Below are 72089 nucleotides of genomic sequence, written 5' to 3' on the forward strand. Positions count from 1 at the left end.
GCATCGAATAAATGTGATTGAATTCTCCCCGTCTGGACGAGCGGGATTGAATGGTGCAACTGATTTTGCTGTGCTGTGTTAAATACGATATTTGCTTTACTGCTTTTGTTTTATTTTGTGAATAGCAAAAAGCATTCAACCCCATAATACATGTTGTTTTATTGGTCGAGCGTCCATTTTATATCCCATAGCTTAACCCCTCATATCTTTGCATTCCTCTCGATGAGGCGAGCAGTACGAGTACCACCTTGATGGGTCTGGGACGTTTCCTTCCAGAGTTATTACAAAAAAACCACAAACATCCCAGAATCCTCTCGGTTTGGGGTCAAAATGTTGTCGCTCATTAAATCCCATAAGAAACGCCTCATCTAATAAATGTGATTGAATTCTCCCCGTCTGGACGAGCGGGATTGAATGGTGCAACTGATTTTGCAGTGCTGTATTAAATAAGATATTTGCATGACTGCTTTTGTTTTATTTTGTGAATAGCAGAAAGCATTCAACCCAATAATACATGTTGTTTTATTGGTCGCTCGTCCATTTCATATCCCATAGCTTAACCACTCATATCTTTTGATTCCTCTCGATGAGGCGAGCAGTACGAGTACCACCTTGATGGGTCTGCGACGTTTCCTTCCAGAGTTATCACAAAAAAACCACAAACATCCCAGAATCCTCTCGATTTGGGGTCAAAATGTTGTCGCTCAATAAATCCCATAAGAAACGTCGCATAGAATAAATGTGATTGAATTCTCCCCGTCTTGACGAGAGGAATTGAATGGTGCAACTGATTTTGCTGTGCTGTGTTAAATAAGATATTTGCATGACTGCTTTTGTTCTAGTTTGTGAATAGCAAAAAGCATTCAACCTCATAATACATGTTGTTTTATTGGTCGCTCGTCCATTTCATATCCCATAGCTTAACCACTCATATCTTTGGATTCCGCTCGATGAGTCGAGCAGTACGAGTACCACCTTGATGGGTCTCCGACGTTTCCTTCCAGAGTTATTACAAAAAAACCACAAACATCCCAGAATCCTCTCGGTTTGGGGTCAAAATGTTGTCGCTCATTAAATCCCATAAGAAACGTCGCATCGAATAAATGTGATTGAATTCTCCCCGTCTGGACGAGCGGGATTGAATGGTGCAACTGATTTTGCTGTGCTGTGTTAAATACGATATTTGCTTTACTGCTTTTGTTTTATTTTGTGAATAGCAAAAAGCATTCAACCCCATAATACATGTTGTTTAATTGGTCGAGCGTCCATTTTATATCCCATAGCTTAACCACTCATATCTTTGCATTCCGCTCGATGAGGCGAGCAGTACGAGTACCACCTTGATGGGTCTGCGACGTTTCCTTCCAGAGTTATTACAAAAAAACCACAAACATCCCAGAATCCTTTCGATTTGGGGTCAAAATGTTTTCGCTCAATAAACCCCATAAGAAACGTCGCATTGAATAAATGTGATTGACTTCTCCCCATCTGGACGAGCGGGATTGAATGGTGCAACTGATTTTGCTGTGCTGTGTTAAATAAGATATTTGCATGACTGCTTTTGTTTTATTTTGTGAATAGCAAAAAGCATTCAACCCCATAATACATGTTGTTTTATTGGTCGCTCGTCCATTTCATATCCCATAGCTTAACCACTCATATCTTTGGATTCCTCTCGATGAGGGGAGCAGCAGGAGTACCACCTTGATTGGTCTGCGACGTTACCTTCCAGAGTTATTACAAAAAAACCACAAACATCCCAGAATCCTCTCGGTTTGGGGTCAAAATGTTGTCGCTCATTAAATCCCATAAGAAACGTCGCATCGAATAAATGTGATTGAATTCTCCCCGTCTGGACGAGCGGGATTGAATGGTGCAACTGATTTTGCTGTGCTGTGTTAAATACGATATTTGCTTTACTGCTTTTGTTTTATTTTGTGAATAGCAAAAAGCATTCAACCCCATAATACATGTTTTTTTATTGGTCGAGCGTCCATTTTATATCCCATAGCTTAACCCCTCATATCTTTGCATTCCTCTCGATGAGGCGAGCAGTACGAGTACCACCTTGATGGGTCTGGGACGTTTCCTTCCAGAGTTATTACAAAAAAACCACAAACATCCCAGAATCCTCTCGATTTGGGGTCAAAATGTTGTCGCTCAATAAATCCCATAAGAAACGTCGCATCGAATAAATGTGATTGAATTCTCCCCGTCTGGACGAGCGGGATTGAATGGTGCAACTGATTTTGCTGTGCTGTGTTAAATAAGATATTTGCATGACTGCTTTTGTTTTATTTTGTGAATAGCAAAAAGCATTCAACCCCATAATACATGTTGTTTTATTGGTCGCTCGTCCATTTCATATCCCATAGCTTAACCACTCATATCTTTCGATTCCTCTCGTTGAGGCGAGCAGTAGGAGTACCACCTTGATGGGTCTGCGAGGTTTCCTTCCAGAGTTATTACAAAAAAAACACAAACATCCCAGAATCCTCTCGGTTTGGGGTCAAAATGTTGTCGCTCATTAAATCCCATAAGAAACGCCTCATCTAATAAATGTGATTGAATTCTCCCCGTCTGGACGAGCGGGATTGAATATTGCAACTGATTTTGCTGTGCTGTGTTAAAACAGATATTTGCATGACTGCTTTTGTTTTATTTTGTGAATAGCAAAAAGCATTCAACCCAATAATACATGTTGTTTTATTGGTCGCTCGTCCATTTCATATCCCATAGCTTAACCACTCATATCTTTGGATTCCGCTCGATGAGGCGAGCAGTACGAGTACCACCTTGATGGGTCTGCGACGTTTCCTTCCAGAGTTATCACAAAAAAACCACAAACATCCCAGAATCCTCTCGGTTTGGGGTCAAAATGTTGTCGCTCATTAAATCCCATAAGAAACGTCGCATCGAATAAATGTGATTGAATTCTCCCCGTCTTGACGAGAGGAATTGAATGGTGCAACTGATTTTGCTGTGCTGTGTTAAATCAGATATTTGCATGACTGCTTTTGTTCTAGTTTGTGAATAGCAAAAAGCATTCAACCTCATAATACATGTTGTTTTATTGGTCGCTCGTCCATTTCATATCCCATAGCTTAACCACTCATATCTTTGGATTCCGCTCGATGAGTCGAGCAGTACGAGTACCACCTTGATGGGTCTCCGACGTTTCCTTCCAGAGTTATTACAAAAAAACCACAAACATCCCAGAATCTTCTCGGTTTGGGGTCAAAATGTTGTCGCTCATTAAATCCCATAAGAAACGTCGCATCGAATAAATGTGATTGAATTCTCCCCGTCTGGACGAGCGGGATTGAATGGTGCAACTGATTTTGCTGTGCTGTGTTAAATACGATATTTGCTTTCCTGCTTTTGTTTTATTTTGTGAATAGCAAAAAGCATTCAACCCCATAATACATGTTGTTTAATTGGTCGAGCGTCCATTTTATATCCCATAGCTTAACCACTCATATCTTTGGATTCCTCTCGATGAGGGGAGCAGCAGGAGTACCACCTTGATTGGTCTGCGACGTTACCTTCCAGAGTTATTACAAAAAAACCACAAACATCCCAGAATCCTCTCGGTTTGGGGTCAAAATGTTGTCGCTCATTAAATCCCATAAGAAACGTCGCATCGAATAAATGTGATTGAATTCTCCCCGTCTGGACGAGCGGGATTGAATGGTGCAACTGATTTTGCTGTGCTGTGTTAAATACGATATTTGCTTTACTGCTTTTGTTTTATTTTGTGAATAGCAAAAAGCATTCAACCCCATAATACATGTTTTTTTATTGGTCGAGCGTCCATTTTATATCCCATAGCTTAACCCCTCATATCTTTGCATTCCTCTCGATGAGGCGAGCAGTACGAGTACCACCTTGATGGGTCTGGGACGTTTCCTTCCAGAGTTATTACAAAAAAACCACAAACATCCCAGAATCCTCTCGGTTTGGGGTCAAAATGTTGTCGCTCATTAAATCCCATAAGAAACGTCACATCGAATAAATGTGATTGAATTCTCCCCGTCTTGACGAGAGGAATTGAATGGTGCAACTGATTTTGCTGTGCTGTGTTAAATCAGATATTTGCATGACTGCTTTTGTTCTAGTTGGTGAATAGCAAAAAGCATTCAACCCCATAATACATGTTGTTTTATTGGTCGCTCGTCCATTTCATATCCCATAGCTTAACCACTCATATCTTTCGATTCCTCTCGATGAGGCGAGCAGTAGGAGTACCACTTTGATGGGTCTGCGACGTTTCCTTCCAGAGTTATTACAAAAAAAAACACAAACATCCCAGAATCCTCTCGGTTTGGGGTCAAAATGTTGTCGCTCAATAAATCCCATAAGAAACGTCGCATAGAATAAATGTGATTGAATTCTCCCCGTCTGGACGAGAAGAATTGAATGGTGCAACTGATTTTGCTGTGCTGTGTTAAATACGATATTTGCTTTACTGCTTTTGTTTTATTTTGTGAATAGCAAAAAGCATTCAACCCCATAATACATGTTGTTTAATTGGTCGAGCGTCCATTTTATATCCAATAGCTTAACCCCTCATATCTTTGCATTCCTCTCGATGAGGCGAGCAGTACGAGTACCACCTTGATGGGTCTGCGACGTTTCCTTCCAGAGTTATTACAAAAAAACCACAAACATCCCAGAATCCTCTCGATTTGGGGTCAAAATGTTTTCGCTCAATAAATCCCATAAGAAACGTCGCATTGAATAAATGTGATTGACTTCTCCCCGTCTGGACGAGCGGGATTGAATGGTGCCACTGATTTTGCTGTGCTGTGTTAAATAAGATATTTGCATGACTGCTTTTGTTTTATTTTGTGAATAGCAAAAAGCATTCAACCCCATAATACATGTTGTTTTATTGGTCGCTCGTCCATTTCATATCCCATAGCTTAACCACTCATATCTTTGGATTCCTCTCGATGAGGGGAGCAGCAGGAGTACCACCTTGATTGGTCTGCGACGTTACCTTCCAGAGTTATTACAAAAAAACCACAAACATCCCAGAATCCTCTCGGTTTGGGGTCAAAATGTTGTCGCTCATTAAATCCCATAAGAAACGTCGCATCGAATAAATGTGATTGAATTCTCCCCGTCTGGACGAGCGGGATTGAATGGTGCAACTGATTTTGCTGTGCTGTGTTAAATACGATATTTGCTTTACTGCTTTTGTTTTATTTTGTGAATAGCAAAAAGCATTAAACCCCATAATACATGTTGTTTTATTGGTCGAGCGTCCATTTTATATCCCATAGCTTAACCCCTCATATCTTTGCATTCCTCTCGATGAGGCGAGCAGTACGAGTACCACCTTGATGGGTCTGGGACGTTTCCTTCCAGAGTTATTACAAAAAAACCACAAACATCCCAGAATCCTCTCGGTTTGGGGTCAAAATGTTGTCGCTCATTAAATCCCATAAGAAACGCCTCATCTAATAAATGTGATTGAATTCTCCCCGTCTGGACGAGCGGGATTGAATGGTGCAACTGATTTTGCAGTGCTGTATTAAATAAGATATTTGCATGACTGCTTTTGTTTTATTTTGTGAATAGCAGAAAGCATTCAACCCAATAATACATGTTGTTTTATTGGTCGCTCGTCCATTTCATATCCCATAGCTTAACCACTCATATCTTTTGATTCCTCTCGATGAGGCGAGCAGTACGAGTACCACCTTGATGGGTCTGCGACGTTTCCTTCCAGAGTTATCACAAAAAAACCACAAACATCCCAGAATCCTCTCGATTTGGGGTCAAAATGTTGTCGCTCATTAAATCCCATAAGAAACGTCGCATCGAATAAATGTGATTGAATTCTCCCCGTCTGGACGAGCGGGATTGAATGGTGCAACTGATTTTGCTGTGCTGTGTTAAATACGATATTTGCTTTACTGCTTTTGTTTTATTTTGTGAATAGCAAAAAGCATTCAACCCCATAATACATGTTTTTTTATTGGTCGAGCGTCCATTTTATATCCCATAGCTTAACCCCTCATATCTTTGCATTCCTCTCGATGAGGCGAGCAGTACGAGTACCACCTTGATGGGTCTGGGACGTTTCCTTCCAGAGTTATTACAAAAAAACCACAAACATCCCAGAATCCTCTCGGTTTGGGGTCAAAATGTTGTCGCTCATTAAATCCCATAAGAAACGTCACATCGAATAAATGTGATTGAATTCTCCCCGTCTTGACGAGAGGAATTGAATGGTGCAACTGATTTTGCTGTGCTGTGTTAAATCAGATATTTGCATGACTGCTTTTGTTCTAGTTGGTGAATAGCAAAAAGCATTCAACCCCATAATACATGTTGTTTTATTGGTCGCTCGTCCATTTCATATCCCATAGCTTAACCACTCATATCTTTCGATTCCTCTCGATGAGGCGAGCAGTAGGAGTACCACTTTGATGGGTCTGCGACGTTTCCTTCCAGAGTTATTACAAAAAAAAACACAAACATCCCAGAATCCTCTCGGTTTGGGGTCAAAATGTTGTCGCTCAATAAATCCCATAAGAAACGTCGCATAGAATAAATGTGATTGAATTCTCCCCGTCTGGACGAGAAGAATTGAATGGTGCAACTGATTTTGCTGTGCTGTGTTAAATACGATATTTGCTTTACTGCTTTTGTTTTATTTTGTGAATAGCAAAAAGCATTCAACCCCATAATACATGTTGTTTAATTGGTCGAGCGTCCATTTTATATCCAATAGCTTAACCCCTCATATCTTTGCATTCCTCTCGATGAGGCGAGCAGTACGAGTACCACCTTGATGGGTCTGCGACGTTTCCTTCCAGAGTTATTACAAAAAAACCACAAACATCCCAGAATCCTCTCGATTTGGGGTCAAAATGTTTTCGCTCAATAAATCCCATAAGAAACGTCGCATTGAATAAATGTGATTGACTTCTCCCCGTCTGGACGAGCGGGATTGAATGGTGCCACTGATTTTGCTGTGCTGTGTTAAATAAGATATTTGCATGACTGCTTTTGTTTTATTTTGTGAATAGCAAAAAGCATTCAACCCCATAATACATGTTGTTTTATTGGTCGCTCGTCCATTTCATATCCCATAGCTTAACCACTCATATCTTTGGATTCCTCTCGATGAGGGGAGCAGCAGGAGTACCACCTTGATTGGTCTGCGACGTTACCTTCCAGAGTTATTACAAAAAAACCACAAACATCCCAGAATCCTCTCGGTTTGGGGTCAAAATGTTGTCGCTCATTAAATCCCATAAGAAACGTCGCATCGAATAAATGTGATTGAATTCTCCCCGTCTGGACGAGCGGGATTGAATGGTGCAACTGATTTTGCTGTGCTGTGTTAAATACGATATTTGCTTTACTGCTTTTGTTTTATTTTGTGAATAGCAAAAAGCATTAAACCCCATAATACATGTTGTTTTATTGGTCGAGCGTCCATTTTATATCCCATAGCTTAACCCCTCATATCTTTGCATTCCTCTCGATGAGGCGAGCAGTACGAGTACCACCTTGATGGGTCTGGGACGTTTCCTTCCAGAGTTATTACAAAAAAACCACAAACATCCCAGAATCCTCTCGGTTTGGGGTCAAAATGTTGTCGCTCATTAAATCCCATAAGAAACGCCTCATCTAATAAATGTGATTGAATTCTCCCCGTCTGGACGAGCGGGATTGAATGGTGCAACTGATTTTGCAGTGCTGTATTAAATAAGATATTTGCATGACTGCTTTTGTTTTATTTTGTGAATAGCAGAAAGCATTCAACCCAATAATACATGTTGTTTTATTGGTCGCTCGTCCATTTCATATCCCATAGCTTAACCACTCATATCTTTTGATTCCTCTCGATGAGGCGAGCAGTACGAGTACCACCTTGATGGGTCTGCGACGTTTCCTTCCAGAGTTATCACAAAAAAACCACAAACATCCCAGAATCCTCTCGATTTGGGGTCAAAATGTTGTCGCTCAATAAATCCCATAAGAAACGTCGCATAGAATAAATGTGATTGAATTCTCCCCGTCTTGACGAGAGGAATTGAATGGTGCAACTGATTTTGCTGTGCTGTGTTAAATAAGATATTTGCATGACTGCTTTTGTTCTAGTTTGTGAATAGCAAAAAGCATTCAACCTCATAATACATGTTGTTTTATTGGTCGCTCGTCCATTTCATATCCCATAGCTTAACCACTCATATCTTTGGATTCCGCTCGATGAGTCGAGCAGTACGAGTACCACCTTGATGGGTCTCCGACGTTTCCTTCCAGAGTTATTACAAAAAAACCACAAACATCCCAGAATCCTCTCGGTTTGGGGTCAAAATGTTGTCGCTCATTAAATCCCATAAGAAACGTCGCATCGAATAAATGTGATTGAATTCTCCCCGTCTGGACGAGCGGGATTGAATGGTGCAACTGATTTTGCTGTGCTGTGTTAAATACGATATTTGCTTTACTGCTTTTGTTTTATTTTGTGAATAGCAAAAAGCATTCAACCCCATAATACATGTTGTTTAATTGGTCGAGCGTCCATTTTATATCCCATAGCTTAACCCCTCATATCTTTGCATTCCGCTCGATGAGGCGAGCAGTACGAGTACCACCTTGATGGGTCTGCGACGTTTCCTTCCAGAGTTATTACAAAAAAACCACAAACATCCCAGAATCCTTTCGATTTGGGGTCAAAATGTTTTCGCTCAATAAACCCCATAAGAAACGTCGCATTGAATAAATGTGATTGACTTCTCCCCGTCTGGACGAGCGGGATTGAATGGTGCAACTGATTTTGCTGTGCTGTGTTAAATAAGATATTTGCATGACTGCTTTTGTTTTATTTTGTGAATAGCAAAAAGCATTCAACCCCATAATACATGTTGTTTTATTGGTCGCTCGTCCATTTCATATCCCATAGCTTAACCACTCATATCTTTGGATTCCTCTCGATGAGGGGAGCAGCAGGAGTACCACCTTGATTGGTCTGCGACGTTACCTTCCAGAGTTATTACAAAAAAACCACAAACATCCCAGAATCCTCTCGGTTTGGGGTCAAAATGTTGTCGCTCATTAAATCCCATAAGAAACGTCGCATCGAATAAATGTGATTGAATTCTCCCCGTCTGGACGAGCGGGATTGAATGGTGCAACTGATTTTGCTGTGCTGTGTTAAATACGATATTTGCTTTACTGCTTTTGTTTTATTTTGTGAATAGCAAAAAGCATTCAACCCCATAATACATGTTTTTTTATTGGTCGAGCGTCCATTTTATATCCCATAGCTTAACCCCTCATATCTTTGCATTCCTCTCGATGAGGCGAGCAGTACGAGTACCACCTTGATGGGTCTGGGACGTTTCCTTCCAGAGTTATTACAAAAAAACCACAAACATCCCAGAATCCTCTCGATTTGGGGTCAAAATGTTGTCGCTCAATAAATCCCATAAGAAACGTCGCATCGAATAAATGTGATTGAATTCTCCCCGTCTGGACGAGCGGGATTGAATGGTGCAACTGATTTTGCTGTGCTGTGTTAAATAAGATATTTGCATGACTGCTTTTGTTTTATTTTGTGAATAGCAAAAAGCATTCAACCCCATAATACATGTTGTTTTATTGGTCGCTCGTCCATTTCATATCCCATAGCTTAACCACTCATATCTTTCGATTCCTCTCGTTGAGGCGAGCAGTAGGAGTACCACCTTGATGGGTCTGCGAGGTTTCCTTCCAGAGTTATTACAAAAAAAACACAAACATCCCAGAATCCTCTCGGTTTGGGGTCAAAATGTTGTCGCTCATTAAATCCCATAAGAAACGCCTCATCTAATAAATGTGATTGAATTCTCCCCGTCTGGACGAGCGGGATTGAATATTGCAACTGATTTTGCTGTGCTGTGTTAAAACAGATATTTGCATGACTGCTTTTGTTTTATTTTGTGAATAGCAAAAAGCATTCAACCCAATAATACATGTTGTTTTATTGGTCGCTCGTCCATTTCATATCCCATAGCTTAACCACTCATATCTTTGGATTCCGCTCGATGAGGCGAGCAGTACGAGTACCACCTTGATGGGTCTGCGACGTTTCCTTCCAGAGTTATCACAAAAAAACCACAAACATCCCAGAATCCTCTCGGTTTGGGGTCAAAATGTTGTCGCTCATTAAATCCCATAAGAAACGTCGCATCGAATAAATGTGATTGAATTCTCCCCGTCTTGACGAGAGGAATTGAATGGTGCAACTGATTTTGCTGTGCTGTGTTAAATCAGATATTTGCATGACTGCTTTTGTTCTAGTTTGTGAATAGCAAAAAGCATTCAACCTCATAATACATGTTGTTTTATTGGTCGCTCGTCCATTTCATATCCCATAGCTTAACCACTCATATCTTTGGATTCCGCTCGATGAGTCGAGCAGTACGAGTACCACCTTGATGGGTCTCCGACGTTTCCTTCCAGAGTTATTACAAAAAAACCACAAACATCCCAGAATCTTCTCGGTTTGGGGTCAAAATGTTGTCGCTCATTAAATCCCATAAGAAACGTCGCATCGAATAAATGTGATTGAATTCTCCCCGTCTGGACGAGCGGGATTGAATGGTGCAACTGATTTTGCTGTGCTGTGTTAAATACGATATTTGCTTTCCTGCTTTTGTTTTATTTTGTGAATAGCAAAAAGCATTCAACCCCATAATACATGTTGTTTAATTGGTCGAGCGTCCATTTTATATCCCATAGCTTAACCACTCATATCTTTGGATTCCTCTCGATGAGGGGAGCAGCAGGAGTACCACCTTGATTGGTCTGCGACGTTACCTTCCAGAGTTATTACAAAAAAACCACAAACATCCCAGAATCCTCTCGGTTTGGGGTCAAAATGTTGTCGCTCATTAAATCCCATAAGAAACGTCGCATCGAATAAATGTGATTGAATTCTCCCCGTCTGGACGAGCGGGATTGAATGGTGCAACTGATTTTGCTGTGCTGTGTTAAATACGATATTTGCTTTACTGCTTTTGTTTTATTTTGTGAATAGCAAAAAGCATTCAACCCCATAATACATGTTTTTTTATTGGTCGAGCGTCCATTTTATATCCCATAGCTTAACCCCTCATATCTTTGCATTCCTCTCGATGAGGCGAGCAGTACGAGTACCACCTTGATGGGTCTGGGACGTTTCCTTCCAGAGTTATTACAAAAAAACCACAAACATCCCAGAATCCTCTCGATTTGGGGTCAAAATGTTGTCGCTCAATAAATCCCATAAGAAACGTCGCATCGAATAAATGTGATTGAATTCTCCCCGTCTGGACGAGCGGGATTGAATGGTGCAACTGATTTTGCTGTGCTGTGTTAAATAAGATATTTGCATGACTGCTTTTGTTTTATTTTGTGAATAGCAAAAAGCATTCAACCCCATAATACATGTTGTTTTATTGGTCGCTCGTCCATTTCATATCCCATAGCTTAACCACTCATATCTTTCGATTCCTCTCGTTGAGGCGAGCAGTAGGAGTACCACTTTGATGGGTCTGCGACGTTTCCTTCCAGAGTTATTACAAAAAAAACCACAAACATCCCAGAATCCTCTCGGTTTGGGGTCAAAATGTTGTCGCTCATTAAATCCCATAAGAAACGCCTCATCTAATAAATGTGATTGAATTCTCCCCGTCTGGAAGAGCGGGATTGAATGGTGCAACTGATTTTGCTGTGCTGTGTTAAATAAGATATTTGCATGACTGCTTTTGTTTTATTTTGTGAATAGCAAAAAGCATTCAACCCAATAATACATGTTGTTTTATTGGTTGCTCGTCCATTTCATATCCCATAGCTTAACCACTCATATCTTTGGATTCCTCTCGATGAGGCGAGCAGTACGAGTACCACTTTGATGGGTCTGCGACGTTTCCTTCCAGAGTTATTACAAAAAAACCACAAACATCCCAGAATCCTCTCGATTTGGGGTCAAAATGTTGTCGCTCATTAAATCCCATAAGAAACGCCTCATCTAATAAATGTGATTGACTTCTCCCCGTCTGGACGAGCGGGATTGAATGGTGCAACTGATTTTGCTGTGCTGTGTTAAATAAGATATTTGCATGACTGCTTTTGTTTTATTTTGTGAATAGCAAAAAGCATTCAACCCAATAATACATGTTGTTTTATTGGTCGCTCGTCCATTTCATATTCCATAGCTTAACCACTCATATCATTGGATTCCTCTCGATGAGGGGAGCAGTAGGAGTACCACCTTGATGGGACTGCGACGTTTCCTTCCAGAGTTATTACAAAAAAACCACAAACATTCCAGAATCCTCTCGGTTTGGGGTCAAAATGTTGTCGCTCATTAAATCCCATAAGAAACGCCTCATCTAATAAATGTGATTGAATTCTCCCCGTCTGGACGAGCGGGATTGAATGGTGCAACTGATTTTGCTGTGCTGTGTTAAATACGATATTTGCATGACTGCTTTTGTTTTATTTTGTGAATAGCAAAAAGCATTCAACCCAATAATACATGTTGTTTAATTGGTCGAGCGTCCATTTCATATCCCATAGCTTAACCACTCATATATTTGCATTCCTCTCGTTGAGGCGAGCAGTAGGAGTACCAATTTGATGGGTCTGCGACGTTTCCTTCCAGAGTTATTACAAAAAAACCACAAACATCCCAGAATCCTCTCGATTTGGGGTCAAAATGTTGTCGCTCAATAAACCCCATAAGAAACGTCGCATTGAATAAATGTGATTGAATTCTCCCCGTATGGACGAGCGGGATTGAATGGTGCAACTGATTTTGCTGTGCTGTGTTAAATAAGATATTTGCATGACTGCTTTTGTTTTATTTTGTGAATAGCAAAAAGCATTCAACCCCATAATACATGTTGTTTTATTGGTCGCTCGTCCATTTCATATCCCATAGCTTAACCACTCATATCTTTGGATTCCTCTCGATGAGGGGAGCAGTATGAGTACCACCTTGATGGGTCTTCGACGTTACCTTCCAGAGTTATTACAAAAAAACCACAAACATCCCAGAATCCTCTCGGTTTGGGGTCAAAATGTTGTCGCTCATTAAATCCCATAAGAAACGCCTCATCTAATAAATGTGATTGAATTCTCCCCGTCTGGACGAGCGGGATTGAATGGTGCAACTGATTTTGCTGTGCTGTGTTAAATAAGATATTTGCATGACTGCTTTTGTTTTATTTTGTGAATAGCAAAAAGCATTCAACCCAATAATACATGTTGTTTTATTGGTCGCTCATCCATTTCATATCCCATAGCTTAACCACTCATATCTTTGGATTCCTCTCGATGAGGCGAGCAGTACGATTACTACCTTGATGGGTCTGCGACGTTTCCTTCCAGAGTTATTACAAAAAAAACCACAAACATCCCAGAATCCTCTCGATTTGGGGTCAAAATGTTGTCGCTCAATAAATCCCATATGAAACGTCGCAAAGAATAAATGTGATTGAATTCTCCCCGTCTGGACGAGCGGGATTGAATGGTGCAACTGATTTTGCTGTGCTGTGTTAAATAAGATATTTGCATGACTGCTTTTGTTTTATTTTGTGAATAGCAAAAAGCATTCAACCCCATAATACATGTTGTTTTATTGGTCGCTCGTCCATTTCATATCTCATAGCTTAACCACTCATATCTTTCGATTCCTCTCGTTGAGGCGAGCAGTAGGAGTACCACTTTGATGGGTCTGCGACGTTTCCTTCCAGAGTTATTACAAAAAAAACCACAAACATCCCAGAATCCTCTCGGTTTGGGGTCAAAATGTTGTCGCTCATTAAATCCCATATGAAACGTCGCAAAGAATAAATGTGATTGAATTCTCCCCGTCTGGACGAGCGGGATTGAATGGTGCAACTGATTTTGCTGTGCTTTGTTAAATAAGATATTTGCATGACTGCTTTTGTTTTATTTTGTGAATAGCAAAAAGCATTCAACCCCATAATACATGTTGTTTTATTGGTCGCTCGTCCATTTCATATCCCATAGCTTAACCACTCATATCTTTGGATTCCGCTCGATGAGGCGAGCAGTACGAGTACCACCTTGATGGGTCTGCGACGTTTCCTTCCAGAGTTATCACAAAAAAACCACAAACATCCCAGAATCCTCTCGGTTTGGGGTCAAAATGTTGTCGCTCATTAAATCCCATAAGAAACGTCGCATCGAATAAATGTGATTGAATTCTCCCCGTCTTGACGAGAGGAATTGAATGGTGCAACTGATTTTGCTGTGCTGTGTTAAATCAGATATTTGCATGACTGCTTTTGTTCTAGTTTGTGAATAGCAAAAAGCATTCAACCTCATAATACATGTTGTTTTATTGGTCGCTCGTCCATTTCATATCCCATAGCTTAACCACTCATATCTTTGGATTCCGCTCGATGAGTCGAGCAGTACGAGTACCACCTTGATGGGTCTCCGACGTTTCCTTCCAGAGTTATTACAAAAAAACCACAAACATCCCAGAATCTTCTCGGTTTGGGGTCAAAATGTTGTCGCTCATTAAATCCCATAAGAAACGTCGCATCGAATAAATGTGATTGAATTCTCCCCGTCTGGACGAGCGGGATTGAATGGTGCAACTGATTTTGCTGTGCTGTGTTAAATACGATATTTGCTTTCCTGCTTTTGTTTTATTTTGTGAATAGCAAAAAGCATTCAACCCCATAATACATGTTGTTTAATTGGTCGAGCGTCCATTTTATATCCCATAGCTTAACCACTCATATCTTTCGATTCCTCTCGATGAGGCGAGCAGTACGAGTACCACTTTGATGGGTCTGCGACGTTTCCTTCCAGAGTTATTACAAAAAAACCACAAACATCCCAGAATCCTCTCGATTTGGGGTCAAAATGTTGTCGCTCATTAAATCCCATAAGAAACGCCTCATCTAATAAATGTGATTGACTTCTCCCCGTCTGGACGAGCGGGATTGAATGGTGCAACTGATTTTGCTGTGCTGTGTTAAATAAGATATTTGCATGACTGCTTTTGTTTTATTTTGTGAATAGCAAAAAGCATTCAACCCAATAATACATGTTGTTTTATTGGTCGCTCGTCCATTTCATATTCCATAGCTTAACCACTCATATCATTGGATTCCTCTCGATGAGGGGAGCAGTAGGAGTACCACCTTGATGGGACTGCGACGTTTCCTTCCAGAGTTATTACAAAAAAACCACAAACATTCCAGAATCCTCTCGGTTTGGGGTCAAAATGTTGTCGCTCATTAAATCCCATAAGAAACGCCTCATCTAATAAATGTGATTGAATTCTCCCCGTCTGGACGAGCGGGATTGAATGGTGCAACTGATTTTGCTGTGCTGTGTTAAATACGATATTTGCATGACTGCTTTTGTTTTATTTTGTGAATAGCAAAAAGCATTCAACCCAATAATACATGTTGTTTAATTGGTCGAGCGTCCATTTCATATCCCATAGCTTAACCACTCATATATTTGCATTCCTCTCGTTGAGGCGAGCAGTAGGAGTACCAATTTGATGGGTCTGCGACGTTTCCTTCCAGAGTTATTACAAAAAAACCACAAACATCCCAGAATCCTCTCGATTTGGGGTCAAAATGTTGTCGCTCAATAAACCCCATAAGAAACGTCGCATTGAATAAATGTGATTGAATTCTCCCCGTATGGACGAGCGGGATTGAATGGTGCAACTGATTTTGCTGTGCTGTGTTAAATAAGATATTTGCATGACTGCTTTTGTTTTATTTTGTGAATAGCAAAAAGCATTCAACCCCATAATACATGTTGTTTTATTGGTCGCTCGTCCATTTCATATCCCATAGCTTAACCACTCATATCTTTGGATTCCTCTCGATGAGGGGAGCAGTATGAGTACCACCTTGATGGGTCTTCGACGTTACCTTCCAGAGTTATTACAAAAAAACCACAAACATCCCAGAATCCTCTCGGTTTGGGGTCAAAATGTTGTCGCTCATTAAATCCCATAAGAAACGCCTCATCTAATAAATGTGATTGAATTCTCCCCGTCTGGACGAGCGGGATTGAATGGTGCAACTGATTTTGCTGTGCTGTGTTAAATAAGATATTTGCATGACTGCTTTTGTTTTATTTTGTGAATAGCAAAAAGCATTCAACCCAATAATACATGTTGTTTTATTGGTCGCTCATCCATTTCATATCCCATAGCTTAACCACTCATATCTTTGGATTCCTCTCGATGAGGCGAGCAGTACGATTACTACCTTGATGGGTCTGCGACGTTTCCTTCCAGAGTTATTACAAAAAAAACCACAAACATCCCAGAATCCTCTCGATTTGGGGTCAAAATGTTGTCGCTCAATAAATCCCATATGAAACGTCGCAAAGAATAAATGTGATTGAATTCTCCCCGTCTGGACGAGCGGGATTGAATGGTGCAACTGATTTTGCTGTGCTGTGTTAAATAAGATATTTGCATGACTGCTTTTGTTTTATTTTGTGAATAGCAAAAAGCATTCAACCCCATAATACATGTTGTTTTATTGGTCGCTCGTCCATTTCATATCTCATAGCTTAACCACTCATATCTTTCGATTCCTCTCGTTGAGGCGAGCAGTAGGAGTACCACTTTGATGGGTCTGCGACGTTTCCTTCCAGAGTTATTACAAAAAAAACCACAAACATCCCAGAATCCTCTCGGTTTGGGGTCAAAATGTTGTCGCTCATTAAATCCCATATGAAACGTCGCAAAGAATAAATGTGATTGAATTCTCCCCGTCTGGACGAGCGGGATTGAATGGTGCAACTGATTTTGCTGTGCTTTGTTAAATAAGATATTTGCATGACTGCTTTTGTTTTATTTTGTGAATAGCAAAAAGCATTCAACCCCATAATACATGTTGTTTTATTGGTCGCTCGTCCATTTCATATCCCATAGCTTAACCACTCATATCTTTGGATTCCTCTCGATGAGGGGAGCAGCAGGAGTACCACCTTGATTGGTCTGCGACGTTACCTTCCAGAGTTATTACAAAAAAACCACAAACATCCCAGAATCCTCTCGGTTTGGGGTCAAAATGTTGTCGCTCATTAAATCCCATAAGAAACGTCGCATCGAATAAATGTGATTGAATTCTCCCCGTCTGGACGAGCGGGATTGAATGGTGCAACTGATTTTGCTGTGCTGTGTTAAATACGATATTTGCTTTACTGCTTTTGTTTTATTTTGTGAATAGCAAAAAGCATTCAACCCCTTAATACATGTTTTTTATTGGTCGAGCGTCCATTTTATATCCCATAGCTTAACCCCTCATATCTTTGCATTCCTCTCGATGAGGCGAGCAGTACGAGTACCACCTTGATGGGTCTGGGACGTTTCCTTCCAGAGTTATTACAAAAAAACCACAAACATCCCAGAATCCTCTCGATTTGGGGTCAAAATGTTGTCGCTCAATAAATCCCATAAGAAACGTCGCATCGAATAAATGTGATTGAATTCTCCCCGTCTGGACGAGCGGGATTGAATGGTGCAACTGATTTTGCTGTGCTGTGTTAAATAAGATATTTGCATGACTGCTTTTGTTTTATTTTGTGAATAGCAAAAAGCATTCAACCCCATAATACATGTTGTTTTATTGGTCGCTCGTCCATTTCATATCCCATAGCTTAACCACTCATATCTTTCGATTCCTCTCGTTGAGGCGAGCAGTAGGAGTACCACTTTGATGGGTCTGCGACGTTTCCTTCCAGAGTTATTACAAAAAAAACCACAAACATCCCAGAATCCTCTCGGTTTGGGGTCAAAATGTTGTCGCTCATTAAATCCCATAAGAAACGCCTCATCTAATAAATGTGATTGAATTCTCCCCGTCTGGAAGAGCGGGATTGAATGGTGCAACTGATTTTGCTGTGCTGTGTTAAATAAGATATTTGCATGACTGCTTTTGTTTTATTTTGTGAATAGCAAAAAGCATTCAACCCAATAATACATGTTGTTTTATTGGTTGCTCGTCCATTTCATATCCCATAGCTTAACCACTCATATCTTTGGATTCCTCTCGATGAGGCGAGCAGTACGAGTACCACCTTGATGGGTCTGCGACGTTTCCTTCCAGAGTTATCACAAAAAAACCACAAACATCCCAGAATCCTCTCGATTTGGGGTCAAAATGTTGTCGCTCAATACATCCCATAAGAAACGTCGCATAGAATAAATGTGATTGAATTCTCCCCGTCTTGACGAGAGGAATTGAATGGTGCAACTGATTTTGCTGTGCTGTGTTAAATCAGATATTTGCATGACTGCTTTTGTTCTAGTTTGTGAATAGCAAAAAGCATTCAACCTCATAATACATGTTGATTTATTGGTCGCTCGTCCATTTCATATCCCATAGCTTAACCACTCATATCTTTGGATTCCGCTCGATGAGTCGAGCAGTACGAGTACCACCTTGATGGGTCTCCAACGTTTCCTTCCAGAGTTATTACAAAAAAACCACAAACATCCCAGAATCCTCTCGGTTTGGGGTCAAAATGTTGTCGCTCATTAAATCCCATAAGAAACGTCGCATCGAATAAATGTGATTGAATTCTCCCCGTCTGGACGAGCGGGATTGAATGGTGCAACTGATTTTGCTGTGCTGTGTTAAATACGATATTTGCTTTCCTGCTTTTGTTTTATTTTGTGAATAGCAAAAAGCATTCAACCCCATAATACATGTTGTTTAATTGGTCGAGCGTCCATTTTATATCCCATAGCTTAACCCCTCATATCTTTGCATTCCTCTCGATGAGGCGAGCAGTACGAGTACCACCTTGATGGGTCTGCGACGTTTCCTTCCAGAGTTATTACAAAAAAAACCACAAACATCCCAGAATCCTCTCGATTTGGGGTCAAAATGTTTTCGCTCAATAAACCCCATAAGAAACGTCGCATTGAATAAATGTGATTGACTTCTCCCCGTCTGGACGAGCGGGATTGAATGGTGCAACTGATTTTGCTGTGCTGTGTTAAATAAGATATTTGCATGACTGCTTTTGTTTTATTTTGTGAATAGCAAAAAGCATTCAACCCCATAATACATGTTGTTTTATTGGTCGCTCGTCCATTTCATATCCCATAGCTTAACCACTCATATCTTTGGATTCCTCTCGATGAGGGGAGCAGTAGGAGTACCACCTTGATTGGTCTGGGACGTTACCTTCCAGAGTTATTACAAAAAAACCACAAACATCCCAGAATCCTCTCGGTTTGGGGTCAAAATGTTGTCGCTCATTAAATCCCATAAGAAACGTCGCATCGAATAAATGTGATTGAATTCTCCCCGTCTGGACGAGCGGGATTGAATGGTGCAACTGATTTTGCTGTGCTGTGTTAAATAAGATATTTGCATGACTGCTTTTGTTTTATTTTGTGAATAGCAAAAAGCATTCAACCCAATAATACATGTTGATTTATTGGTCGCTCATCCATTTCATATCCCATAGCTTAACCACTCATATCTTTGGATTCCTCTCGATGAGGCGAGCAGTACGATTACTACTTTGATTGGTCTGCGACGTTTCCTTCCAGAGTTATTACAAAAAAACCACAAACATCCCAGAATCCTCTCGATTTGGGGTCAAAATGTTGTCGCTCAATAAATCCCATATGAAACGTCGCAAAGAATAAATGTGATTGAATTCTCCCCGTCTGGACGAGCGGGATTGAATGGTGCAACTGATTTTGCTGTGCTGTGTTAAATAAGATATTTGCATGACTGCTTTTGTTTTATTTTGTGAATAGCAAAAAGCATTCAACCCCATAATACATGTTGTTTTATTGGTCGCTCGTCCATTTCATATCCCATAGCTGAACTACTCATATCTTTGGATTCCTCTCGATGAGGCGAGCAGTAGGAGTTCCACCTTGATGGGTCTGCGACGTCTCCTTCCAGAGTTATTACCAATAAACCACAAACATCCCAGAATCCTCTCAGATTGGGGTCAAAATGTTGTCGCTTATTAAATCCCATGTGAAACGTCGCATCGAATAAATGTGATTGAATTCTCCCCGTCTGGACGAGCGGAATTGAATGGTGCAACTGGTTTTGCTGTGCGGTGTTAAATCAGATATTTGCATGACTGCTTTTGTTCTAGTTTGTGAATAGCAAAAAGCATTCAATCCCATAATACATGTTGTTTTATTGGTCGATCGTCCATTTCATATCCCATAGCTTAACGACTCATATATTTGGATTCCTCTCGACGAGGCGAGCAGTAGGAGTACCACCTTGATGGGTCAGCGACGTTTCCTTCCAGAGTTATTACCAATAAACCACAAACATCCCAGAATCCTCTCGGTTTGGGGTCAAAATGTTGTCGCTTATTAAATCCCATAAGAAACGTCGCATCGAATAAATGTGATTGAATTCTCCCCGTCTGGACGAGCGGAATTGAATGGTGCAACTGCTAGGCACGCTCACCAGCACGGAGGCCGCGAGGCTCGCCAGCCCCGCGTCGTCCCCGGCGCGCAGCAGAGGCCCCGAGCAGCTGCCTCGGGGCCTCCGTCCGCCTCGCCACCTCCTCGCCCTCCTCCTCCTCGTAGTGACACGAGCGCGACGAGGTGGAGGCCATGCTTCCCTCGCCGGGCGCGCTCGACTCCTCAGGGGCGAGAGACGCCGACCAGACAGGGCCGGATTCAGGCTACGAGGGCCCTGAGTAAATTGCAAACAGTATTGCAATGTTTATTAAGTCATACAAAAGTGTTTTTACCGATGTAAAATGAACACATTTATTCGACTCGTGGTAAAATCATCAAACGTGAATGACTCGCTATACTCGTTTCTGTAAACACACGTCGAAAGATAAAAGGTCGACCCGAGGTCCTCGCTACCGTCGCTGAGCTGCGTAGATTCAATGTGGGGACGCAGTGCCTCGACCAGGGGGGCTGAGTCCCGATTGGCCTGGGGGGGGGGGGGGTTGGCCCAACCCCGAGGCCAACTGTGGGGCGAGGGGAGGGGGCTCGTGAGAGCTGAACGCTGGACGCCACTAAACTATTTGTTTATTTTAGCAGGTGGGGCCCACTGAGCCATTGTAGCCTTTTTTTCAGAAGAGACCTGGCCACACATTATAGTCCAACGAAGTGGCTTATCATCGTGTGGAAATGTTAGCAGCCAAATACTCTTAAACGCGTGATCCTGATTGATACTAAATGTGGAGGAAGAAACCCAGAGGGCCTGGAGAAAAAAAAAAAAACACGCGACCGAGGGGAGAGACGCAAACAAATTCCAAATATTACAGCAGGCGAGGTAGTGAACATCTCGCCACCGCGGCGCCCAAGCGCTGAGTCTGGGTCAACACTCATTTTTTACTTTTGGTGAATTGCGTCTTCGCGTTAACCGGGTCAGAGGGCCATTTGCCAGGCAACACGGCAGGGACATCCTAGCAGGCATTTGTGGTTGAAACTCGTTGCCCGCAGTTATAACGCCGTGAGTTGGGGGCTGAGTTATGCAATTAAAATGGTTATTTATAACATGTGCGATGTTGAAATGTCTCTTCAGCACCACGGTCTTTGCATAGAAGCACTCTTACAAAATGGAGCTGTATACCATTCACAAAAGCACCATGCCATAACCTTACAACAGTTCCATCTCCCAGCAGCTCACTTGTATACCCGTTTCCTTGCCAGAGGCTATGTTTGATCCTTAAATCTACACATTCATTGGGAACCTACCCCGATTTAGTAAAAAAACCTCACATTTTAGAATTTCCCACTGCATGTCACTGCCAACCGCACACTCACCTCTTACCCACTGATAGCTTCTGATTTGACAAGCCCATTGTTAGACCTACACCATACCTCTTTCTCAGGAAGTCCATGTAACAGTGGAATGTGTTTCAAATTCCGTGAGTTGGTAGCGCTTCCAATGCACGTGCGTTACAGTTTTAGGGACGAGGCTGTCTGCCTGTGCGTGAGTTTTAGGGATGAGGCTGTCTGCCTGTGCGTGACAGCTGTAGGGACGAGGCTGTCCGCCTGTGCGTGACAGCTGTAGGGACGAGGCTGTCCGCCTGTGCGTGACAGCTTTGGGGATGAGGCTGTCCACCTGTGCGTGACAACTGTAGGGACGAGGCTGTCCGCCTGTTCGTTACAGCTGTAGGCACGAGGCTGTCCGCCTGTGCGTTACAGCTGTAGGGACGAGGCTGTCCACCTGTGCGTGACAGCTGTAGGGACGAGGCTGTCCGCCTGTGCGTTACAGCTGTAGGGACGAGGCTTTCTGCCTGTGCGTGACAGCTGTAGCGATGAGCGTGCAGAGGCGCTGTGCGGGGCCGGACGTCGTTGCTGATCGCGAATCCCAGGCGCGCTACGACCACCTGGAGCACGTCAGCAGCTGTGGCCCCTCTGCCTGGAGATGTTCTCCAAGCCCGTGGTCATCGTGCCCTGCCAGCACAACCTGGGCCACAAGTGCGGCAACGACGCGTTGCAGTTGCTCGCCCGAACGCTCGCCTGTGACACTCACCTGCACGTTCACCTGTACACTGACATGAACGCTCACTCACCTGTACATTCTCTTGCACACTCACCTGTATACTCATTCGCCTGTGCACTTGCCTGTACAGTACTCACCTGTGCAGTGACTAGCCTGCACGCTCACCTGTTCATTGTCACCCCCCTCCCACCCTCCTTGGGGGTACGGGGGGGGGGGGCCGTGGTGCCGCCAGGAGGTGGTGCTGCACCGCCACGGCGTGTACACCTCCAACACAGCCTCCTCCTCTACAACATCATCCACATCTACACGCAGCAGCAGCAGCAGCATGAGGGCAGGGGGCACGGAGCAGGGCAGTGACAAAGGGCAGGACACGACTGGGCCAGGGGGACAGGACGCAGGTGTAGGGGGCAGTGAAGGAGAGGAGGGAAGGGCAGGGTTTAGAGTAGGGTAGGAGGCAGGGAGGGCAAGGCTGTGTAGGGTAGAGTATTGGGGTAGAGGCGTATGGCTGGGTGGGGTAGTGTAGAGGAGGGCAAAACTGGGGATGGGCAGGGGTAGGGCAGTCTCAGGGCATGGTGGGCAAGGCAGCACAGCAGGAGAGGGCAAGGCTGGTCATAGTCACCTTGTTGCTCTGTCTGGTAGTTGCGTTGTTGGTGATGGTGGTGGTTGTTGTTGTGGGGTGTGGTTGTAGTACTATGGCAACCCGTGTTGTTGGTGGTGGTGCTAATGGCCACGTTGTTATTGTAGTGGTTGTGATCAGTGTTGTTGTGTTCATTGTTGTCTCTGTCATCGCTGTCACCGTCATCATCACTGTTGTGATTCTCCACGCAGCGTCGTCGTCGTTGTTGGAATCGCTGTTGTCCCAGTATTGTTGTTTATTGTTATCTCTGTGTTGTCATCCTCCAAGTGTTGTTGTTGTGCCAGTGTTATTGTTGTTGTCCTAGTTTCGTCGTCGTCGTCGTCGTTGTTGTGGTGGTGGCGGTGCCCCCAGGGGCCCCGGCGGCCGCAAGGACGCGGAGCCGCGCTGCTTGGAGCACGGTGAGGAGGAGGAGCAGGAGGAGGAGACACGTGGACTGATCCTCCTCCTCCTGGTGCCGCACGCCCAGCTGCTCGCTCTGCAACCAGCGGCACAGCCAGACGGCAACGCTCGACGTCATCAACGAGCAGCGTGACGTGGACTACTCCTCATACCTCCTCACACCACCACGCACCACCACACACCACCACGCACCACCACGCACCACCACACACCACCACCACTACACACCACCACACACCTCACACCACCACACACCACCACGCACCACCACGCACCACCACACACCACCACCACTACACACCACCACACACCTCACACCACCACACACCACCACGCACCACCACGCACCACCACCACTACACACCACCACACACCTCACACCACCACCACGCACCTCACCACCACACACCACGACACACAACCACACACCACGACACACAACCACACACAACCACACACAACCACACACCACCACGCACCACCACACACCACCAAGCACCACGCACCACCACACACCACCACGCACCACCACGCACCACCACACACCACGCCCCACCACACACCACCACCACCACCACGCACCACCACACGCCACCACACACCACTACACACCACTACGCACCACCACGCACCACGACACACCACCACGCACCACCACGCACCACCACACACCACCACCACGCACCACACACCACCACGCACCACCACGCACCACCATACGCCACCACACACCACTACACACCACTACACACCACTACGCACCACCACGCACCACCACGCACCACACACCACCACGCACCACCACGCACCACCAACACCACACACCACCACGCAGCACAACGCACCACAACACACCACCACGCACCACCACACGCCACCACACACCACCACACACCACCACGCACCACGACACACCACCACGCACCACCACGCACCATCACACACCACCACGCACCACCACACACCACCACCACTACACAACACCACGCACCACCATCACCACGACGCACCACCACACACCACCACACACCACCACACACCACCACGCACCATCACCACCACGACAAACCACCACACACCACCGCCACCACACCGCTCTTCACACTTTCACGCCCCTCATCTCCAGACCTTCACGCCCCTCCATATACCCTGATTCCATCTTCGCTCACCCCCTCGCTCATCCACACACCTCACACATCCACACGCCTTGTCACACCTCATCACACCACCTCGCACCACCTCACACCTCCACATGATGTTGGAACCGGTACATCCCCCCCTGTATAGTGAGCTGAGTGATGGTGCTGGTGATGATGGTGATGCTATGTCTGTTACTGATGGTGATAAATACGTTGGTGATGTTAATGACGGTAATGGCAGTGATGATAGTTAATTATGTTGGTGATGGTGATGTTGATGATGGTAGTGATGTTAATGGTGATAATGGGCCGTCGCCTCCAACAGGGTGGGCCAAGTCTTGGTAGTGTTGGTTATATTTGTAGTGGTCGACTTGACGCGAACAACTTTCTTGTTTTCTCCGACACATCTTGTATTACAACTCTTCACAGTACGTCTGTGACTCCGTCATTCCGCTTAGCCGCAGCTCGCTCGCCGCGCTCTGCCCGTCTCGCTCACTCCGCTTCCTTCCCCTATCCCTCACTGTCCCTTTGTGTCGTCCCTGTCTCTCTTCATCGCTCGCTGTCTCTGTCTCTCTCCGTCGCTCGCTGTCTCCGTCTGTCTCCGTCGCTCGCTGTCTCCGTCTCTCTCCGTCGCTCGCTGTCTCCATCTCTGTCCGTCGCTCGCTGTCTCCGTCTCTCTCCGTCGCTCGCTGTCTCCGTCTCTCTCCGTCGCTCGCTGTCTCCGTCTCTCTCCGTCGCTCGCTGTCTCCGTCTCTCTCCGCCGCTCGCTGTCTCCGTCTCTCTCCGTCGCTCGCTGTCTCCGTCTCTCTCCGTCGCTCGCTGTCTCCGTCTCTCTCCGTCGCTCGCTGTCTTCGTCTCCGTCGCTCGCTGTCTCCGTCTCTCTCCGTCACTCGCTGTCTCCGTCTCTCTCCGTCGCTCGCTGTCTCCGTCTCTCTCCGTCGCTCGCTGTCTTCGTCTCTGTCGCTCGCTGTCTCCGTCTCTCTCCGTCGCTCGCTGTCTCCGTCTCTCTCCGTCGCTCGCTGTCTCCGTCTCTCTCCGTCGCTCGATGTCTCCGTCTCTCTCCGTCGCTCGATGTCTCCGTCTCTCTCCGTCGCTCGATGTCTCCATCGCTCGATGTCTCCGTCGCTCGCTGTCTCCGTCGCTCGCTGTCTCCGTCTCTCTCCGTCTCTCGATGTCGCCGTCTCTCGATGTCTCCGTCGCTCGATGTCTCCGTCTCTCGATGTCTCCGTCGCTCGCTGTCTCCGTCTCTGTCCGTCGCTCAATGTCTCTGTCTCTCTCCGTCGCTCGATGTCTCTGTCTCTCTCCGTCGCTCGCCGTCTCAGTCTCGTCTCCGTCGCTCGATGTCTCCGTCACATTGCTGGATTCAAACTCGGGTCTCCAAATTAATATTTCAGTGTGTAAACCACTGCTCCCATATTTAATTAACTACTGGTTAATTGGCCCATTAACTGTTGAATTAAATGTAATTTCTATCAACTCACCTATCCATATCAGTGATGATGATGATGATACGTATTTAGCGCGCAGCGCGACAGACCCGGTGACCTGAGTTTGATTCCTGCTCAAGGTCAACACCAGTCAGGATTATGTGAAACGGTCCTGGGCCTCCCCTAGGTCGACTCAGCCTCAAATGAGTACCTAGTGCGGTGTGTAAACAACACCATTTGGGAGACAAAGGCAGTTGGGCATGGTGCTGGCCATCTACCCCATCGCATACCATGCCAGCCTTAATAGGTGCTCGCTAACACCACCTGCCCCAACAGTCTGTTAAGGCTATAGGGGGGATGTTTGTCATCGTGTGAGTGATGGGGCAATAGTACAGAAAGTAGACAAGTTTCCGTACCTGGGCAGTGTGCTTCTAACCAACTCCAGTTTGGCTGCAGTTGTCTCACCCTGAATCCGCTGAGCAGCACTGCATTTGTTTTTCACCGTGTGAACGAAAATTAAGTTGAATATTTTGAGGTTCTTTAAAAATTATTACTAAACACTGCTTATAAACATAAACGCATAAATGCTGAGAATATAATGTCAGATGCATATCGTCTGTACTTTATACAGTGGCTTGTGCTAAGAAACTGCCAGTCAGACGCAAACTTGTCATGCTGGGGTGTTATTGCCAGAAACGCCTTTGTTTCCCCAGCGCTGATTTTTACCAACCACACCTGGTATTCAATTAAGATTGAGTCGACTTAGGGGAGGAGTAGGGCCGGTTCAAATATAATTTACCACTGCTATTGGCCACGACCGGGAATTATGTGAAATAGTATCGGAGCCAGATGACATCCCCGTCGCACCCCACGGTAAACAGGAGGAAATGGCTCTGACACTCGGGTCCGTATGTTTACACGGGCCTTCCCACCATAATGGTCCTTAATGATTGTGAACAGAGTCAGGGACCCCAAAAGCACAAAGAATAACCCAAGACCGTGGCCTCTTATTGGTATTGGAGGTCTTCACCAGGTCAAGAGAGCTTCCTGGTGTGTGCACGTGTTCCACTGTTGCGGTGCCCTGCAGTGGCATTTTGGTGACACTTTTTTTTTTCAATTTGTGGAGGAAATTTCTCCTGCCATGGCCAGGTTGGATCTGATGTATGGAGTCCCACTGCTTGCGGTGGTGAGGGGCCAGTGAGCTTCCTGATGGTTTGATCCACAATGAGGCGCTTCTTTGGGATGTTTGCGTTCTTCCAATTGTTTATCCACTCAAGCATATCGGTTGTGTGGACATAAGCCGGATGGATTTAAGAAACGTTTCCATTGATTACCACGATAACAGATCAAACTAGCGACTTCTGGATTGTGTACCAACCATTGCGTCATGCCAGCGTCTTGTGATGTCATGGTTATAGGTGGGGGGAAATAACAACCAGGGTACAAGGTGTTAGTGTGTCGTGAGTTTGAGGACACAGTTTCAAATATAGTTATTTTTTTATTTTTTTCCTCTCCCCCCAAATGGGGTAAAAACAAATAAATTGCAATGTATAAGGGTTGTGGAGGAAAGGGTTGGTAGGAGAATGTGTGCCGAGATCGCCAGCAATCTGCGGCGGACGCCTGCTCACTGTACGAACGCCTCCCGTGGAATCCGTCCGGTAGTCGGACGAAAAGGAACGATGAAGGTAGGCGACCGCGGTTTTCGGAGATCCGAGGCGGACGGCGACAGTGATGAGGGAAGGGGGGAGAGAGAGGGGTGGAATAGAAGGGGAGATGGGCGGTATCGTTAGTGATGCTCGTCAAACGCGAATGCGCCCGACCGTTTGCTATCAGTCGTGTCCATAAACGGTGCGGATGGGACGGCACTCACGTTCAGTTCCATGAGGGTGTTCGCACACTGCTGGAACTGCCAGCTGTTCTCCTGCAGCCACCCGAGAGTGGGCACGCACGCACACAGGAGAGACGTCAACATGACTACCCAGTTTGCCAACCAGATAACTAGGCCTGGCCTGGATCCCATGGCAGCCTGAATGGGCGACGCCACTCCAAGTGGGTCATGTAAACCCCTTACATTGTGCCGCTTTGCTCGCTTTCCTATGGGAGCTGCACGCTTTGATGTTGGCCGACTTCGGAAACAGTCATAATGTCACAAAGTCAGTGCACAAGAGGTGCAACTGTTAAGCTGCTGCTGATTAAGTTTAAGTTTTTGCCAATGTTTTGTAAAATAAAATGGTGGATATGTAAACAAGTGATTGATTAGAGCTTGGTATATGCTTAAGCCATTTCAAGCATACGTTAAACCTCTAATAATAATTATTTTAAAATAAATATTGTTCCTTTCATCTGGCTGTGGACAAAATGGAGGATGGGAAGTGGTAGGAGTAATGCCAGGGTTGTGGCCAAAGAGCCGCATGGCCCTCGAAAAGTTGGGAGAATAAATATTTCTCATTGTTGCAGCGAAGCGTACCGCAATTCTGTGCACCACCGCAGGCGTGGAGGGCACCACAGGCGTAGAACTTCGCAGCTGCGAAAGCATCTGCCCATCCTGATGGTGACAATGGTGAAGGTAGTGGTTGTAAAAAGTGGTATAGATCATGGCGATAATGATTGTGATTGATTATAGTGGTGAGCATGATTATGGAAACAGTAGTCGTGGTGATGAAGATAATGGTAAAGATGGTAATGATTGTTGTGGAAGTAGTAGTTATGGTGAAAGGGATCATGGTGATGATGGAATTACATTATGATGTTGGCGGTCAGGATGAAGATGACGGCAATAGTGGTGGTGTTTGTGGCAATGATGATGATAGTGATGATTGTGGTAACGATGGTAGATGTGTGACGAAGATAGTCAAAGATGGTGTTAGAGATAGATGATTGAAGCAATAAGTGATGATGTTGATAACCGCCAGCAGGACAAAAACAAAAAACAGATGACATTCAACAGCTGCTCATGTTCCTCTGTGTCATCTGTAAACTGCACGTAACCTTTTCTTAAGTGAACTCTTATACAAACAATTAAGAAACTTAAGTGGGCTCGGGCAGGACACGTCTTCATAAGGGTTAATGGCTGATGATCAAGAATGCAGCAATGAGATGGAACCCATCTAACAGTTGTTCATGGGCAGGTGCTAGGTGGGTTATTACAATTTCGCAATCATGAGAAATTTCAATGGCTTAGGGGAGGTATTCATCCAGCAGTAGTTTGACCAAGGCAGGAAATGATGACCTTCTTCAGAAGTGTTTTACTTGGTGCATTTGGCAAAATCCTCTGATCACAAGCACTTTTGCATGTGTGGGGAAACTGGAATGCACGGAGACACAAATATCACAGAGAGTGGGGATAGCTTGAGGGCCGGCATCTGTGGAGGGTCACTCACCAGGATCACGAGCTGTGGAAAGTGGTTTCGCACGAAGCTGTTGACACACACACATGCAGTTAGAGATGGGACACAAGGCCAAGGGAGTGTGTGTGAGTGACCGGGTGGATGAACGCATGAGCGAGCGGGGTGTTGAGTGCATGGGTGAAGCTGGAGGGTGGGGGAGTAGGCGTGCGGGCGAGCCATTGGTTGAACAGGCAACCACAAAGATAAACCATGTAGATGAGTGGGTGGATAAGCATGAGGACGAGTGAGTGCCTGGGTGAGTGGGGAGCTGCGTGGACGGACAGGCGAATGGGTAAGCGGGCAATGTCGCGTTCATGACGAAGGAGCGGTACCTCATGTAGGCATTTGGGTCGTGGAAGGAGTCGCACAGCGGATTCCCGTTCAGCCATAGCTCTTTCAAATTGAAGGCCTTCAGTGGGTAAAGTTCCCTCACATCTTTGAGCTGCATGGCAGGGGAGATATTTCCATACAATTAGGGGCATAAGGGCCATGCTTCTGGGCAACTTACCACAAGTTATGCATTACAATCCATGCCCACGCATGGATTGTAACGCTTTGCAGAATGCATTTGCCTTAGCGTGCAAAAGCTGACGCGCAGCTGTCACGGCAAAATGTGTATGCATATTTGTAAACAGTCCCTTGTGCTATAGTTTGCATCTCTTTTGGTTAACCCTTTCATCATTGGTGTGCGGTATTCAGTTGGGTGTCCTTGATAGTAACAACACATTATACAAACATTTCGTTTATATTGGATCACATTTTATGAACGTTACATTGCCCTCCATTACGAATGGGCAGAGTCAATGCAGAAATTCCTTTAATATTCGTTGAAAAGGGTTAACAAAGGAGGCCAAATACTGCAATCACATATTCTAAGTGAATGTATCAGCTCTCAACTTAATTGATTAATTAGCCCATTTCAGCATAATGGTCAAATTCAAGAGTCCATGCTATGTTTCGTCTTTTGTTTGTATTAATTGTATTTTGTTTGTGTGGTCTGTCCTGTCCAGTATGTACTGTGTCCCATTTGTACTGACCGTCTCATCGTATGTCTCACTGTACTCTCTTGTCTGCACTGTCTTGTTGCCTATCTTGTTCATGCAGCCCAATATGTTTTGTCCATATAATTAGTTGTCTGCCTTGTCTGTCTCTTATGTGTCATTAGCCTAATTTAACGTGCATATAATTTGCATGAATAATAAAGAACTGGTTCCGACACACCATTTGGTGCATGCGTTGTGAGTGCAATGACTGAAGTTAATTGACGTATTGATGCGGAGTTGCGGGCCTACTGTACAAAGTACATCAACAGGTACCACCCATAGGTGATACATGTTGATGTACTAAACTGCAATAGTACGTTTCACATTTGTGTATTCATTGCATTTAAATAATTAATTACGTTTCCACTAATTAAAGGCATATCTGATACCCAATACATGCTTAAAATAATATCAAGCGAATCGGAAATGAACAAGCACCAAAACAAAAGGAGACGATATAAGATATAATAGTAGGTATATCGATACTTGGATTGAATCGCGTAACGAACGGTCGACTCGCTGTGGCGAGGAATCTGAACCAACGCGACGCTCGCACCAGAGGTGCACCAGGCATGCGAGCGTCACGTCGCGATTTATTGAACGGCGCTCACACCCACATTGTTTTTGGAGAGGTTCAGCTTCTTGAGAGATGGAGTGTGCTGGGCAAGTTTTGCCAGGTCATCCAACCGGTGCAGGTCATTGCACGTTAGATTCAGGGATGTGATCTGTGGGAGTGGAAAGCAAGGGAGGCACAGAAAAGAAAAAGGTCCCTCTTATAGCCTTAACAGTCTTTTGCAGAAAGTGCTGTGAGCGAGCACCTATGAAAGCCAGCACGGTACACAAGGGTGGTCAGCACCACGCCGACCGCCTCTGTCTCCCTAGTGGTGATGTTTACACACTGCACTAGGTACTCATTTGAGGCTAAGTCGACCGAGAGGAGGCCCAGGACCGGTTCAGATAATCGTCACTGGTGTTGGCCATGAGCGGAAATCGAACTCTGGTCGCTCGATTCATAGCGCAGCGTGCGAACAACTGCACTACCGCTCCCCTCTAAGGGAGGCAAAAGACAAAGATCCCCAGTATAGCCTTAACAGACTAGGAGCAAGTGCTGTTAGCGAGAACCTATGAAGGCCAGGATGGCACACGAGGGGGTGGGTGGCCAGCACCACGCCGACCGCCTTTGTCTCCCCAGTGGCGATGTTTACTCACCGCACTAGGTACTCATTTGAGGCTGAGTCGACCTAGTGGAAGCCCAGGACCGGTTCAGAATAATTGTCACTGATTTTGGCCGTGAGCGGGAATAGACACTTGGGCCGCTAGGTTCGTAGCGCAGTGCAGTGCCACCACCTACGGTTTAGCAGCAATAGCAGCAATGTAAATGTCGTGCCGTGCCTCGTTTTGGTTTTATCTCAAGTCGATGGTCGGCGATGACCGCGAGGTAAAATGGGGGCTACGCAACCATGAAGCACGCACCAACATCCACGTGTGGCGACGCGCCTCTAATCCAGCACTAATTAATCTAGTCGCTAATACCAATGCCACATTATACTGCAGTTTGGTACGTATTTTGTACTGGTAGGAACCTCCTGGTTCCACCCAGCCCACAAGGGATTATTGTGTCCGTCTGTCGTCCATCCAAAAATGGGAGGGGTGGGGCTGGGTGGAGAGGGGAGGGTGGGGAGGGGCTGGGTGGGGAGGGAGGGGCGGGGTGGGGAAGGCGGCCACGGCACACACGAGGGGGTGGGTGGCCACCAACCACGTCCGGCCATCTTCACGACATTTTTCCCTCCACGTGGAGAATCAACAACATGCGTTTGGAGTATGCGGATGCTCACAATCTCTAAATTATAAGCCGCCAATTCGTTGAGCCATCATTCGAGGCAAGCAACGTTCCTACCAGCTCCCTCTGCAGGAATGTGTTTTAAGAGTAATAATGCCCTACAGACGAATGGACCAAGAGAGCTAACGCAGCAACACTATACCTTAGGTGCAAAGCATTAAAACACGTGGGGAGAGGAGAAGGCCGTACCATTGGAATATTCTCTCGGATGATCTTGTTCAGACCATCCATGTGGTCCTTCCGGTTCAAAACCAGGTCGACACCACGTGCCTCCAGCTCTGGGGAGTGGGGGAGGGTGATCGTGCATTCATTACGCGTTGCGTTCAACTCAACTCCTACCCTCGCGATGCATACAGTGAGTGATGCGTATAAGGATGAATTAATTAAATATTAGTTAAAATGACATGACAATGATATCTTTAGGCTAACAGGATGAATAAACTAGAACAAATGAGACTAAAGAAACAGTATGAACGATTCTCGGCTCAAATAATAAAGCTGAGTTGTGACAAGTTGTCAATGTGCAGGAGTGCAAAGTAAACTTAAAAAAACACAAATGTTTGTTTCAATTACCTTCATTAATTCTGACCGCCTTCAAGTCCAGAGCTTTGTTGGTAGGGTCATATTTTTGGCTCAAACATTTCTGTAAAAAGAACACGCACATGTCGCATCCCCCATTAGCATAAACTGGCTGCTATGACAGGGTCTGTTGGGGTGCACCAATTTTAAGCACAATGTGAGGACACAGCATCACCATGTCATCTACACGCATTGCGTGTCACTCAGTGACACGGCTTTTGCAGTAGAAAAACAACCTGTCGCTGCCTGAGCCGCGCTGAGTTGACTTGGCACAGCAGTGGGCATAGTAACACACAGACCTGGCTGTCTTTGTCACTGCTAACATTGTCTACGTAATGGCCCTGTACGTTTATTTTAGGTCAAATTGACCAAGCTCAGATACCCACTCTAACAGCAGGGTGATTACTGGAGCCGGGACCAGAGTGCAGTGGGTTTGCTCAACCAACCACAGAAAATACTCCCTGTTTAGGCTTACAGAGTATTGGGGGCAGCGAGTGCTCTTCGTGAACACTAATTAAGGCCGGAAAGGTACACCAGACGGTGATGTGGTGAGCACCACACCAAGCTGTGTTTGTCTCCCCATTGGTGATGTTAACAAACTGAACCAGGTATAAATATATGGTTGCGTCCATATAGGAAAAGTGTCATAGCATCACAAGTTTAAGAGGGCATGGCTCTAAAGAAAGCTGTCTATGGTGTGGACCAATCAGTTTAAAAGACAATGCATATACTACCAGAGCATGTTTTTTGTTTGCATGTTCACCACGAGCATATATGGTTAATGCAGACATGATTCCTTGCAAAAGGTTTCAAAATGGTGTTATAACATCTTAACACTATTTTTATTGCCAGAAAGGCTAACATCTATTCTTATATATCAATGTTGCATGTCGATTTAAACTAGATACTTTACAACGTCAAAGTTTAGTTTGTTTAACCAGTTGAGAATTCAAGAGACCAGGATGTGTTCACTTTTTGTCAAGGAGCATAAACCATCACATGAGCTCCAGTCATCCTCGTAGTGGCTTTTGGCCACTCATCGAAAAAAGATAGTCACTGCATCGAGCGCATTCAAATGCACTTCTGCGGCCTTCTGGAACGCTCTTCCAATATCAGGAAGCTACTGGAGCTATGCACTCTTAAATATAAATTGACAACTCATTTCCCTATAACTACTTGTTGTGTTTAGTTGTCCTCCCGCACCTCCGGTCAGCATGGTTGGCTATGTATGGTGTGAAATAAGTTTAAATGCATACATTTCCGAGAGTGACCTGGGTCACCAAAATGACAAGTCTCTATATTCTATAATTATTTTGGTGCAACTGTTAACCTTTTATAATTGGCATTTCTTTCTCAAAACCTGATACCTAGGATACTCCATCTCCACGTTTGCACACCCCCCAGTACATTTACCGAGATCTCGAACCAGCACAATTGGCTTGGCACCGCAGAATCGGCTTTGAAGATGCGCCGCTTGGCCATCAGCAGCTGCTGCCGCTGCGCCTTGCAGATGGACATCGTATAGGGTCCGCTGGTGGTGGCAACGCAGGTGCACCACAAACAAAACACAACAGCACAGAACATCAGCGATGAGGGCAAGAATTAGGCACATGAGAAAAACCTGCGCTTTGCCCAGACAGAGGCAGTGTCCAGGCTCTACTCGAGGTTTGCATTATATTCTAGGTCGCTAGTCGACTATAATAGGAACGTGACTAATAGCCACAGGCAGAGCAAGATGTATACTGGATGTGGTGCGCCGGGTTGAGGTTATTAGTCAAAATGTTACTGACCCAGACAGACCCAGCTGAAATTATGCCCCGACTCTAAAAATAACGCAATAGCTAAACACTGATGGATGTATATAGCGTCTAACTCGAACACATCTCTAGATGCTGTATGAAAACCAGGGCGTGCGCACCATGGAGAATCAGATGTGGGCTCCGAGGATTGAGGTGAGAGCCTCATTCACCGCTATGGGAAAAGAGTATTGTGGTGGCCTTCCGGATCATATAGAGTAAATAACCCTCTTGTAGCCTACCTAGGTTGTAAGAGCAAGTGATGTCAGTGAGCGCCTATTAAGGCCTAAATGGCATGTAAAGGGGTGGGTGGTTTGGTCAGCCGCACCAGGCCGCCTTCACTGCCCCATTGCTGCTAAAGTTTTCACAATGCAGCAGGTACAAATCGACTTTGGGCAGGCCCGGGGACCGGTTCATATATCAATCTCCACTGATGTAGCCATGGCTGGAAATCAAACTAAGGTCCCCAGGTACATAGTGCAGTGGCCTAATCACCGCGTCCCCTCTGCACACACATGCACGGTGTGCGCTCAGTTAAACTTACCGGCGCTGGCAGGAACCCGACCTATCCCCCTTGTCCACATTTCCACGTCCACTCATACGATGGGAGCGGGGGATTCGGCCATCTCTAGCATCTCGTCCTCCGCTACTACAAGAGCCTCCGCCATCACCTCGTGTCCATCCTGCACCATTCCTTGTTTTCCAGGTGCCCATATGGTGTGCATATTCGCCTCTCTTTCCACCACGTGCGGGGAACCCAGACAACTCCTCAAACATGTGGGGTCTGGGGCCTCTATGAGGACTCCTGGCTGTAGCCTGGGTCTCCATGCACACTTCATGCTCTGTGGACACGGTGGTGGGGGGACTAAAATCTGAGTCAGTGGAGAATATTAATTTGTGAACTTACATTATAATACATGTGCGACAGTGCTGTATGTTGTACATTAATGCTGATGTGTGTTTTGTATGTTATAGGTTTGTGTTGTGTGTTATTGCTGCTGTGTTGTGCGATAGTGACGCGCACCTTGGAAAGTCATGTTCGCCATGGCCACGCAGAGCGAGAGGATGTCGGCTTCGTTCGCCATAGCTGTTGTCGCCGTCGTGGACTCCACGGCACTGCTGGGCTGTGATTCGCGTTGCTTGGCCGTCTTCGTGTTCCGCGCCACTGTCACAGCCAACTTCTCCGCCTCCCTCCGCCGTCTGATGCGTGCTTCCGCCCTGCCGTCTCTGAGACCCCGCCCCTTCCGGGTTACCGAGATCTCGCGAGAGCCGCGCCCGTCACGAGATCTCGCGAGAACCGCGCCCTTCACGAGAACCACAACAAAAACAACAACAACAATGGTGAACGCGTTACAATCCACGACAACATCGTTACGTAGCATGTCATATAAACGCCGTGCGATGGCGTTCTGTAAGTGTATCAAATGTGATCTGGTTCGTTTGCGCGGCTGTTGATTTTGATGGCCATTGACCAGAGCGGCTGTTGATGTCGGCGCCTCGAGGCGCACAGCCATTTGACTTATAAATTAAAAATAATCAGAACACACGATTGGACTTAGACTCGCGTGACGTGTTTTAATAAAGTAAAGTTAGTTGAAGTATTTAAGTAATTGGGATATTTTATAGGGGAGGGTGAGGGGTGTGTGGTTGTGTGTTGATGTGTTTGTGTGTTGATGTGTCTGTGTGTTGATGTGCCTTGTGTGTTGATGTGTGTGTTGATGTGTCTGTGTTGATGTGTCTGTGTGTTGATGTGTCTGTGTGTTGATGTGTTTGTGTGTTGATGTGTCAGTGTGTTGATGTGTCTGTGTTTGTGTGTTGATGTGTCTGTGTGTTGATGTGTTTGTGTGTTGATGTGTCTGTGTGTTGGTGTGTTTGTGTTGATGTGTTTGTGTTGATGTGTCTGTGTGTTGATGTGTCTGTGTTGATGTGTCTGTGTTGATGTGTCTGTGTGTTGATGTGTCTGTGTGTTGATGTGTTTGTGTGTTGATGTGTCTGTGTGTTGATGTGTCTGTGTGTTGATGTCTGTGTGTTGATGTCTGTGTGTTGATGTGTCTGCGCTATAAACCCGGCGAGCCGAGTTCGATTCCCACTCGGGGCCAACACCGGTCCGCTTCTACGCCCTCCTCTAAGTCGACTCAGCCTCAAATGAGTGCCGAGTGCCGTGCGTAAACATCGCCACAAGGGAGACAAAGGCGGCCGGGCGTGCTTCTGGCCACCCACCCCCTCGTGTATAACGCTCCAGACACGTGTACAGTACAAACATCTCTCTCGAGTACAGACTACCATCGCTACTCATCATTTATAGACACAACAAAGACAAATATCTCCCGTGTAGCCTTAACAGACTGTAGGGGCAAGTGCTGTTAGCGAGCACCTATGAAGGCCGGAACGGTACACGAGGGGGTGGGTGGCCAGCACCACGCCCGACCGTCTTTGTCTCCCCAGTGGCGATGTTTACACACCGCACCAGGTACTCATTTGAGGCTGAGTGGACCTAGGGGAGGCCCAGGACCGGTTCAGATAAAATCGTCACCGGTGTTGGCCGTGAGCGGGAATCGAACCCGGGTCGCCAGGTTCACAGCAACGCAACGCGCTAACCGCTACACGAACACGCACACGAGAGCATTACGTGTACTAAGTTTGGTCCTATAATAACAATGACATAATAATGTCAATTATTTACTGAGCAAATCTTCACCGAGTCTCAAGATTGGTGTTTATGAGGCTCATGTGTTGTGTGCCGCGTGGCCAATGCCTGCAGCTTTAATCTTCACGACTGTTTGAAGAATTATTCCGTGAGCGATCATTGATTTACTGGACGATCGTCACCCACACATACTTTGTACGCACGAGTTATTTATCTGCATGATACGTTATTGCAGAATTGTATTTTGAAGCTTTTGTTGTTGTTGAGTACGGTGCTGTACAGTGGGGATGGAGCGGTGGCACAGTGGTTGGCACACGGCGCTTCAAATCCAAGCCGAGTTCGGTTCCCGACCACGGCGAACATCAGAGGCGACTGATATCTGAACCGGTCCTGGTCAAGCCCCGCTACCTCCCGCTCTCCCAGCGTTACCGGCACGCACTGGTGAAGTATGGTCAGACAACACCCGCCTATGCCCGATACGGCCTTCTTTGAACCATATATTTTACAAAAAATATGTTAAGGCTAAAGCGGGGGTCTTTTGTCTTTGTGTGTGTCTATAAGACGAGCGTGTGATACATACACACAGGGTAACCTAATTTGTTTTATTTTAGTCATAAACGCACGAGGAGAATAATTTCTTGAAGAGATGATGGCATTTGGACAAGGCGGATGATGGAACAGCAGCCAAAGAACGTGCCTGAGAATGCAACCTTTTTTATTTTACCAGGTTAGGCCCACTGAGCTGTACAGCTCGTTTTCGTAAGCGACCTGGCTACAAATGTTAGCTCAACGAAGTGGCTTATCACGTGGACATTTATAGCAGCCAAATATTCTAAATGCATGTTTCTAAATGTGGAGGGGAAAACCAGAGGAAGCAAGTTATGTTATGAGTTACTGCACTGAACATTTACAACAATGACTAGTAATCGGTGTTATGTTCTTTCTCTGAATTTTTTTCATAAATAATATGGCGTCATTACATTTGGAAATCAATAATTAAGTGTTTCACTTCATTCGGAGGAAAAAAATGCTTAAAATTACAACCTCAGGCAGCTCTAACAAAGTATTTTACTTTCAATTCTTATTTGGTTTTTATAACCTACCAGTTTCTTGTATATCATCATACAGTAAAAGTGATATTCACTTTTTTTTTCAAAATATGTGAATAGTTCATACTATTCCTTGGTTCTTTTGGTAAAGTCACGTAGATAGAAAAATAATAAAGTGAATAAAAAATTAAAAATAAATAATAATTAAAACACTAATGTAGATTGTAGCCTGGTTCTTCATCGGAGTGAGTGTACTGGCAATCTATAATGTAGACTGGAGCCTGGTTATTAAGCTGGGTGAGTGTACTGGCAGTCTATAATGTAGACTGGAGCCTGGTTCTTTAAGTGATACAATTAAAAACAGGCACACTGCGTGACGCTTCCGCATGCGCGGGTGACATCACAGATGTGAAGTCACAGCTCACTTGCCGTGCAAAATATATCCATTATTACGCCCCCCCCCCTCCCCCCCAAAAAAAACAAAAGTCTATTTTTCTAATTTTTGCATTGTGTACAGTCTGGAAAGTACCCACATGGCACATTTCAAGTTGCATGTCAGGAAGTATGCTAAACATTTTGAACAGACACATTTACAAATTTCCTTTTTATATATAGATAAACCCCAATGATCCGATCGAAATCCCTAATTTTACATGAAGTGCCACCCAACCCCCCCCCAAATGCTCCGCCATGACCAGAGTGCAATGATAAAGGGCTGTAATTTTTTGTCAGTATGTGTATTTTTTCACGAGCTTTAACACCATTTTGTACATGCAGTAGAAAGTACAGTACAGCTTTTCCATGTTCAGATACTGTGTACAGATTTCACAAAATTTATGAAAATTCTGAAGCAGTGGCTTTAACATTTTCCTCACAAATTTGCTCGTGAAGTTCAATTCAGCTCTCTATGAGAAGCCATCCAACACAGTCCAGCGACTGCAAGAACTGCTGCCTCCGCATTCCAGTGATCCAAGGTACTCCCCTTTTTACGTGCCACCTTCAGCTGCAAAAGCTGAGTCTGCATATCTGCCCAAAAGGAACCGTGGGCATTGCAGCACCCCTGATGGAAACAATTGCGTGCCTTTGAGACAATCGTGACTGAACCAGGGGTGGAGATGATCGTGCGTGGCGCTGGAGACGTCCAGCTTCAGCTGCTGTACCAGCTGCTCCATCTTCCTGATCTCCACCCGCAGCAGCTTATAGTCCAGCTCTGTGTAGCAGTCATGGCCCTGCTCCATTCGCTCCACGCGCACCGTTAGGTTCTGCAGCAGCGCCGTGTAGCGCACCAGCGTGGCGTGGTTCTCTGCCACCTGCAGGCGTAATTTCAATTACTGTCTACTTCTAACGCATGAACAACCCTTAATACAACATGTAATGGACTGTATTGCTATCAGTGCTGTACTGTAGTTTTACATGAAGTAGTATGATCTATACCAGATATGTTGGAAGGCTGTATCCTCAAACCATCCTTCAGGTCAGGAGCGCAGCCTGATTTAACAGGAGCACTAACATTATATAATTCTTAGTATTGGTTGAAATGCAATACTGTAGCACTGCCACCTGTAGGGGTAGTTTAAATATTATCTCCTTCCAATTCATTTCAATCGATCTTTTACACGTGTTGACTTAATATACAACCATTTTTATGAAATATACGGGACTGTGTTGTTGGCAGTCCTGTAGTCATAGATATAAACTTATCATGATTATAACAGCACGGTTGGCCAAGGTACGGTGCGAAAGAAGTTCAACATGCATACATACTTACATTAGAAGGTTACTTCCTCAAGGAATCTTTGAGGACAGTCAGGTTAATGCATTCGCCTGGTATACAGGAGGTCGTGGGTTCGATTTTGACCCCAACGCCTGCTGTATATTTGGAGACTGCATGTTCTTCCCGTGATCATGTGGATTTTTCTCCGGGTCCTCCGACTTTTCCCTCTACATTTAGAAATATGCGTTTAGAGTATTTGGTTGCGATACATTTCCACATGATAACCCACTTTGTTGGGCTAACATTTGTGGCCAGGTCGCTTCTAAAAAAGAGATCTATAGCTCAGTGGGGCTCACCTGGTAAAATAAAAAAAGTTTTTTTTTCATATTTTACAGAGAGTTAGGGGGAAGGGGTGTGTGGCACTCGTAGTCTGTTACCAGCAATGGGTCTCTATCGTAGCGCACTCCCGGTGTCTGCCCAGTGGTTGGTGGTGAATCTGTCAGGTTGCATTGCATTCTTAGTGAAAGGGGTGCAGCAGCCATTGTTAGAGTTTAAATCACTGATAGTGCTACTGAGACTACATACAACTGTCCTGGAAGTGTGTCAGAATCGGTGATCGATGGCACAGATTTGACCCCCAAGGGGTTGGCGTCGTCGCGTCTCGCAGGAGCCGTACCCACGTGACGATGGAGACGGGGCTCAAGTGCTGCTTCCTGAGCCTCAAGGTGCAGGACACCAACCTGGACCTGCAGAAGGAACATGATCGGAGTGAGCGCCAGCTGATCAGACGACGTGCTGGTACGCGCACCGCACCTTGCCGTTCGTTCTCCGGGTCCTCCAGTTTATTTCCCTCCCACATTTACAATCAACGTGCGTTTAAAGTATTTGGCAGCTATAAATGTCCACTTTGTAAGCCACTTTTGTTGAGTTGTGGCTTGTGGCCAGGTGAAATAAAAATAGCTTAGTTAAAAAAAAGTTATTTCGTTTTTAGAAGGATCAAATGTTTGCGTAACTGAACCCGGGTGATTGTCACTGGAAGTCTCTCAACTTGTCGGTTTGTAGCCGCCCAATGAGATGTGAATCACGCTTTGAACCCGCTAAAATGTGCGTAGAGCTCACATGCTCGCAAAACCTCCGAGAAAGAAACGTCTCGTTAGAAGAGTAACGTCACACAATGTTTAGAAAGAAAGTGTTACGCAGTCTAACACGTAGAAGGCTTTCGTGACCAATATTAATCATAGTAAAGGATTTTTGGGATAGACCGTGTGAATATAAATGTTTCATTAACCCACCACCACCCGACATGGCCAATTAGTAAGGTTTGTCACGTGAACAAAACGTGCCAAATAGTGACTACTTCAGCAGACTTGGTTTTGTTGTTTGTGTGTAAATCCGCAACGTTTACAATTCGAGTACTGTGACGTTTTCACCAGGTCATCGGGCGATTTGCCAGATGTAACCCAAAAACCTTTACGATGCGTCTGTCACGCATCCCTCGCGTGCAGCCGAGACGCTCGACTTGCAACCGTGCTCCCCGAGGTCCCGCCGCTGGCCCCGCGGCCTCTCAAGCGCTCGCACCCCCTCTGACCTCGGCGTGCAGGTGTCGCGCAAGGCCTACCTGGCGGGCGACGGGTTCATGTCGCTGGCCGTCAAGGAGCCCTTCCCCGTGCTGAGACGAGGCTCACGTTCCGCACCATGCAGCCAAGCGGCCTGCTCTTCTACTACTCCCTGCAAGTACCGGCCCGGCCTGAAGCCGGCCACACCACCCACCCCAGTATCAACGGTCGGTGACTCCTGTCACGTGTGACGCGCGGTGGCGGTGGTTGTGGTGGTAGTGGTGCGGTGGGGAGAGACTCACGGGGCAGCCCTCCAACGTGCAGCTCCTGCTGTGTGTGTGTGTGTGTGAGCAGCCCGGGCACCGGGCCCTTGACGCGGCTCACATCCCCCATCCATGTCTAAGTGAAGCACGTTGCCCTTCTTGATCACTGCAAACAATAATAAAAACAAAGACAAAAGGTCCCCCATACAGCCTTTAACACTCTTACCCAGGCTAATCGAGAGGTGACTGCGGGGAGTGGTACATCGTGGGGAGTGGTGGTGCAACGGTTAGCGCAATGCGCTACGAATCCGGCAACCTGAGTTCGATTGCCACTCACGGCCAACAGCAGTGACGATTATCTGATTTGGTCCTGGGCCTCTCCTAGGTTGACTTGGCCAAAAATGAGTATTTTTTGCAGTGTGTAAACATCGCCACTAGGAAGACAAAGGTGGTCGGGCATGGTGTTGGTAACTCACCCTCTTGTGTGCCGTGCTGACCTTCACAGGTGCTCGCGAACAGCACTCATCCCAACAGTCTGTGTGTGTGGGCAGGGTGAGATTCTGTCCGTCGCCCTCAAGAGGGGGCGGTGGTCCTGAAGACAAAGAGGACACCCTGCGGACCATGAGCGACGGATACAACGAAGGCTCCAACCATTTAGCTCTTCGCTCTGTGCAACTCCTCCAGATGCCGCCTCGGTCTCCCCTGTCTTGGCCATAGGAACGTGGAATTTCCGTATTGCCACCGCAGGCTCTGGTTTGTTAGAAGAGACGAGCTCGATGCGTGTGCACCCCCCCTAGCGCGTGCGTGCATGTGTTCGTGTCACTTTGTCGTTCTTTCTTGCGCGTGTGCGTCTTTGCCTGCGTGTGTGTGCATCTGTGTCTCTCTGTGTGTGTCTGTACCTACGCATATGCACATGTGCTTCTGTGTCTCTGCGTGTGTCTGTGTCTTTGCGTATGCGCATGTGCGTCTGTGTCTCTGCGTGTGTCTGCCTGCACGTATGCTCATATGCGTCTGTGTCTCTGCGTCTGTCTGCCTGCACGTATGTGCATGTGCGTCTGTCTCTGCGTGTGTCTGTGTCTACGCGTATGTGCATGTGCATCTGTGTCTCTGCGTGTGTCTGTGCCTACACGTATGCGCATGTGCGTCTGTGTCTCTGCGTGTGTCTGTGTCTACGCGTATGTGCATGTGCATCTGTGTCTCTGCAGCGCCGCGGGGACACGTGGCTATCACACTCGCGCGTCGTACAAAGTCATCGTCACCATCATCCTCAACATCATCGTCGATAGCATTGTCATTGTCGTCGTCAATATTGTCATCTTCAACACTTAGTCATCAGACATGGGTCCTGGCTATAAAAGTCTGGAATATCCACGACTGTCTTGGATCCATCCACAGAAATGATCCACCTCCTCCATTGTTCACACTTGGGCCAGACTTATGCTGGTAATTTAGTACGGTAATACAATAAACAGAGACAGGTGACTGTGTGACCGGTGGTGACCATGGCTGGTTGTGGTGGTGACTGGTGGTGACCGATGGTGACCGTGTGGCCAGGGTTCATCAGCGCGGCACCTGAGGCCCGTGCAGGATGGTGTGCCGGCGTGGCCCGGCGAGGGTGGCTGTGCGGGGCCGTGGGGGGGACACGCAGGGGGCGTGCGGGGGCAGGGGGGCAACAGTGCCGGTGCCGGAGCCACGCACGACCGCCTCTTGTGGGGGAAACGCATGCGCAGCGCGATCCACCGCAGCTGACGAAGTGTGGAAATGTACGTACGTGTGTTGAACTTCTTTGGCACCGTATGTAGCCAACCGTGCTTGTCCGAGGTGCAGGGAAAAAGACCAACAAACTGTACACAAAAAGCAGTTCTAAAGGAATGAGTTTTAGATCTACGTGGGTGAATGTTTATGTGGGAGTTTGTGTACGTGGGAGAGTGTGTGTGTGTGTGTGGGCGTATTTGTGAGTGTTTAAGCGGGTCACTTCTGAAAAAGAGCTATATAGCTCAGGACACCTTACCTGGTCAAATAAAAATAGTGTAGTTTTAATGTGTGAGCAACGTTGGCGGTGCCCTCTCTGTGCCTCTCACAGGCACCTCGCTGGAGCTGAAGACCGACGCCAACGGGTTGCTCGCGTACGCGTCCACCGGCGGGGACGACGACAGGCGGCACCTGGACATGCACCTGGAGGCGCAGCCCTTGTCCCAGCAGCTGCTGATGGTGAATGCAGTCCGTTATTTGCAGATGTTACACATTGGAGCTCATTACTTACAACAGTCGAAACATCTCCCTTCTAGCCGTATAGACAGAGAAAGCAGCGTAGTGGGGGAGCCCTGTGGGCCTCGATGCTCATAGTGATCTGTACATCACTTTAGATGTGACATCCTGATGCGCCCCGGTTGTGTTTGCACCCCAGAGGTGGCAACCCCCCAGCGTGACGTTGCCCGCCGGTCCGCCGCTTCGTGTCGCGCAGGTGGAGGTGGTGGTGGGCCCTGAGGCTCACGGGGAGCTGAACGTGGACGGCTCGGCGGCGAAGGCCGCCCCGACACGCCGCAGGGGCCCGGAGTTCGGCCTGCGCTCCCCGCTCTACCTGGGTGGCGTCGCGAGCGGCACGGGCCGGCGACACCTGCAGGTAGAAAGCCGCCCACGTTCGTCGTGCTGTGTCGGGGCGTTTTGCCCGATTCGAGGGTTTTATTCTGAGTTTTGTTGCGATTTGTGCCGTCAGCGTCACTCCGTGAAACGGTGGACTGTCGCGATGGCGCCTCCGGCTGTGCCAGCACCGGACATCCACCTTCCCCCCCCGGGGCTGTGTCAAATGGCGCGGCTCGCCTGAGAGTTCCAAAGCGGAAATCTTATCCGATAACGTTCCCAATACGAGATGGGTTACATTGGTGACCCATCAAACCATAGGATTATTTACAAACCATGCCTGCTCTTCTTGTTGGCCCACCCATACTGGACATCTATGAAAAAGAGCCTCATAACTCATCACATTCCTCCTGCAGTCTAAATAAAGATTCTGCGTCTGATCTACAAGGGTCTGTACCAATCTGCCCCATCCTATCTTGCTGAGCAGTGCACAGCGCCGGCCTCAACAGGACCCCAAATCGACGCCGTCAATGATCCGCATCCCACGGTTACCCTGCTGCTCTGCTGCTACTGCTCCTGCTGCTCTTGCTGCTGCTGCTACTCCTGCTGCTGCTACTCCTGCTGCTCCTGCTGCTGCTCTTGCTGCTGCTGCTACTCCTGCTGCTGCTCCTGCTGCTGCTGCTCTTGCTGCTGCTGCTGCTATTCCTGCTGCTGCTGCTCCTGCTGCTGCTCCTGCTGCTACTCCTGCTGCTACTCCTGCTGCTGCTCTTGCTGCTCCTGCTGCTACTCCTGCTGCTCCTGCTGCTGCTGCAGCTACTCCTGCTGCTCCAGCTACTCCAGCTACTCCAGCTGCTGCTGCTACTCCTGCTGCTCCTGCTCCTGCTGCTGCTACTCCTGCTGCTGCTACTCCTGCTGTTGCTCCTGTTCCCGTTCCCGCCCGCAAGCCTTGTGCGGCGATGCGGCCAGCGCAGTTTCGCCGGGAGTCTCCAAACCTGAGGAACTGGAGGCGGTCACCTGTGGGAGACGTTCCTCATCCATGCTTGAGTCTCAGACCAGTTTTGTTCGACACTTAAAGTGGCGCTGCTACTCCGTGTGAGCGGCGCGCATTTCCGATGGCACGGACTCGTAAGAGCACACGATCGCGAGCGCTCACGCTCGTTGACAGACTTATTGGTGTCTCTCGCAAAGCAGTGTGCCGCCCCCTGCTAGAGAATAGCCCGCGGAAGCGGATAATGCTGAACTAGTTCTGAGATACTTTTGTCCAAAGAATAAGGGGCAGCACTTTTCCACCCGCCCTTCCACGTGAGAATTATATTCACTTCCATAAGGCCACGATGCGGCTGATGAGATCTGTACAAATCCATACATTTATTTTTTACGTTAATCAAATACGTTAAGGAGAACGAATTGTCTGCTTATTTATCTTTGTTATGTTCTCCACAATGGCGCGCAAAGTTATTTTGTGTTATTAACAGTGGAGAGAGAGAGATCACATGTTCAAGGCCGAGTCTATGCCGGTGTTTGGTGTTGTTTGTATGTAGCTCTGTTTTGCGCTCGTAATGCATTTGTTTCCTGTCTTGCATTAGCGCGCTACGTGGCGCTGACGGTAGCCATGCGGGCCGAGAAGGAGGAGCGCCGTTCTATCGGGAGGCGTCGCGCGCCCCGGGTGTGCCGTCACCGCCCCCCCCACCCCAGGGCCGCTGGAGGGCCGGGCTGCGTGCGCGGGGCCCGGCTCAACGGAGCGTCCCTGGGGGAGCCAGCACGCCGCTTCGCCGTGACGCCCTGCACCTCCGCGCCCACGACGCCCGGCGTGTGCTTCTCGCACGAAGGAGGCCACGTGCTGCTGGGTGAGAGAGCCATGCCGGCATTGTCGTCCCCCCCGCTCCCTCGCCCCCAACCGAACATCAAATAATCTGTTTAAACGCACGTTTCTAAATGTGGAGGGAACAACTGTCCTTGCCCCGCAGTCCGATTATCGCGGTTGGCTACGTACGGAGCAAAAGAAGTTCAACCACGCGATGCAGCACAGCGAACCCCACGCAGGTGTCGTCATGCTGTCGCCTCGCCGCGTCACGACATGCAGCAGTGTCGTTATTTTGCTGTTATTGTTGCGGATATATTGTTTTTTTTATGTTTCACTTGTCAAAGTAAATTATGAATCGCTGCTTTGAACCTGGCGTTCCCGAGTCAAATTCATGGCCGTGGCCACCGCTCTATGAACCCGGCATTGTAAGTTGAATTCCTGGCTATGTCAAACGTTAGAGGAGAGCGATATCGGATATCGGAACCGGTCTGGGGCCTCCCCTAGGTTGGCTCGGCCTTAAACGAGCATCCGGTGCGGTGTGTAAAATATCAGCGCTGGGAATGTGTGGCTCTGGCCACACCGCCTCCTTGTGTGCTGTGACAACGTTTATAGACGCTCAATAACAGTGCTCGCCCCAACAGTTGTTGGTATCACTGCACTTTTTTGCCACCCATCGAACGGAGACGGTCAACACATCGCGTGCGTTCAAATGCACTTCTGCGGCCGTCTGGAACGCTCTTCCTTCCGATATTAGGAAGCCAATGGAGCTATGCACTTATAAATTATCTAGATTGACGAATTCATAATAAAGGTTTTTTGGGTTAGATCGCGTTTATTTATAAATGTGTCGTAACCCTCCACCACCCGACACGGCCAATCAGCAAAAAAAGGTGTCACGTTGACAAAAAGACAAATAATTCACTACTTTAGCCCACCGGTGTGTTGAAGAGCGAATCCACATTTACAGTTTGAGTACGACGTTTCGCTGGTAAATACAACCAGCATCATCGGGCAATTCGCCAGAATGGTAAAGCCCTCCCTTGCTCCCGGTTTTATATAGAGCAGCAGGGTGACGTCATCACTTAACTCATATCAGGTGCGGTGATTAGAGGCGGAGGGGGGGGGTATTGTAATTATATGATCGATTAGTAATCAGTCATTGGTTATGATTAGTAATGAGTTGTAGATTAGTAATTCTTTAAATCAAAATGTAATGTGTATTATTTAATTATACGCTTCCAGGCCGCACTAAGCCTGTAGCTGTCAGAGCGATTAAAGTTATTCTTGTTCCTCTCAATTTCAATGGATTCTCTAATTAGTCTTTGCCAGTAATAATTAGTTTTACACAACACTGCAACATTGTCAAAATCAATTGAGTGTCCTTGTTGACAAGCATGTTCTGCCACTGCCGACAGTTGTGTTTGAGATAATTTAATATTTCTCTTATGTTCTTTAAGTCTTACGCTGATGTTACGTCCCGTCTGTCCAATGTAGCAGCTGCCACATAAACAATTAATCCGATATACACCTTCTGTTGACTCTCACCCCTACAACATTCACGCTCACTCCTGCAACATCCACGCTCACACCTGCAACATCCACACTCACCTCGCTAACATCCACACTCACCCCAACACCATCCACGCCCACCCCAACCCCATTCACTCTCACCCCTACAACATCCACGCTCACTCCTACACCATCCATGCTCACCTTCACAACCTCCACGCTCACCCCCTACACCATCTACGCTCACTCCTACATCATCAATGCTCACCTTTACAACGTCCATGCTCACCCCTACACCATCCACGCTCACCCCTACAATAGCCACGCTCACCCTTACACCATCCACGCTCGCCTCTACAACATCCACGCTCACCCCTACACCATCCACGCTCACCACTACACCATCCACGCTTTCCCCTATACCATCCACACTCACATCTACACCGTCCATGCTCACTCATACAACATCCACTCTCACCCCTACACCATCCACGCTCACCCCTACAACATCCACGCTCACTCCTGCAACATCCACGCTCACCCCTACACCATCCACGCTCACCCCTACACCATCCACGCTCACCTCTCCAACATCCACGCCCACCCCAACCCCATCCACTCTCACCCCTACAATATCCACTCTCACTTCTACACCATCCACGCTCACCTTTGCAACCTCCACGCTCACCTTTACAACCTCCACGCTCACCCTCTACACCATCTACGCTCACTCCTGCAACATCCACTCTCACCCCTACAACATCCACGCTCACCCCTACACCATCCACGCTCACCCCTACACCATCCACGCTCACTCTTACACCAGCCACGCTCACTCCTACACCAGCCACGCTCACACCTTCACCATCCAAGCTCAACCCTATACCATCCACGCTCACCCCTACAATAGCCACGCTCACCCGTACACCATCCACGCTCACCTCTACAACATCCACACTCACCCCTACCCCATCCACGCTCACCCCTACAACATTCACGCTCACTCCTGCAACATCCACGCTCACCCCTGCAACATCCATGCTCACCTCGCCAACATCCACACTCACCCCAACACCATCCATGCCCACCCCAACCCCATTCACTCTCACCCCTACAACATCCACGCTCACTCCTACACCATCCATGCTCACCTTTACAACCTCCATGCTCACCTTTACAACCTCCACGCTCACCCCCTACACCATCTACGCTCACTCCTACATCATCCATGCTCACCTTTACAACGTCCACGCTCACCCCTACACCATCCACCCTCACCCCTACACCATCCACACTCACCCCTTAAACATCCACACTCTCTCATACAAAATCCACGCTCACTCCTGCAACATCCACACTCACCCCTACACCATCCACGCTCACCCCTACAATAGCTACGCTCACTCCTACACCATCCACGCTCACCCCTACACCATCGACGCTCACCCCTACAATAGCCACGCTCACCCCTACACCATTCACGCTCACCTCTACAACATCCACGCTCACACCTACACCATCCACGCTTACCACTACACCATCCATACTCACCCCGACACCATCCACTCTCACCCCGACACCATCCACTCTCACCCCAACACCATCCACTCTCACCCCAACACCATCCACCCCACACCCAACCCCATCCACTCTCACCCCTACAACATCCACGCTCACTCCTACACCATCCACGCTCACCTTTACAACCTCCACGCTCACCTTTACAACCTCCACGCTCACCCCCTACACCATCTACGCTCACTCCTGCAACATCCACTCTCACCCCTACAACATCCACGCTCACCCCTACACCATCCACGCTCACCCCTACACCATCCACGCTCACTCCTACACCATCCACGCTCACACCTTCACCATCCAAGCTCACCCCTACACCATCCACGCTCACCCCTACAATAGCCACGCTCACCCCTACACCATCCACGCTCACCTCTACAACATCCACACTCACCCCTACACCATACACCCTCACCCTGACAACATCCACGCTCACCCCTACAACATCCACCATCACCCCAACACCATCCACGCTCACCGCTACAACATGCACCCTCACTCCTACACCATTTACGCTCACTTCTACAACATCCACGCTCACCCCTACAACATCCACGTTCACCCCTACAATGTCCACGCTCACCGCTACACCGTCCACGCTCACCTTTAGAATGTCCACGCTCACTCCTCCACCATCCACGCTCACCCCTACACCATCCATGCTCACCCCTACACCATCCACGCTCACCACTACACCATCCACGCTTTCCCATATACCATCCACACATCTACACCATCCATGCTCACTCATACAACATCCACTCTCACCCCTACACCATCCACGCTCACCTTTACAACATCCACTCTCACCCCTACACCATCCACGCTCACTCCTGCAACATCCACGCTCACCCCTACACCATCCACACTCACCTCTCCAACATCCATACTCACCCCGACACCATCCACTCTCACCCCGACACCATCCACTCTCACCCCGACACCATCCACTCTCACCCCAACACCATCCACGCCACACCCAACCCCATCCACTCTCACCCCTACAACATCCACGCTCACTCCTAAACCATCCACGCTCACCTTTACAACCTCCACGCTCACCTTTACAACCTCCACGCTCACCTTTACAACCTCCACGCTCACCCCCTACACCATCTACGCTCACTCCTGCAACATCCACTCTCACCCCTACAACATCCACGCTCACCCCTACACCATCCACGCTCACCCCTACACCATCCACGCTCACTCCTACACCATCCACGCTCACACCTTCACCATCCAAGCTCACCCCTACACCATCCACGCTCACCCCTACAATAGCCGCGCTCACCCCTACACCATCCACGCTCACCTCTACAACATCCACACTCACCCCTACACCATACACCCTCACCCTGACAACATCCACGCTCACCCCTACAACATCCACCATCACCCCAACACCATCCACGCTCACCGCTACAACATGCACCCTCACTCCTACACCATCTACGCTCACTTCTACAACATCCACGCTCACCCCTACACCATCCACCCTCACCCCGACAACATCCACGCTCACCCCTACAACATCCACGTTCACCCCTACAACGTCCACGCTCACCGCTACACCGTCCACGCTCACCTTTATAATGTCCACGCTCACTCCTACACCATCCACGCTCACCCCTACACCATCCACGCTCACCCCTACACCATCCACGCTCACCACTACACCATCCACGCTTTCCCCTATACCATCCACACATCTACACCATCCATGCTCACTCATACAACATCCACTCTCACCCCTACACCATCCACGCTCACCTTTACAACATCCACTCTCACCCCTACACCATCCACGCTCACTCCTGCAATATCCACGCTCACCCCTACACCATCCACGCTCACCTCTCCAACATCCATACTCACCTCGACACCATCCACTCTCACCCCGACACTATCCACTCTCACCCCGACACCATCCACTCTCACCCCAACACCATCCACGCCACACCCAACCCCATCCACTCTCACCCCTGCAACATCCACGCTCACTCCTACACCATCCACGCTCACCTTTACAACCTCCACGCTCACCTTTACAACCTCCACGCTCACCCCCTACACCATCTACCGCTCACTCCTGCAACATCCACGCTCACCCCTACAACATCCACGCTCACCCCTACACCATCCGCGCTCACCCCTACACCATCCACGCTCACCCCTACACCATCCACGCTCACCCCTACACCATCCACGCTCACCCCTACAATAGCCACGCTCACCCCTACACCATGCACGCTCACCTCTACAACATCCACACTCACCCCTACACCATCCACCCTCACCCCGACAACATCCACGCTCACCCCTACAACATCCACCCTCACCCCAACACCATCCACGCTCACCGCTACAACATCCACCCTCACTCCTACACCATCTACGCTCACTTCTACAACATCCACGCTCACCCCTACACCATCCACCCTCACGCCTACAACATCCACGCTCACCCCTACAACATCCACGTTCACCCCTACAACGTCCACGCTCACCGCTACACTGTCCACGCTCACCTTTACAATGTCCACGCTCACTCCTACACCATCCACGCTCACACCTACACCATCCACGCTCACCCCTACACCATCCACGCTCACTCCTACACCATCCACGCTCACCCCTACACTGTCCACGCTCACCCCTACCACATCCACGCTCACCCCCACCACATCCACTCTCACCCCTACACCATCCACGCTCACCACTACACCATCCATGCTTTCACCTATACCATCCACACTCACCTCTACACCGTCCATGCTCACTCATACAACATCCACTCTCACCCCAACACCATCCACGCTCACCTTTACAACATCCACTCTCACCCCTACACCATCCACGCTCACCCCTACAACATTCACGCTCACTCCTGCAACATCCACGCGCACCCCTGCAACATCAACGCTCACCTCGCCAACATCTACACTCACCCCAACACCATCCACGCCCACCCCAACCCCATTCACTCTCACTCCTACAACATCCACGCTCACTCCTACACCATCCATGCTCACCTTTAGAACCTCCACGCTCACCCCCTACACCATCTACGCTCACTCCTACACCATCCATGCTCACCTTTACAACCTCCACGCTCACCCCCTACACCATCTACGCTCACTCCTACATCATCCACGCTCACTCCTCCAACATCCACGCTCACCCTTACACCATCCACACTCACCCCTTCAACATCCACGCTCTCATACAAAATCCACGCTCACTCCTGCAACATCCACGCTCACCCCTACCACATCCACGCTCACCCCCACCACATCCACTCTCACCCCTACACCATCCACGCTCACCACTACACCATCCATGCTTTCCCCTACACCATCCACGCTCACCTTTGCAACCTCCACGCTCACCTTTACAACCTCCACGCTCACCCTCTACACCATCTACGCTCACTCCTGCAACATCCACTCTCACCCCTACAACATCCACGCTCACCCCTACACCATCCACGCTCACCCCTACACCATCCACGCTCACTCTTACACCAGCCACGCTCACTCCTACACCAGCCACGCTCACACCTTCACCATCCAAGCTCAACCCTACACCATCCACGCTCACCCCTACAATAGCCACGCTCACCCGTACACCATCCACGCTCACCTCTACAACATCCACACTCACCCCTACCCCATCCACGCTCACCCCTACAACATTCACGCTCACTCCTGCAACATCCACGCTCACCCCTGCAACATCCATGCTCACCTCGCCAACATCCACACTCACCCCAACACCATCCATGCCCACCCCAACCCCATTCACTCTCACCCCTACAACATCCACGCTCACTCCTACACCATCCACGCTCACCTTTACAACCTCCATGCTCACCTTTACAACCTCCAGGCTCACCCCCTACACCATCTACGCTCACTCCTACATCATCCATGCTCACCTTTACAACGTCCACGCTCACCCCTACACCATCCACCTTCACCCCTACACCATCTCCGTTTACTCCTACAACACCCACGCTCACTCCTGCCACATCCACGCTCACCCCTACACCATCCACGCTCACCCCTACACCATCCACACTCACCCCTTAAACATCCACGCTCTCTCATACAAAATCCACGCTCACTCCTGCAACATCCACACTCACCCCTACACCATCCACGCTCACCCCTACAATAGCTACGCTCACTCCTACACCATCCACGCTCACCCCTACACCATCGACGCTCACCCCTACAATAGCCACGCTCACCCCTACACCATTCACGCTCACCTCTACAACATCCACGCTCACCCCTACACCATCCACGCTCACCACTACACCATCCATACTCACCCCGACACCATCCACTCTCACCATGACACCATCCACTCTCACCCCAACACCATCCACTCTCACCCCAACACCATCCACCCCACACCTAACCCCATCCACTCTCACCCCTACAACATCCACGCTCACTCCTACACCATCCACGCTCACCTTTACAACCTCCACGCTCACCTTTACAACCTCCACGCTCACCCCCTACACCATCTACGCTCACTCCTGCAACATCCACTCTCACCCCTACAACATCCACGCTCACCCCTACACCATCCACGCTCACCCCTACACCATCCACGCTCACTCCTACACCATCCACGCTCACACCTTCACCATCCAAGCTCACCCCTACACCATCCACGCTCACCCCTACAATAGCCACGCTCACCCCTACACCATCCACGCTCACCTCTATAACATCCACACTCACCCCTACACCATACACCCTCACCCTGACAACATCCACGCTCACCCCTACAACATCCACCATCACCCCAACACCATCCACGCTCACCGCTACAACATGCACCCTCACTCCTACACCATTTATGCTCACTTCTACAACATCCACGCTCACCCCTACAACATCCACGTTCACCCCTACAACGTCCACGCTCACCGCTACACCGTCCACGCTCACCTTTACAATGTCCACGCTCACTCCTCCACCATCCACGCTCACCCCTACACCATCCACGCTCACCCCTACACCATCCACGCTCACCACTACACCATCCACGCTTTCCCATATACCATCCACACATCTACACCATCCATGCTCACTCATACAACATCCACTCTCACCCCTACACCATCCACGCTCACCTTTACAACATCCACTCTCACCCCTACACCATCCACGCTCACTCCTGCAACATCCACGCTCACCCCTACACCATCCACACTCACCTCTCCAACATCCATACTCACCCCGACACCATCCACTCTCACCCCGACACCATCCACTCTCACCCCGACACCATCCACTCTCACCCCAACACCATCCACGCCACACCCAACCCCATCCACTCTCACCCCTACAACATCCACGCTCACTCCTAAACCATCCACGCTCACCTTTACAACCTCCACGCTCACCTTTACAACCTCCACGCTCACCCCCTACACCATCTACGCTCACTCCTGCAACATCCACTCTCACCCCTACAACATCCATGCTCACCCCTACACCATCCACGCTCACCCCTACACCATCCACGCTCACTCCTACACCATCCACGCTCACACCTTCACCATCCAAGCTCACCCCTACACCATCCACGCTCACCCCTACAATAGCCACGCTCACCCCTACACCATCCACGCTCACCTCTACAACATCCACACTCACCCCTACACCATACACCCTCACCCTGACAACATCCACGCTCACCCCTACAACATCCACCATCACCCCAACACCATCCACGCTCACCGCTACAACATGCACCCTCACTCCTACACCATCTACGCTCACTTCTACAACATCCACGCTCACCCCTACACCATCCACCCTCACCCCGACAACATCCACACTCACCCCTACAACATCCACGTTCACCCCTACAACGTCCACGCTCACCGCTACACCGTCCACGCTCACCTTTATAATGTCCACGCTCACTCCTACACCATCCACGCTCACCCCTACACCATCCACGCTCACCCCTACACCATCCACGCTCACCACTACACCATCCACGCTTTCCCCTATACCATCCACACATCTACACCATCCATGCTCACTCATACAACATCCACTCTCACCCCTACACCATCCACGCTCACCTTTACAACATCCACTCTCACCCCTACACCATCCACGCTCACTCCTGCAATATCCACGCTCACCCCTACACCATCCACGCTCACCTCTCCAACATCCATACTCACCTCGACACCATCCACTCTCACCCCGACACCATCCACTCTCACCCCAACACCATCCACGCCACACCCAACCCCATCCACTCTCACCACTACACCATCCACGCTCACTCCTACACCATCCACGCTCACACCTTCACCATCCAAGCTCACCCCTACACCATCCACGCTCACCCCTACAATAGCCACGCTCACCCCTACACCATCCACGCTCACCTCTACAACATCCACACTCACCCCTACACCATACACCCTCACCCTGACAACATCCACGCTCACCCCTACAACATCCACCATCACCCCAACACCATCCACGCTCACCGCTACAACATGCACCCTCACTCCTACACCATCTACGCTCACTTCTACAACATCCACGCTCACCCCTACACCATCCACCCTCACCCCGACAACATCCACACTCACCCCTACAACATCCACGTTCACCCCTACAACGTCCACGCTCACCGCTACACCGTCCACGCTCACCTTTATAATGTCCACGCTCACTCCTACACCATCCACGCTCACCCCTACACCATCCACGCTCACCCCTACACCATCCACGCTCACCACTACACCATCCACGCTTTCCCCTATACCATCCACACATCTACACCATCCATGCTCACTCATACAACATCCACTCTCACCCCTACACCATCCACGCTCACCTTTACAACATCCACTCTCACCCCTACACCATCCACGCTCACTCCTGCAATATCCACGCTCACCCCTACACCATCCACGCTCACCTCTCCAACATCCATACTCACCTCGACACCATCCACTCTCACCCCGACACCATCCACTCTCACCCCAACACCATCCACGCCACACCCAACCCCATCCACTCTCACCCCTGCAACATGCACGCTCACTCCTACACCATCCACGCTCACCTTTACAACCTCCACGCTCACCTTTACAACCTCCACGCTCACCCCCTACACCATCTACGCTCACTCCTGCAACATCCACGCTCACCCTTACAACATCCACGCTCACCCCTACACCATCCACGCTCACCCCTACACCATCCACGCTCACCCCTACACCATCCACGCTCACCCCTACACCATCCACGCTCACCCCTACAATAGCCACGCTCACCCCTACACCATGCACGCTCACCTCTACAACATCCACACTCACCCCTACACCATCCACCCTCACCCCGACAACATCCACGCTCACCCCTACAACATCCACCCTCACCCCAACACCATCCACGCTCACCGCTACAACATACACCCTCACTCCTACACCATCTACGCTCACTTCTACAACATCCACGCTCACCCCTACACCATCCACCCTCACGCCTACAACATCCACGCTCACCCCTACAACATCCACGTTCACCCCTACAACGTCCATGCTCACCGCTACACTGTCCACGCTCACCTTTACAATGTCCACGCTCACTCCTACACCATCCACGCTCACACCTACACCATCCACGCTCACCCCTACACCATCCACGCTCACTCCTACACCATCCACGCTCACCCCTACACTGTCCACGCTCACCCCTACCACATCCACGCTCACCCCCACCACATCCACTCTCACCCCTACACCATCCACGCTCACCACTACACCATCCATGCTTTCACCTATACCATCCACGCTCACCTCTACACCGTCCATGCTCACTCATACAACATCCACTCTCACCCCAACACCATCCACGCTCACCTTTACAACATCCACTCTCACCCCTACACCATCCACGCTCACCCCTACAACATTCACGCTCACTCCTGCAACATCCACGCGCACCCCTGCAACATCAACGCTCACCTCGCCAACATCTACACTCACCCCAACACCATCCACGCCCACCCCAACCCCATTCACTCTCACTCCTACAACATCCACGCTCACTCCTACACCATCCATGCTCACCTTTAGAACCTCCACGCTCACCCCCTACACCATCTACGCTCACTCCTACACCATCCATGCTCACCTTTACAACCTCCATGCTCACCCCCTACACCATCTACGCTCACTCCTACATCATCCACGCTCACTCCTCCAACATCCACGCTCACCCTTACACCATCCACACTCACCCCTTCAACATCCACGCTCTCATACAAAATCCACGCTCACTCCTGCAACATCCACGCTCACCCCTACCACATCCACGCTCACCCCCACCACATCCACTCTCACCCCTACAACATCCACGCTCACTCCTACACAATCCATGCTCACCTTTACAACCTCCACGCTCACCCCCTACACCATCTACGCTCACTCCTACATCATCCATGCTCACCTTTACACCATCCACGCTCACCCCTACATCATCCACGCTCACCCCTACCACATCCACGCTGACCCCCACCACATCCACTCTCACCCCTACACCATCCACGCTCACCACTACACCATCCATGCTTTCCCTTATACCATCCACACTCACCTCTACACCGTGCATGCTCACTCATACAAAATCCACTCTCACCGCTACACCATCCACGCTCGCCTTTACAACATCCACTCTCACACCTGCACCATCCACGCTCACCCCTACAACATTCACGCTCACTCCTGCAACATCCACGCTCACCCCTGCAACATCAACGCTCACCCCGCCAACATCCACACTCACCCCAACACCATCCACGCCCACCCCAACCCCATTCACTCTCACCCCTACAACATCCACGCTCACTCCTACACCATCCATGCTCACCTTTACAACCTCCACGCTCACCCCTACACCATCCACGCTCACCCCTACAATAGCCACGCTCACCCCTACACCATCCACGCTCACCTCTACAACATCCACACTCACCCCTACACCATACACCCTCACCCTGACAACATCCACGCTCACCCCTACAACATCCACCATCACCCCAACACCATCCACGCTCACCGCTACAACATGCACCCTCACTCCTACACCATCTACGCTCACTTCTACAACATCCACGCTCACCCCTACACCATCCACCCTCACCCCGACAACATCCACGCTCACCCCTACAACATCCACGTTCACCCCTACAACGTCCATGCTCACCGCTACACCGTCCACGCTCACCTTTATAATGTCCACGCTCACTCCTACACCATCCACGCTCACCCCTACACCATCCACGCTCACCCCTACACCATCCACGCTCACCACTACACCATCCACGCTTTCCCCTATACCATCCACACATCTACACCATCCATGCTCACTCATACAACATCCACTCTCACCCCTACACCATCCACGCTCACCTTTACAACATCCACTCTCACCCCTACACCATCCACGCTCACTCCTGCAATATCCACGCTCACCCCTACACCATCCACGCTCACCTCTCCAACATCCATACTCACCCCGACACCATCCACTCTCACCCCGACACTATCCACTCTCACCCCGACACCATCCACTCTCACCCCAACACCATCCACGCCACACCCAACCCCATCCACTCTCAACCCTGCAACATCCACGCTCACTCCTACACCATCCACGCTCACCTTTACAACCTCCACGCTCACCTTTACAACCTCCACGCTCACCCCCTACACCATCTACGCTCACTCCTCCATCATCCACGCTCACCCCTACAACATCCACGCTCACCCCTACACCATCCACGCTCACCCCTACACCATCCACGCTCACCCCTACACCATCCACGCTCACCCCTACACCATCCACGCTCACCCTTACAATAGCCACGCTCACCCCTACACCATGCACTCTCACCTCTACAACATCCACACTCACCCCTACACCATCCACCCTCACCCCGACAACATCCACGCTCACCCCTACAACATCCACCCTCACCCCAACACCATCCACGCTCACCGCTACAACATCCACCCTCACTCCTACACCATCTACGCTCACTTCTACAACATCCACGCTCACCCCTACACCATCCACCCTCACGCCTACAACATCCACGCTCACCCCTACAACATCCACGTTCACCCCTACAACGTCCACGCTCACCGCTACACTGTCCACGCTCACCTTTACAATGTCCACGCTCACTCCTACACCATCCACGCTCACACCTACACCATTCACGCTCACCCGTACACCATCCACGCTCACTCCTACACCATCCACGCTCACCCCTACACTGTCCACGCTCACCCCTACCACATCCACGCTCACCCCCACCACATCCACTCTCACCCCTACACCATCCACGCTCACCACTACACCATCCATTCTTTCACCTATACCATCCACACTCACCTCTACACCGTCCATGCTCACTCATACAACATCCACTCTCACCCCAACACCATCCACGCTCACCTTTACAACATCCACTCTCACCCCTACACCATCCACGCTCACCCCTACAACATTCACGCTCACTCCTGCAACATCCACGCGCACCCCTGCAACATCAACGCTCACCTCGCCAACATCTACACTCACCCCAACACCATCCACGCCCACCCCAACCCCATTCACTCTCACTCCTACAACATCCACGCTCACTCCTACACCATCCATGCTCACCTTTAGAACCTCCACGCTCACCCCCTACACCATCTACGCTCACTCCTACACCATCCATGCTCACCTTTACAACCTCCACGCTCACCCCCTACACCATCTACGCTCACTCCTACATCATCCACGCTCACTCCTCCAACATCCACGCTCACCCTTACACCATCCACACTCACCCCTTCAACATCCACGCTCTCATACAAAATCCACGCTCACTCCTGCAACATCCACGCTCACCCCTACCACATCCCCGCTCACCCCCACCACATCCACTCTCACCCCTACACCATCCACGCTCACCCCTACAACATTCACGCTCAGTCCTGCAACATCCACGCTCACCCCTGCAACATCAACGCTCACCCCGCCAACATCCACACTCACCCCAACACCATCCACGCCCACCCCAACCCCATTCACTCTCACCCCTACAACATCCACGCTCACTCCTACACCATCCATGCTCACCTTTACAACCTCCACGCTCACCCCTACACCATCCACGCTCACCCCTACAATAGCCACGCTCACCCCTACACCATCCACGCTCACCTCTACAACATCCACACTCACCCCTACACCTTACACCCTCACCCTGACAACATCCACGCTCACCCCTACAACATCCACCATCACCCCAACACCATCCACGCTCACCGCTACAACATGCACCCTCACTCCTACACCATCTTCGCTCACTTCTACAACATCCACGCTCACCCCTACACCATCCACCCTCACCCCGACAACATCCACGCTCACCCCTACAACATCCACGTTCACCCCTACAACGTCCACGCTCACCGCTACACCATCCACGCTCCCCTTTATAATGTCCACGCTCACTCCTACACCATCCACGCTCACCCCTACACCATCCACGCTCACCCCTACACCATCCACGCTCACCACTACACCATCCACGCTTTCCCCTATACCATCCACACATCTACACCATCCATGCTCACTCATTCAACATCCACTCTCACCCCTACACCATCCACGCTCACCTTTACAACATCCACTCTCACCCCTACACCATCCACGCTCACTCCTGCAATATCCACGCTCACCCCTACACCATCCACGCTCATCTCTCCAACATCCATACTCACCCCGACACCATCCACTCTCACCCCGACACTATCCACTCTCACCCCGACACCATCCACTCTCACCCCAACACCATCCACGCCACACCCAACCCCATCCACTCTCACCCCTGCAACATCCACGCTCACTCCTACACCATCCACGCTAACCTTTACAACCTCCACCCTCACCTTTACAACCTCCACGCTCACCCCCTACACCATCTACGCTCACTCCTGCAACATCCACGCTCACCCCTACAACATCCACGCTCACCCCTACACCATCCACGCTCACCCCTACACCATCCACGCTCACCCCTACACCATCCACGCTCACCCCTACACCATCCACGCTCACCCCTACAATAGCCACGCTCACCCCTACACCATGCACGCTCACCTCTACAACATCCACACTCACCCCTACACCATCCACCCTCACCCCGACAACATCCACGCTCACCCCTACAACATCCACCCTCACCCCAACACCATCCACGCTCACCGCTACAACATCCACCCTCACTCCTACACCATCTACGCTCACTTCTACAACATCCACGCTCACCCCTACACCATCCACCCTCACGCCTACAACATCCACGCTCACCCCTACAACATCCACGTTCACCCCTACAACGTCTACGCTCACGGCTACACTGTCCACGCTCACCTTTACAATGTCCACGCTCACTCCTACACCATCCACGCTCACACCTACACCATCCACGCTCACCCCTACAACATCCACACTCACCCCTACACCATCCACCCTCACCCCGACAACATCCACGCTCACCCCTACAACATCCACGTTCACCCCTACAACGTCCACGCTCACCGCTACACCGTCCACGCTCACCTTTATAATGTCCACGCTCACTCCTACACCATCCACGCTCACCCCTACACCATCCACGCTCACCCCTACACCATCCACGCTCACCACTACACCATCCACGCTTTCCCCTATACCATCCACACATCTACACCATCCATGCTCACTCATACAACATCCACTCTCACCCCTACACCATCCACGCTCACCTTTACAACATCCACTCTCACCCCTACACCATCCACGCTCACTCCTGCAATATCCACGCTCACCCCTACACCATCCACGCTCACCTCTCCAACATCCATACTCACCCCGACACCATCCACTCTCACCCCGACACTATCCACTCTCACCCCGACACCATCCACTCTCACCCCAACACCATCCACGCCACACCCAACCCCATCCACTCTCACCCCTGCAACATCCACGCTCACTCCTACACCATCCACGCTCACCTTTACAACCTCCACCCTCACCTTTACAACCTCCACGCTCACCCCCTACACCATCTACGCTCACTCCTGCAACATCCACGCTCACCCCTACAACATCCACCCTCACCCCGACAACATCCACGCTCACCCCTACAACATCCACGTTCACCCCTACAACGTCCACGCTCACCGCTACACCGTCCACGCTCACCTTTATAATGTCCACGCTCACTCCTACACCATCCACGCTCACCCCTACACCATCCACGCTCACCCCTACACCATCCACGCTCACCACTACACCATCCACGCTTTCCCCTATACCATCCACACATCTACACCATCCATGCTCACTCATACAACATCCACTCTCACCCCTACACCATCCACGCTCACCTTTACAACATCCACTCTCACCCCTACACCATCCACGCTCACTCCTGCAATATCCACGCTCACCCCTACACCATCCACGCTCACCTCTCCAACATCCATACTCACCCCGACACCATCCACTCTCACCCCGACACTATCCACTCTCACCCCGACACCATCCACTCTCACCCCAACACCATCCACGCCACACCCAACCCCATCCACTCTCACCCCTGCAACATCCACGCTCACTCCTACACCATCCACGCTCACCTTTACAACCTCCACCCTCACCTTTACAACCTCCACGCTCACCCCCTACACCATCTACGCTCACTCCTGCAACATCCACGCTCACCCCTACAACATCCACGCTCACCCCTACACCATCCACGCTCACCCCTACACCATCCACGCTCACCCCTACACCATCCACGCTCACCCCTACACCATCCACGCTCACCCCTACAATAGCCACGCTCACCCCTACACCATGCACGCTCACCTCTACAACATCCACACTCACCCCTACACCATCCACCCTCACCCCGACAACATCCACGCTCACCCCTACAACATCCACCCTCACCCCAACACCATCCACGCTCACCGATACAACATCCACCCTCACTCCTACACCATCTACGCTCACTTTTACAACATCCACGCTGACCCCTACACCATCCACCCTCACGCCTACAACATCCACGCTCACCCCTACAACATCCACGTTCACCCCTACAACGTCTACGCTCACGGCTACACTGTCCACGCTCACCTTTACAATGTCCACGCTCACTCCTACACCATCCACGCTCACACCTACACCATCCACGCTCACCCCTACACCATCCACGCTCACTCCTACACCATCCACGCTCACCCCTACACTGTCCACGCTCACCCCTACCACATCCACGCTCACCCCCACCACATCCACTCTCACCCCTACACCATCCACGCTCACCACTACACCATCCATGCTTTCACCTATACCATCCACACTCACCTCTACACCGTCCATGCTCACTCATACAACATCCACTCTCACCCCTACACCATCCACGCTCACCCCTACAACATTCACGCTCACTCCTGCAACATCCACGCTCACCCCTGCAACATCAACGCTCACCCCGCCAACATCCACACTCACCCCAACACCATCCACGCCCACCCCAACCCCATTCACTCTCACCCCTACAACATCCACGCTCACTCCTACACCATCCATGCTCACCTTTACAACCTCCACGCTCACCCCTACACCATCCACGCTCACCCCTACAATAGCCACGCTCACCCCTACAACATCCACGTTCACCCCTACAACGTCTACGCTCACGGCTACACTGTCCACGCTCACCTTTACAATGTCCACGCTCACTCCTACACCATCCACGCTCACACCTACACCATCCACGCTCACCCCTACAACATCCACGCTCACCCCTACACCATCCACCCTCACCCCGACAACATCCACGCTCACCCCTACAACATCCACGTTCACCCCTACAACGTCCACGCTCACCGCTACACCGTCCACGCTCACCTTTATAATGTCCACGCTCACTCCTACACCATCCACGCTCACCCCTACACCATCCACGCTCACCCCTACACCATCCAAGCTCACCACTACACCATCCACGCTTTCCCCTATACCATCCACACATCTACACCATCCATGCTCACTCATACAACATCCACTCTCACCCCTACACCATCCACGCTCACCTTTACAACATCCACTCTCACCCCTACACCATCCACGCTCACTCCTGCAATATCCACGCTCACCCCTACACCATCCACGCTCACCTCTCCAACATCCATACTCACCCCGACACCATCCACTCTCACCCCGACACTATCCACTCTCACCCCGACACCATCCACTCTCACCCCAACACCATCCACGCCACACCCAACCCCATCCACTCTCACCCCTGCAACATCCACGCTCACTCCTACACCATCCACGCTCACCTTTACAACCTCCACCCTCACCTTTACAACCTCCACGCTCACCCCCTACACCATCTACGCTCACTCCTGCAACATCCACGCTCACCCCTACAACATCCACGCTCACCCCTACACCATCCACGCTCACCCCTACACCATCCACGCTCACCCCTACACCATCCACGCTCACCCCTACACCATCCACGCTCACCCCTACAATAGCCACGCTCACCCCTACACCATGCACGCTCACCTCTACAACATCCACACTCACCCCTACACCATCCACCCTCACCCCGACAACATCCACGCTCACCCCTACAACATCCACCCTCACCCCAACACCATCCACGCTCACCGATACAACATCCACCCTCACTCCTACACCATCTACGCTCACTTTTACAACATCCACGCTCACCCCTACACCATCCACCCTCACGCCTACAACATCCACGCTCACCCCTACAACATCCACGTTCACCCCTACAACGTCTACGCTCACGGCTACACTGTCCACGCTCACCTTTACAATGTCCACGCTCACTCCTACACCATCCACGCTCACACCTACACCATCCACGCTCACCCCTACACCATCCACGCTCACTCCTACACCATCCACGCTCACCCCTACACTGTCCACGCTCACCCCTACCACATCCACGCTCACCCCCACCACATCCACTCTCACCCCTACACCATCCACGCTCACCACTACACCATCCATGCTTTCACCTATACCATCCACACTCACCTCTACACCGTCCATGCTCACTCATACAACATCCACTCTCACCCCTACACCATCCACGCTCACCCCTACAACATTCACGCTCACTCCTGCAACATCCACGCTCACCCCTGCAACATCAACGCTCACCCCGCCAACATCCACACTCACCCCAACACCATCCACGCCCACCCCAACCCCATTCACTCTCACCCCTACAACATCCACGCTCACTCCTACACCATCCATGCTCACCTTTACAACCTCCACGCTCACCCCTACACCATCCACGCTCACCCCTACAATAGCCACGCTCACCCCTACACCATCCACGCTCACCTCTACAACATCCACACTCACCCCTACACCATACACCCTCACCCTGACAACATCCACGCTCACCCCTACAGCATCCACCATCACCCCAACACCATCCACGCTCACCGCTACAACATGCACCCTCACTCCTACACCATCTACGCTCACTTCTACAACATCCACGCTCACCCCTACACCATCCACCCTCACCCCGACAACATCCACGCTCACCCCTACAACATCCACGTTCACCCCTACAACGTCCACGCTCACCGCTACACCGTCCACGCTCACCTTTATAATGTCCACGCTCACTCCTACACCATCCACGCTCACCCCTACACCATCCACGCTCACCCCTACACCATCCACGCTCACCACTACACCATCCACGCTTTCCCCTATACCATCCACACATCTACACCATCCATGCTCACTCATACAACATCCACTCTCACCCCTACACCATCCACGCTCACTCCTGCAATATCCACGCTCACCCCTACACCATCCACGCTCACCTCTCCAACATCCATACTCACCCCGACACCATCCACTCTCACCCCGACACTATCCACTCTCACCCCGACACCATCCACTCTCACCCCAACACCATCCACGCCACACCCAACCCCATCCACGCTCACCCCTGCAACATCCACGCTCACTCCTACACCATCCACGCTCACCTTTACAACCTCCACGCTCACCTTTACAACCTCCACGCTCACCCCCTACACCATCTACGCTCACTCCTGCAACATCCACGCTCACCCCTACAACATCCACGCTCACCCCTACACCATCCACGCTCACCCCTACACCATCCACGCTCACCCCTACACCATCGACGCTCACCCCTACACCATCCACGCTCACCCCTACAATAGCCACGCTCACCCCTACACCATGCACGCTCACCTCTACAACATCCACGCTCACCCCTACACCATCCACCCTCACGCCTACAACATCCACGCTCACCCCTACAACATCCACGTTCACCCCTACAACGTCTACGCTCACGGCTACACTGTCCACGCTCACCTTTACAATGTCCATGCTCACTCCTACACCATCCACGCTCACACCTACACCATCCACGCTCACCCCTACAACATCCACGCTCACCCCTACACCATCCACCCTCACCCCGACAACATCCACGCTCACCCCTACAACATCCACGTTCACCCCTACAACGTCCACGCTCACCGCTACACCATCCACGCTCACCTTTATAATGTCCACGCTCACTCCTACACCATCCACGCTCACCCCTACACCATCCACGCTCACCCCTACACCATCCACGCTCACCACTACACCATCCACGCTTTCCCCTATACCATCCACACATCTACACCATCCATGCTCACTCATACAACATCCACTCTCACCCCTACACCATCCACGCTCACCTTTACAACATCCACTCTCACCCCTACACCATCCACGCTCACTCCTGCAATATCCACACTCACCCCTACACCATCCACGCTCACCTCTCCAACATCCATACTCACCCCGACACCATCCACTCTCACCCCGACACTATCCACTCTCACCCCGACACCATCCACTCTCACCCCAACACCATCCACGCCACACCCAACCCCATCCACTCTCACCCCTGCAACATCCACGCTCACTCCTACACCATCCACGCTCACCTTTACAACCTCCACCCTCACCTTTACAACCTCCACGCTCACCCCCTACACCATCTACGCTCACTCCTGCAACATCCACGCTCACCCCTACAACATCCACGCTCACCCCTACACCATCCACGCTCACCCCTACACCATCCACGCTCACCTACACCATCCACGCTCACCCCTACACCATCCACGCTCACCCCTACAATAGCCACGCTCACCCCTACACCATGCACGCTCACCTCTACAACATCCACACTCACCCCTACACCATCCACCCTCACCCCGACAACATCCACGCTCACCCCTACAACATCCACCCTCACCCCAACACCATCCACGCTCACCGATACAACATCCACCCTCACTCCTACACCATCTACGCTCACTTTTACAACATCCACGCTCACCCCTACACCATCCACCCTCACGCCTACAACATCCACGCTCACCCCTACAACATCCACGTTCACCCCTACAACGTCTACGCTCACGGCTACACTGTCCACGCTCACCTTTACAATGTCCACGCTCACTCCTACACCATCCACGCTCACACCTACACCATCCACGCTCACCCCTACACCATCCACGCTCACTCCTACACCATCCACGCTCACCCCTACACTGTCCACGCTCACCCCTACCACATCCACGCTCACCCCCACCACATCCACTCTCACCCCTACACCATCCACGCTCACCACTACACAATCCATGCTTTCACCTATACCATCCACACTCACCTCTACACCGTCCATGCTCACTCATACAACATCCACTCTCACCCCTACACCATCCACGCTCACCCCTACAACATTCACGCTCACTCCTGCAACATCCACGCTCACCCCTGCAACATCAACGCTCACCCCGCCAACATCCACACTCACCCCAACACCATCCACGCCCACCCCAACCCCATTCACTCTCACCCCTACAACATCCACGCTCACTCCTACACCATCCATGCTCACCTTTACAACCTCCACGCTCACCCCTACACCATCCACGCTCACCCCTACAATAGCCACGCTCACCCCTACACCATCCACGCTCACCTCTACAACATCCACACTCACCCCTACACCATACACCCTCACCCTGACAACATCCACGCTCACCCCTACAGCATCCACCATCACCCCAACACCATCCACGCTCACCGCTACAACATGCACCCTCACTCCTACACCATCTACGCTCACTTCTACAACATCCACGCTCACCCCTACACCATCCACCCTCACCCCGACAACATCCACGCTCACCCCTACAACATCCACGTTCACCCCTACAACGTCCACGCTCACCGCTACACCGTCCACGCTCACCTTTATAATGTCCACGCTCACTCCTACACCATCCACGCTCACCCCTACACCATCCACGCTCACCCCTACACCATCCGCGCTCACCACTACACCATCCACGCTTTCCCCTATACCATCCACACATCTACACCATCCATGCTCACTCATACAACATCCACTCTCACCCCTACACCATCCACGCTCACTCCTGCAATATCCACGCTCACCCCTACACCATCCACGCTCACCTCTCCAACATCCATACTCACCCCGACACCATCCACTCTCACCCCGACACTATCCACTCTCACCCCGACACCATCCACTCTCACCCCAACACCATCCACGCCACACCCAACCCCATCCACGCTCACCCCTGCAACATCCACGCTCACTCCTACACCATCCACGCTCACCTTTACAACCTCCACGCTCACCTTTACAACCTCCACGCTCACCCCCTACACCATCTACGCTCACTCCTGCAACATCCACGCTCACCCCTACAACATCCACGCTCACCCCTACACCATCCACGCTCACCCCTACACCATCCACGCTCACCCCTACACCATCGACGCTCACCCCTACACCATCCACGCTCACCCCTACAATAGCCACGCTCACCCCTACACCATGCACGCTCACCTCTACAACATCCACGCTCACCCCTACACCATCCACCCTCACGCCTACAACATCCACGCTCACCCCTACAACATCCACGTTCACCCCTACAACGTCTACGCTCACGGCTACACTGTCCACGCTCACCTTTACAATGTCCATGCTCACTCCTACACCATCCACGCTCACACCTACACCATCCACGCTCACCCCTACAACATCCACGCTCACCCCTACACCATCCACCCTCACCCCGACAACATCCACGCTCACCCCTACAACATCCACGTTCACCCCTACAACGTCCACGCTCACCGCTACACCATCCACGCTCACCTTTATAATGTCCACGCTCACTCCTACACCATCCACGCTCACCCCTACACCATCCACGCTCACCCCTACACCATCCACGCTCACCACTACACCATCCACGCTTTCCCCTATACCATCCACACATCTACACCATCCATGCTCACTCATACAACATCCACTCTCACCCCTACACCATCCACGCTCACCTTTACAACATCCACTCTCACCCCTACACCATCCACGCTCACTCCTGCAATATCCACGCTCACCCCTACACCATCCACGCTCACCTCTCCAACATCCATACTCACCCCGACACCATCCACTCTCACCCCGACACTATCCACTCTCACCCCGACACCATCCACTCTCACCCCAACACCATCCACGCCACACCCAACCCCATCCACTCTCACCCCTGCAACATCCACGCTCACTCCTACACCATCCACGCTCACCTTTACAACCTCCACCCTCACCTTTACAACCTCCACGCTCACCCCCTACACCATCTACGCTCACTCCTGCAACATCCACGCTCACCCCTACAACATCCACGCTCACCCCTACACCATCCACGCTCACCCCTACACCATCCACGCTCACCCCTACACCATCCACGCTCACCCCTACACCATCCACGCTCACCCCTACAATAGCCACGCTCACCCCTACACCATGCACGCTCACCTCTACAACATCCACACTCACCCCTACACCATCCACCCTCACCCCGACAACATCCACGCTCACCCCTACAACATCCACCCTCACCCCAACACCATCCACGCTCACCGATACAACATCCACCCTCACTCCTACACCATCTACGCTCACTTTTACAACATCCACGCTCACCCCTACACCATCCACCCTCACGCCTACAACATCCACGCTCACCCCTACAACATCCACGTTCACCCCTACAACGTCTACGCTCACGGCTACACTGTCCACGCTCACCTTTACAATGTCCACGCTCACTCCTACACCATCCACGCTCACACCTACACCATCCACGCTCACCCCTACACCATCCACGCTCACTCCTACACCATCCACGCTCACCCCTACACTGTCCACGCTCACCCCTACCACATCCACGCTCACCCCCACCACATCCACTCTCACCCCTACACCATCCACGCTCACCACTACACCATCCATGCTTTCACCTATACCATCCACACTCACCTCTACACCGTCCATGCTCACTCATACAACATCCACTCTCACCCCTACACCATCCACGCTCACCCCTACAACATTCACGCTCACTCCTGCAACATCCACGCTCACCCCTGCAACATCAACGCTCACCCCGCCAACATCCACACTCACCCCAACACCATCCACGCCCACCCCAACCCCATTCACTCTCACCCCTACAACATCCACGCTCACTCCTACACCATCCATGCTCACCTTTACAACCTCCACGCTCACCCCTACACCATCCACGCTCACCCCTACAATAGCCACGCTCACCCCTACACCATCCACGCTCACCTCTACAACATCCACACTCACCCCTACACCATACACCCTCACCCTGACAACATCCACGCTCACCCCTACAGCATCCACCATCACCCCAACACCATCCACGCTCACCGCTACAACATGCACCCTCACTCCTACACCATCTACGCTCACTTCTATAACATCCACGCTCACCCCTACACCATCCACCCTCACCCCGACAACATCCACGCTCACCCCTACAACATCCACGTTCACCCCTACAACGTCCACGCTCACCGCTACACCGTCCACGCTCACCTTTATAATGTCCACGCTCACTCCTACACCATCCACGCTCACCCCTACACCATCCACGCTCACCCCTACACCATCCGCGCTCACCACTACACCATCCACGCTTTCCCCTATACCATCCACACATCTACACCATCCATGCTCACTCATACAACATCCACTCTCACCCCTACACCATCCACGCTCACTCCTGCAATATCCACGCTCACCCCTACACCATCCACGCTCACCTCTCCAACATCCATACTCACCCCGACATCATCCACTCTCACCCCGACACTATCCACTCTCACCCCGACACCATCCACTCTCACCCCAACACCATCCACGCCACACCCAACCCCATCCACTCTCACCCCTGCAACATCCACGCTCACTCCTACACCATCCACGCTCACCTTTACAACCTCCACGCTCACCTTTACAACCTCCACGCTCACCCCCTACACCATCTACGCTCACTCCTGCAACATCCACGCT

The 72089-nt window shown here is 49.7% G+C and overlaps 2 protein-coding genes across 7 annotated transcripts; one reads left to right on the forward strand and one right to left on the reverse strand.

Moving 5' to 3' along the window:
- Positions 1-27559: 27559 nt before the first annotated feature.
- On the reverse strand, positions 27560-35936 carry LOC142925738 (uncharacterized). 2 transcript variants are annotated; one of them, XM_076069177.1, is made up of 11 exons: positions 35743-35936; positions 35263-35560; positions 34336-34453; positions 32917-32986; positions 32533-32621; positions 31121-31228; positions 29793-29902; positions 29455-29491; positions 28542-28619; positions 27945-27995; positions 27560-27701 (listed from the first exon to the last, which is right to left on the reverse strand). In XM_076069177.1, the coding sequence occupies exons 1-11, from the start codon at positions 35801-35803 to the stop codon at positions 27699-27701; spliced, it is 1023 nt and encodes a 340-aa protein (XP_075925292.1). In that variant the 5' UTR covers positions 35804-35936; the 3' UTR covers positions 27560-27698. The 2 variants fall into 2 exon arrangements, with proteins under 2 accessions (XP_075925292.1, XP_075925291.1); XM_076069176.1 differs by having other exon boundaries at positions 35263-35590.
- Positions 35937-36039: 103 nt separating this feature from the next.
- LOC142925739 (uncharacterized) lies at positions 36040-46315 on the forward strand. 5 transcript variants are annotated; one of them, XM_076069182.1, is made up of 5 exons: positions 36040-36129; positions 37633-40926; positions 41729-43710; positions 44031-44158; positions 44412-46315. In XM_076069182.1, exons 3-5 carry the CDS (start codon positions 43536-43538, stop codon positions 44769-44771), a joined length of 663 nt encoding a protein of 220 aa, XP_075925297.1. In that variant the 5' UTR covers positions 36040-36129; positions 37633-40926; positions 41729-43535; the 3' UTR covers positions 44772-46315. The 5 variants fall into 5 exon arrangements, with proteins under 5 accessions (XP_075925297.1, XP_075925294.1, XP_075925298.1 ...); XM_076069179.1 differs by having other exon boundaries at positions 36073-37806; positions 40796-40926; XM_076069183.1 differs by having other exon boundaries at positions 36093-40926; positions 44412-44570; positions 46114-46315.
- The last annotated feature ends 25774 nt before the right edge of the window (positions 46316-72089 follow it).

The sequence above is a fragment of the Petromyzon marinus genome, chromosome 23 (genome assembly GCF_048934315.1).
Source record: "Petromyzon marinus isolate PM22_M1 ecotype Great Lakes invasive population chromosome 23, UKy_Petmar_22M1.pri1.0, whole genome shotgun sequence".
Lineage (NCBI taxonomy): Eukaryota > Metazoa > Chordata > Hyperoartia > Petromyzontiformes > Petromyzontidae > Petromyzon > Petromyzon marinus.

Bases quoted from the DNA above. Each gene is read 5' to 3' on its own strand.
- LOC142925738 (XM_076069176.1), bottom strand. From the start codon at position 35,803: ATGGCGAACGAAGCCGACATCCTCTCGCTCTGCGTGGCCATGGCGAAC. The intron at 34,454-35,262 runs GTAAGTTTAACT...TGCCACCACCAG, and splicing joins TCGGGTTCCTGCCAGCGCCG to CGGACCCTATACGATGTCCA. The intron at 29,492-29,792 runs GTACCGCTCCTT...GTGTGTCAACAG, and splicing joins GACCCAAATGCCTACATGAG to CTTCGTGCGAAACCACTTTC.
- LOC142925739 (XM_076069182.1), top strand. From the start codon at position 43,536: ATGGTGTGCCGGCGTGGCCCGGCGAGGGTGGCTGTGCGGGGCCGTGGG. The intron at 43,711-44,030 runs GTACGTACGTGT...TGCCTCTCACAG, and splicing joins AGCTGACGAAGTGTGGAAAT to GCACCTCGCTGGAGCTGAAG. The intron at 44,159-44,411 runs GTGAATGCAGTC...CGTGTCGCGCAG, and splicing joins TGTCCCAGCAGCTGCTGATG to GTGGAGGTGGTGGTGGGCCC.